At 50.0% G+C, this 68504-nt stretch overlaps 5 protein-coding genes across 6 annotated transcripts in view; 4 read left to right on the top strand and 1 right to left on the bottom strand.

Moving 5' to 3' along the window:
• The first annotated feature begins 262 nt into the window (after nt 1-262).
• Nucleotides 263-1477, top strand: LOC127543856 (pre-mRNA-splicing factor 38A-like). Its single transcript, XM_051970181.1, has one exon. It carries the CDS (start codon nt 554-556, stop codon nt 1475-1477), a length of 924 nt encoding a protein of 307 aa, XP_051826141.1. The 5' UTR covers nt 263-553.
• A 4474-nt stretch (nt 1478-5951) lies between these two features.
• On the top strand, nt 5952-8316 carry LOC127547168 (pre-mRNA-splicing factor 38A-like). Its single transcript, XM_051974015.1, has one exon. The coding sequence runs from the start codon at nt 6141-6143 to the stop codon at nt 6960-6962; it is 822 nt and encodes a 273-aa protein (XP_051829975.1). The 5' UTR covers nt 5952-6140; the 3' UTR covers nt 6963-8316.
• Nucleotides 8317-17078: 8762 nt separating this feature from the next.
• HERPUD2 (HERPUD family member 2) lies at nt 17079-51010 on the top strand. 2 transcript variants are annotated; one of them, XM_051978038.1, is made up of 9 exons: nt 17079-17546; nt 26054-26131; nt 27374-27487; nt 28603-28757; nt 33312-33434; nt 40299-40622; nt 41071-41185; nt 50375-50489; nt 50921-51010. In XM_051978038.1, exons 1-8 carry the CDS (start codon nt 17394-17396, stop codon nt 50471-50473), a joined length of 1161 nt encoding a protein of 386 aa, XP_051833998.1. In that variant the 5' UTR covers nt 17079-17393; the 3' UTR covers nt 50474-50489; nt 50921-51010. The 2 variants fall into 2 exon arrangements, with proteins under 2 accessions (XP_051833998.1, XP_051833989.1); XM_051978029.1 differs by lacking the exons at nt 50375-50489; nt 50921-51010 and adding an exon at nt 41519-42473 and having other exon boundaries at nt 17092-17546.
• Nucleotides 51011-52961: 1951 nt separating this feature from the next.
• On the top strand, nt 52962-65774 carry ACAA1 (acetyl-CoA acyltransferase 1). Its single transcript, XM_051978024.1, has 12 exons — nt 52962-53192; nt 53288-53381; nt 53746-53803; nt 62172-62251; nt 62353-62395; nt 63183-63281; nt 63641-63721; nt 64179-64369; nt 64450-64629; nt 64793-64848; nt 65172-65317; nt 65438-65774. Exons 1-12 carry the CDS (start codon nt 53004-53006, stop codon nt 65511-65513), a joined length of 1293 nt encoding a protein of 430 aa, XP_051833984.1. The 5' UTR covers nt 52962-53003; the 3' UTR covers nt 65514-65774.
• Nucleotides 65775-65961: 187 nt separating this feature from the next.
• Nucleotides 65962-68504, bottom strand: part of DLEC1 (DLEC1 cilia and flagella associated protein) — a 55579-nt gene continuing 53036 nt past the window's right edge. The window contains exons 36-38 of the mRNA XM_051978013.1: nt 66437-66590; nt 66233-66350; nt 65962-66128 (exon numbers count right to left, since the gene is read on the bottom strand). Coding sequence (XP_051833973.1) covers nt 66026-66128; nt 66233-66350; nt 66437-66590 — 375 coding nt within the window. The 3' untranslated portion in view covers nt 65962-66025. The remainder of the gene's footprint in view (nt 66129-66232; nt 66351-66436; nt 66591-68504) is intronic.

The following is a 68504-nucleotide window of genomic DNA, read 5'->3' as shown; positions in this document are numbered from 1 at the left end:
TATAAGAAACTATGGATTTAAGGCATTATTTTAAAGTCGTTGGAGGGGAATATTGGGAGACCTCCACTTTGATTCCTGTGCATCTTGGCTCTGCCCCTTATCTAAGAGCAGATCTAAGAGGAAGAAATGTAGCATTCTCCTGTCAGCCATTTTGAAAGTTGAGCCCTAGGAATATTATTAACATCTATTCACTAAAATAATTTGTAAGTTATATTCTTCAGAAGGTCTTAGGATTGTAAAAGAGATGATCTGGCTAGTTACAGCTTTACCATTTAAGGCAATCAGAGAAAGTAGAGTTGACAACCGAAGTAATGAGGGATTGACACTTAAGCAGGTGTGAACTCCAGGTGATACCTTGCCAAAGAATGAAGCTTTTTCCTTGGGTAAACAGATGTCATGTACAAGCCTTGGCAGGATATATATAAAGAGATTCTCTCTGAGGGCATTTCAAGACAGAGATCTGTTGGTGTTCAAGGGGAAAGGAGGGAATTTTTCTTTTTCCTTCCCTGTCAGGTAGCGGTCTTGTTGCACTGAAAGGGAGCATTAGCCCAAGATGGCCAACCGCACAGCGAAGAATGCTCACCACATCCATGGCACCAACCCGCAATTCTTGGTGGAGAAAATCATCCGGACTCGAATTTACGAGTCCAAGTATTGGAAGGAAGAATGCTTTGGGCTCACAGCTGAGCTGGTCGTGGACAGAGCCACGGAACTGAGGTTTGTGGGGGGTGTCTTTGGCCCCAACATCCAGCCAACACCATTCCTCTGCCTGACCTTGAAAATGCTGCAGATACAACCAGAGAAGGACATAGTCGTTGAATTCATTAAAAATGAAGATTTCAAGTATGTCCGCATGTTGGGGGCCTTGTATATGAGGTTAACAGGCACGGCCATGGACTGCTACAATTATCTGGAACCTCTGTACAATGACTGTAGAAAAATTAGGATCCAGAATCGAAACGGAGACTTTGAATTCATACACGTAGATGAGTTTATCGATCAACTGCTCCACAGTGAGCGGGTCTGTGATATCATCCTGCCCCGGCTCCAGAAGCGCCATGTGCTGGAAGAAACTAACTCACTGGAGTTTCGAATCAGTGCCTTGGAGGAGGAAATGGAGGGTGTAAACTCCAGTGAGGAAGAAGAGAAGGATGAAGAACAGCTAGAAATGAATCCATCCCCGTATCATTGTCGGCAAAGTTACAGAGATCCAGACAGTGACTCCCTTAAACGGCTCTACAGGGGAAGCGAGAGTCAGTCTCCAAAAAGGAGGAAGATAGCCCACAGTCAGGAAAGATGTCACAGGAGGAGCTCAAGACGCTACAGGAGTCGATCAAGAGCGCGGAGCCGGTCCCGAGCACGGAGGCGGTCCCGGGCACGGAGCCGGTCCCGAGCAGGGAGGCGGTCGCGGGCACGGAGGCGGTCCCGGGCACGGAGGCGGTCCAGGGCACGCAGGCGGTCCCGGGTGCGGACATAGTCCCAGGCTAATTGCCATGGCAGGCTCGAAGCAGATCTGAAGTACTGCGCCACTATTCTTTATCAGCCTCCAGGCCATCAACCGAACCAAAGACACAAAGAAAACACTTAAAGTTCCCCGAAATGTCGAAGTAAAATAAAAAAAAATAGACGATTATGTTGTCATATATTTCATATGTTATATACCCTACATCTTTTAAATTAAATACGTTGACAATATAAAGCCTTGTTGTATTCCTTTTTCTATCTTAAATTAATCTGTTATTTCCTGTTCAGTTTTAAATTTTGCTTCTTGTCCCACATGCAGGAAGGTCAAGAGACAAGTAAGGTGAGAGGTCTTCCCCTCTCTTTGAGGATTTGTCATATTTCCTTGTGATGTACACAGTCAAGAGATGTAGTGCAGTCAACTAAGCAGGAGTAGAAGCTTTTCTGGAACTCCCCTGCTCTCTCCACAATCATGACTGCTGGCAATCTGGTCTCTAGTTCATCTGCTTCGTCAAAATTAGCCTACTCTTTTGGTAATACTGAGGTCACATAATTCTGAAGGCCAACTAGCAAAATCTTAACCTTATCCTGGCTGGCACGGGAAATGGGTCCAATTGTTCAGTAACTTGAACATTCCTGGACATGGCCCTTCTTCGGGGTTGGAATATGAACTGATCTTTTCCAACCCAGTGGCTGCTGTTTTCCAAATTTGGAAATTTTCCAAAATTCCAAAATTTGCAGCACATTCACAGCATCATCTTTGAGCATTTTATAAAGTCTTTCAGTGGCCCAATTTTAGTAGTCCAGCACTAAGTTGAGGGCTTTGGAAGAACTTCAGGGGTTTCATGGATTATTTACAGAACAGCACAAGAATGTCATATAGGCAACTGTGATGTGAAGGTTCGTTCGATTCCATTTTATAAAGTGTATTTGCACCTACTCTATGCAGGGTCCTGCAGTGTCAGCAGCCTTAGCCATGAAGACAGGAAAAAATAATGATGAATGTTGGAGGGGATGTGGGAAAACGGGGACACTGATGCATTGTTGGTGGAGTTGTGAACGAATCCAACCATTCTGGAGAGCAATCTGGAATTATGCCCAAAAATTATCAAACTGTGCATACCCTTTGATCCAGCAGTGCTACTACTGGGCTTATACCCCAAAGAGATACTAAAGAAGGGAAAGGGACCTGTATGTGCCAAAATGTTTGTATCAGCCCTGTTTGTAGTGGCTAGAAACTGGAAAATGAATGGATGCCCATCAATTGGAGAATGGCTGGGTAAATTGTGGTATATGAATGTTATGGAATATTATTGCTCTGTAAGGAATGACCAGCAGGATGAATACAGAGAGGCTTGGAGAGACCTACATGGACTGATGCTAAGTGAGATGAGCAGAACCAGGAGATCATTATACACTTTGACAACGATATTGTATGAGGATGTATTCTGATGGAAGTGGATTTCTATGACAAAGAGACCTAACTGAGTTTCAATGGATAAATGATGGACAGAAACAGCTACACCCAAAGAAGGAACACTGGGAAACGAATGTGAACTATTTGCATTTTTTATTTTCTTCCCGAGTTATTTTTACCTTCTGAATCCAATTCTCCCTGTGCAACAGGAGAACTGTTAGGGTCTGCAAATATGTATTGTATCTAGGATATACTGCAACATATTTAACATATACAGGACTGCTTGCCATCTTGGAGGGGGGGTGGAGGGAGGGAGGGGAAAAAAACGAAACATAAGCGAGTGCTAGGGATAATGTTGTAAAAAATTACCCTGGCATGGATTCTGTCAATACAAAGTTATTATTAAATAAAATAAAATTTAAATTAAAAAAAAAAGTTACCTTAGCCATAGTGTTCCCTACCAGTGCGTTTTGCTACCATTGTACTCTGTACTCACCCTCCCCTCTGATTCTATGAGTATTTCTTCAGGGAAATGCCCCATTTTTATAAGGGAAATATTTTCTTTTACTATTCTTACTGCCTTTTAATAAAGGGCTCTGCTAAGAGTTAATTATGCCTATAAGATGATTTTAAATGAGGAGCACACTGGTCAGGGCTCATGAACTATCATTCAGGAAAAAGTGGTTTCAAACTTCTGGACATTTTGGCTGCCTCAGTGAGGCATTTTAGCAAAAATAAAAACATTCCACTAAAATCAATAATGTTGAAGAAATTCAATGGGAAACTACAGCAAGTAAATTCTTCTACCCCAAAAGTACACCAAATCATCAGCCAGAAATCATGAAATGGGACCTCCAGCAAAGTCAGCACCTGAATACACAGCAAGAGAGCCACCACTCATTATCACCAGAGAAAAGCTAGAGACAAAAGGAGCCTGTAAGGCTCTTGCAGTTTTGTCCTTTGCTTCTGCCTCTGCTTTTTCAGCCTCCAGCCAGCACAAAGATGGAATGTATCTCTTGTCTCCTTCACTTGGGGCTCGGCCAGCTTTCTGGCCAGTCTTTCAGACCAGCTTGGTCTCAGTGGGGGAAGTGCAGGAGCCCAGCTACCACAGTGATGTGAGATGAAGATGAATCTGGTTGTGCCTTTGAGAGAGCCTTCTCAATCTTTAGCTCAGCTCCGACTCGTGGCTTCTTCTGACTTGACTCTCTTCTATTCATGTAATTTGGCTGAATTCTCTCTGAGAGCCTCTGTCTGTCTCTTTTATACGAGAGAGAGGAATTGTGGGATACTAGAGAGAGGAATTATGGATTTCTCCCATAGTGCTCTCTGGCCCTAAGAGCTTCAAGGGAGGTATGAATTCAGCTAACTCATACTAAACCCTGAAATTTCCCCAACGTGTGAACTCCAATGAGTAAAGATGCAAACACAAGCATTGTATCAATTAGTTCTACTTAGTACCTTGTTTCAGGTTCTGGCCCCAAACATCTTCTTGTAAGATCGGATCAATAATCTATCAACTCTAATGAGTTAGCAGTTTGTAAAGATTCCAACAGACAATTTAATAAAAAAGACCCTTATCAATCCTGATGTGGTTGATGGAGATACCAGATGACAGTAGGCACCAAAAGTTGGGATTCAGTCATGTGAAGAATTCACAATGGCCATTCTTCTCTTTGGCAAAAGCCTGGCAGGCTAGATTGAAAGGGACTTAGTACCTTAAAAAGAATTAGTTAAGTGTAAAGAGGAGAAGTGGGTTGAGAAACATAAAAGAGGTAGGAGAGATACCACATGGCATGGGGGAGGTTCAGGAGAAAGATATGAAGCAGAATGTTAGGATGGACTGACTGCAAAGAGGCAGGGGCCATGGAATATACATAAATACATTTATAGGGAGAATTTAACCTCAGGGAAATAACTGATATTTGTTTTTGCTGTGGAATATTTTTTAACTAAAGCTTTTTTTCCCCAAAAAATATAGACATGGATAATTTTCAAAAGTCACTCCTACAAAACCTTGTCTTCTTTTCTCTCCCATCCCCACTCCATCCCCCAGTCAGCAAGTGATCCCATATATGTTAAACACATGCAAGTTCTCTATACATACTCCCACAAATAGCATGCTGCATCAGAACAATCATCATAAAGAGAAAAAAATGGAGAAAAACAAAATGTAAGCAAACAACAACAAAAAGAGTGAAAATACAAGGGAACATTCTGTTCCCCCTGTCCTCTCTCTGGGTGCAGATGGCTCTCTTCATCATAAGACCATTGGAACTGATCTAAATCACCTCATCGTTGACAAGAGCCACGTCCATCAGAATTGGTCCTCATATAATCTTGCTGTTGCTGTATATACTGATCTCCTGGTTCTGCTCATTTCACTTAGCATCGGTTCATTATAAGTCTCCCCAGACCTCTCTGAAATCATCTTACTGATTGTTTCTTATAAAACAATAATACTATATAACATTCATCCATCGAAACTTATTCAGCCATTCCCCAACTGATGGGCACCTAACTCAGCCTCTTTTGAAAGTGGAGCCCTAGGAATATTATTAACATTTCTTCACCTAAACAACTTGCAAATTATACTCTTCAGAAGATAATTGGTTTGTAAAGGAGATGATCTGCCTTTACCATTTGTTGAGGCAATGAGAGAAAGTCGAGTTGACAACCCAGGTAATGAGGGGTTGACACTTAAGCAGGTGTGAACTCCAGGTGATATCTTGGGTCTGCCCTTATCTAAGAGCCCGATCTAACAGAAAGAAATGTAGCATTCTCCTCTCAGCCATTTTGAAAGTCGAGTCCTAGGAATATTATTAACACCTCTTCACCTAAACAACTTGCAAGTTACATTCTTTAGAAGATTATTGGCTTGTAAAGGTTAGGATCTGGCTCAGTTGCAGCTTTACCATTGGTTGAGGCAATCAGAGAGAATCGAGTTGACAACCCAGGTAAGGAGGTGTTGACACTTAAGCAGGTGTGAACTCCAGGTGATACCTTGCCAAAGTGTAAAGCTTTTTCCTTGAGTGAGCTTTTGTCATCTACAAGCCTTGGCAGGGTATATATAAAGAGGTTAGCTCGGAAGGCATTTTCAGGCAAAGACTTCAAGCAGGGAACTTGCTGGCGCTCGAGGAGAAAGGAGGAGAAAGGAGGAGAAAGAGGAGAAAGGAGGAGAAAGGAGGAGAAAGGAGGGAATTTCTCTTGTTCCTTCCCTGTCTGCAGCGGTCTTGTTGCACTAAAAGGGAGTGATTAGCCCAAGATGGCCAACCGCCCAGTGAACGACGCCCACCACACCCAGGGCACCAACTTGCAATACTTAGTAGAGAAGAAAATCCGGAATCGAATTTACGAGTCCAAATACTGGAAGGAGGAGTGCTTTGGGCTCACAGCTGAGCTACTCGCGAACAAAGCCATGGACCTGAGATCTGTGGGGGGCGTCTATGGCAGCAATATCAAGCCAACACTATTCCTCTGCCTGACCTTGAAAATGCTGCAGATACAACCAGAGAAGAACCTCATCATTGAATTCATTAAAAATGTATATTTCAAGTATGTCCGTGTTTTGGGGGCCTTGTATATGAGGTTGACAGGCACAACCATGGACTGCTACAAATATCTGGAACCTCTGTACAATGATAATCGAAAAATTAGGATCCAGAACCGAAAGGGAGACTTTGAATTCATACACGTAGATGAGTTTATTGATGAACTGCTACACAGTGGACAGGTTTGTGATATCATCCTGCCCCGGCTCCAGAAGGACCATATGCTAGAAGAAATTGGCTTACTGGAGCTTCCAATCAGCGACTTGGAGGAGGAAATGGAGGATGTGAAGTCCAGTGAGGAAGAAGAGATGGACCAAGACCAGATAGAAACGAATCCATCCGAGTATCATCGTCTGCAAAGCTACAAAGACCCGGACAGAGGCTCCCTAAAACGGCCGTACAGAGGAATGGAGAACCCGTCTCCCAAAAGGAGGAAGATAGCCAACAGTCAGGAAAGATGTCATAGCAGGAGTCCAAGAGAGTCGAGCCCGAACACCGAGCCGGTTCCCTACGCGGTGCCCATGTCGATCCTTTAAGAGCCGATCCCTGCGCAGAAAGTGTCTGTGTCAGGCTCGGAGTAGGTCCCCGGGTTAGTGCGGGTGTCGATGCACAGCTATTCTCTGGGAAGGTGCTGATCCCAGCGGAGCAGATCTTAAGTACTATACTACTTATTGTTTTTTATTAAAGTCCCCAGGCCATTAGTCAAGCCAAAGACACAAAGCCATTCAAAATGCTCTGAAAATGTTGAAGAAAAATCACAAAAATAGTAGATTGTGCTAAATCCTGTACCTCGAACCCTTAAATCTCCCGGAGTGTGAAAGCATTAAAGTTAAACAAGTAAGTTGACACTATAAAGCCTTGTTGTATTTCTTTTTCAATCTTTTTTTGGGGGGTGATAAAAAAAAAGAACTTCATTAAGTGATGGATTTATCATGGATGGAACAGAATATTTAGGTGCTCTAAGAAATAATGAACACAATGAATACAAAGAAGCGCTGCAAGATTTATATAAACTGAAACAAAATAAATTAAGTAGGGCCAGAAAAACAATGTATACAATGATTACAACAATGCAAATGGAAAGAACAACTATAAAACATTAGAAACTGAATGTTGTGAAATAATAAAGAACAAGCTTGTTCCCCAAGGAAAATACATGTCCTAATTTTTTTGCAAAGATGGGGATGGTCCATAAGTGTGGAACATTGACTATAATGTTAGATTTTTTTTTTTTTTGGGGGGGGACGTGTTGATTGATTTGCTGATTTTTTTTTTTCTCTTAGAAAAAAATCATTATAAGGTATGGTTCTCTGGGAGGGTAGAGAACATGGACACAAACAATGTCTGCTGGAGCTAGCTTCAACTAAGCTGTTATATTTTCAGTGAGAGCATTTACACCTTGGGAAAACAGCAAATACTACAAATCAAGGCTTAATGTATTGTTTTGTTGGTTTTCTAAGCTTAAGAAAGTGATGGGAAAATGTTAATGCTGTTTAAACTTAAAATTGTGAACTGTATATATTCTCCTCCATCCCTTCCATCTCTCAAATCGATTGTTAAATATTTTACCAGCACACTGTTGAATAAAGGAGGAAATGCAGCTTATGTAAAAACAGAATATGTGTATCAAAGCTATTTAAAATAAAAATACACAGAAAAGAACTCAAGAAAAAAGTGAAAAAAAAATCCCTGAGGATGATGGATCAAACCCAAGTATCTTTAGGAGAAAGAACTGCACAGCTGCCTGAGAGTTTAATCATTATCTCCATCTTCCATATAATTTTACTCATATGCGAAAGTACTTTTAGCCTTTAGAAATAAATTCTAGCAACCGCATGTAAGGAAACCTGAGTATGATATATAATAGCTTTCAACATATTTATTGTATCACTTGGGCAAATGGTTATATTTATATTTATGGTATTATATGCCAAACTTGTTATTTTTTATATATGTGTACAAACCACACACACACATACACACATATACATATATATATAGTGCATACTATTATATGTCATAAAGTACCGATCTCACTCCAATTAAAGGTCAACTGCTGATAAAAAATATACTTAAAATCTAGGAATCTGCTTGGTTTTTTTTTCTTTTCTGTAGACTACTGTACTGATATGTTTACAACTCAAGTAAATTTGGTTGGTTTTCAGAACCAGGTGCTCAAAAACAAAAGTGTAAATGGTCTAGAGTCTTTTCAGCTATTGAAGAGCTGTAAATAATAGCAGTAGTATAGTATGAGAATATAGATCTGGGCCAAGCAGCATAACCTTAAAATAACTTCAGCATATAATATAGAAGAGAAGAAAGTGGTTAAAAACAAAACAAAACACAACACATCTTTCTTTTTTCAAGTCTTACAGAAACAACTTATTTTTTTTAACTAGAGATAAAAACTGTAAGATGATATTAGGAAATATCTTTAAAAATACATTGTTAGTTCATCCACTCATCCATTCATTCATTTTTTCATTCATTCTTTCCTTTGTTCACTCATCAAACATTCTACCAGTAGATCCTCAGCACCTCTCAACTGGACTATTAAAATAGCCTCTTAATTAGTTTTCATACTTCCAGTCTCTCCTCTCTCCTTCACACAGCTAGCTAATTTTTTATTATAGTTTTTTTTTTTGACAGAACATATGCATGAGTAATTTTTCAACATTGTCCCTTGCACTCACTTCTGCTCCAACTTTTCTCTTCCCTCCTTCCACTCCTTCCCCTAGATGGCAGGCAGTCATATTAAACATGTTAAAGTATATCTTAAATACAATATGTGTGCACAGATCTGTACGGTTCTTTTGTTGCATAAGAAAAATTGGATTCAGAAGGTAAAAATAACCTAGGAAGAAAAACAAAAATGTAAGTAGTCCACATTCATTTCCCAGTTTTCTTTCTCTGGGTGTAGTTGATTCTGTCCATCATTGATCAATTGGAACTGAATTGGATCTTTTCATTGTCGAAGATATCCACTTCCATCAAAATATATCCTCATATAGTATTGTTGTTGATCCTTTTTCAATCTTAAACTAAACTGCTGGCAATCTGGTCTCTAGTTCATCTGCTTCTTCAAAACTAGCCTGCTTTTTTGGTAATTCTGAGGTCACATATTATTGAAGACTAGCTAGCAAAATCTTAACCGTATCCTGGCTGGCACGGAAAATGGGCCCAATTGTTCAGTAACTTGAACATTCCTGGACATGGCCCTTCTTTGGGGCTGGAATATGAACTGATCTTTTCCAATCCAGTGGCTACTGTTTTCCAAATTTGCTGGTGTATCAAGTGCAGCACATTCACAGCATCATCTTTGAGAACTTTACAGTCTTTCCGTGGCCCAAGTTTAGTAGTCCAGCACTAGCTTGAGGGCTTTGGAGTAACTTCAGGGGTTTCATGGATTATTTATAGAGTAGCAAAAGAATGTCATATAGGCAACTGTGATGTGAAGAGAGCACCCTATGAGGTTGGGGCATGTCCTTAGCTTGCAGGCTAAATCCTGAAAGTGACAGCATCTTAAAAAAGAGTTAGGTAGGTATAAGGAGGAGAAGCGAAGTTGGGAAGCATTGGGGAGTTAGGAGAGTTACCACATGGCAGGGAGGAGGTTTAGGAGAAAGAGGCATGTCAGTCATGGTGGACTGACCCAAAAGAGGTAGTGGCCATGGGATGAGTCAGAGATAAATTTATTGGGAGAATTTAACCTTATGGCATGGCTGGTATTTCTGAAAAGCCATGGCATGGTGAGGCTGTCCAACACCTCTGCAGAGGATAAGTCTCAGGAACTTGATATAACATGGATGTCTGGATAGATGACCTCCCCTGAGAGTGGGACAGTGGAGCTAACCTGATCTGTATCATGCCTTCTCCCTGCTAGCCATGGGAATCCATTCTTCAGTATCTCTGCCTAACACACCATTCAAGGTGTCATTACCCAGAAATCCACACCAAGGCTTTGGGAACCTACCGGATACAAGTCTGACATGTAAATTCAGTATGTTCAAAACTGAACTCAGTATTCCCAGTTCCAGCCCCAAACTTCATCACTCCCCTATTATTGGCCAGGTCACCCCCTTTCAGGAACCTAAATTCATAATTCAACTGTCACCCCCAACTCCTCAATCTCTCTATTCCTATTCCTTCTCCTGGTACATCCCCATTCATCAAAGTAGTCCTGTGATTTCTTCCTCTATCATATCTTTTGTATAGAGACGCTCTTTCTCTGTCAAGGTCACTTTCTGATGACTAAGATTTGGTTGTCTCCCTTCCAGATCTTAGTCTGGTACCACCAGGCTGAATCTTGAAAGTTTTAAAGTCTCCCCAGTGTAAAGTATACATTGAGCTTCACTTCTAGGTTCCTTTATTGAGCTAGATTATCTTCTGATTCTTAGACTGCCTAAGTGAAATGGAGAATTTGAATAATTCATTGGCCATTACAATTGTCTTTTCTCACTTTTTGTGCAGAAAGACAAAGTTTGCCCATACAGCCTGGAGGAGAAAAAGACATTTATATGCAGCTAATTTCTCTTGGAGAGCCAGAGATTGGCTCAAGTTTCACTCCTAATAGTCTTGGAGCTGGCATGCACTTCAAGATCCCTCCAATGCTGTGCTGAAAAAGGAGGTCCCTGAGGCTGTTAGCCAGTGACAGGCATGGGAAGTTGAAATACTTGCTGGCTAACTAAAACTCCATAGTCAATGCGGTGGAAATCTTGTCATTTCTCCCTTCCTACCTCAGCAGCATCTGAACCCAGCCCCTTGTTCTGGCACCTTTTTGGCTCAGTGGTTCTTCCTTTTCCCTCCCCTTTCCCTCAGTTCTTTCCCTCTCCCCAGGTTTCTCCCAAAGTTGGCTTGTACTTATGCTCAAAGTGCTTTATGTGCACGTTCTTTCTCCAGATAGAACATGAGCTACTTGAGGGCAGGAAGGATCTGATTCATCTTTGTCTGGTAATGAGTGATAGAACAATTTGAAATACCCACAGCTAGGTCTGTCTTTAGAAACTCCTCAGCATCTGGCCTGATGCTGTGTTTAGAATGAGTGCTTAATGTTTGGTGGCTAAATCTAAAGCATCATCTGGACAACACAGGGTTCACATATTTATTGATATATAATGACAAGTTGAACAACCAAGTTAGGAGTAAAGATTTCCAAATAGACTAGAAGTATGGGTTGAACAGAATAAGAAATCATGTGATTCCATGGCAACTCTGAAGTACCACCTCACACTAGAAATATGACAGAAAAAGAAAATGACAAATGTTGGAGAGTATTTAGGAAAATTGGAACACTATTGTATTGTTGGTGTTGGGAAGTGATCCAACCATTCTGGAAAGCAATTTGGAACTATGTCCAAAGGGCTATCAAACTGTGTATATTCTTTATGCAGCAATACCCTTGCTAGATCTGAATCCCAAAGAGATAATAAATGTGCATAAATATTTGTAGCAGCCCTTTTTGTAGTGGCAAGAAACTGGAAACTGAGTGAATGCCCATCAACTAAGGAATAACTGAATAAGTTACGGCATATGAATGTAATGGAATATTATTGTTCTGTAAGAAACAATGAGAAGTGTGATTTTCAAAAAGCCTGGAAAAACTTGTGTGAACTGATGCTGAGTGAAATGAGGAGAACCAGGAAAACACTGTATACAGTAACAGCAAGATTGTGTGATGAACAACTCTCACTGACTATGTTCACTTTTTTTTTTCTTTTCTTGTGGTTTTTCCTTTTTGTTCTGATTTTTCCTTCACACCATGACTAATATGGAAGTATGTGTATGTATATCACCTATATCTGATTGCGTGCTGTTTGAGATTCAGGGGAGGGGAGGGAGAAAAAGTGGAAATCAAAATCTTACAAAAATAAATGTCAAAAACAAATAAAAATGAAAGTATTTTTTCACAAAACCAAAAACACCAAACAAAAATACAGAGCTGATGTCTCCTCTCCTCAGAACACTCGATGGCTCCCTAGTGCCTCGAGGAGAAAATATAAAAAATAAAAAAATATAAAACTCCTGGCTTTTAAGGTTCTTTAAATTAGGTTCCTTCCTTTCCAATCTTATTTCACACAACTCCTCTTTAGATGATGTAAACTGGCCTGGCAGCTATTGCCTGCAGGACATTCCATTTCTTGATTCTTCCTATGATGGAGGGATTCCTTACTGGATAGGTTCTTTATGTCTCAAGTGTGAACTCTCCCCATCTTCACCTTGTAGAATCCCAAATTTCCTTTAATGCACAGCTCAAGTACCTCTTCCTGATACCCATTTAATGTATTCTTTCCCTCTTGAAATTATTTTGTCTATAGTCTGTGCCTTCTCTGTGCCCCTTCCTGTGGTGGTATCTTCCTCTTCTTCCTAGTCTTCTCTGTATCTCTTCCTCCCTCCCCCAAAAGCGAGATTTTTGAAAACTCCCTCAATAACAGGGAAAAATTTGTCTTATACTGACACTGTGCTTTTCAGAGTTATTTAACTGCTTGTTGAATTGGATTGAGTTTGTTCCCCAAAGCAATTATAACTCCAAAGAATAGTGCTTGTGAATTCTCCCATCCTTTCCCATAAATGACTATGAAAACTGGAGTGTATTCAGGCAATTGGAGTGGGGGAGAAGAATACTATAAAGAATACCTGGAACCAATGAATCTGAATTTTCTGGATTATTGGCTGATTTTTTTAAATGTTACAATAGCTTTTTATTTTCAAAATCCATGCATAGATAGTTTTCAACATTCACCCTTCCAAAACCTTATGTTCCAAAATTTTCTCTCTCCCTTCTCCCCATCCCCTCCTCACTGACAGTAAATAATCCAATATAGGTTAAACATGTGCAATTCTTCTAAACATATTTCCAGATTTATCATGCTATACAAGAAAAATCAGGTCAAAAAGGAAAAGTGAGAAAGGAAAAAAAAAACCACAAGCAAACAACAAAAAAAAGTGAAAATACTGTGCTGTGATCCACCTTCAGTCTTCACAGTCCTCTCTCTGCATGCAGATGGCTCTCTCCATCCCAAGTCTATTGGAATTGGCCTGAATCACCTCACTGTTGAAAAGAGCCCCATCCATCAGAGTTGATCATCATATAATCTTGTTGCTGTGTACAATTTTCTCTTGGTCCTAACTCACTTCATTTAGCATGAGTTCATGGAAGTCTCTCTGGAATTATCTTGATCATTTCTTATAGAATAATAATATTCCATAACATTCATATACTACAACTTACTCAGTCTTTCCAGAATTGATGGGTATCCACTGTTTCCAGTTCCTTGCCACCACAAAAATTTTTGCACATAGGAGTCCTTCTGCCTCTTTGATGATCTCTTTGGGATAAAGGCCCCGGAGAGACACTGCTGAATGTAAAGAACATGCAGTTTGACAGTCCTTTGGGCATAAATCCAAATTAATCTCCAGAATGGTTAGATCAGTTGACAACTCCACCGACAATATATTAGTGTCCCAGCTTTCCTGCATCCCCTCCAACATTTATCATTATCTTTTTCTGTCATTTTATATTGGCTGAATTTTTGCTCACATCAATAGAAATTCCTTGGTGCTATGTCATTAGAATACAGGGACAAGTACAAAAGCAGAATTCATTCAAGAGAACGGGGGTGATGTCCATGAATCTTAAATCACGTGAACTGAGCAGTTTGACAAGTGGCTACTCTCAATAAAATCTTTTTTAAAGATTTTAAAAAATATACTTCGCAGAAAATACTTTGTGTGCTGTTTTTGTAGAAGGATTTTCACTCTATAAATATCTCTTTTCAAAGATCTCATTTTAGGTGTATCGCTTACATTCTGATTAATGGTGTAAAAAGGAAAGCAGCATTTATAGGTGCCTACTGTGTACTGTGCACTTTACAAACATCTCATTTGATCCATACAACCACCTTGTGAGGAAGCTGAAACAGACAGAGCTTAGGTGACTTAGCCGGAGTCACAGCGCTATTTAGTAGCCGAGACTGAATTTGAACGCTGGCCTTCCTGATTCTAAGGGCAGCTAGGTGGCGCCAAAGTGGTTAGAGTACAAGGCTGGAAGCAAGCTGGAATTTGGCCTCACCTGACCCTGGGGAAGTCACCTCGTCTCGTTTGCCTCTGGCTTCCTCCTCGGTAAAACGAGCTGTAGAAGGGGTGACCCCTCCGGGATCTCTGCCGAGAAAACTCTAACCGGGGGGCGAAGAGTGTGGGCACGACTGAAAGCAGCTCCCGAGCTCAAGCAAGACAAAGCGACGGCGAAGGAGAGGCGACGGCGAAGGAGAGGCGACGGCGAAGGAGAGGCGACGGCGAAGGAGAGGCGACGGCGAAGGAGAGCCGACGGCGAAGGAGAGGCGATGGCGAAGGAGAGGCGATCGCGAAGGAAAAGCCCTGTCTTCCACGCGCTTACATTTTAGAGGGGAGAAACTCTGGGGATGTGGAAGATTGAAAATGATTGAATCTGTGCACCTTGGTGCCACCTAGCGGCCGTCCGTGAGTTCTGTACACTGCAGTGCCATGTGACCTGTGCAGTGCTGTTCCGGAGCTCGCTGCATTTTGGTGCCACCTACTGGCCGTGCGTGAGCCCTGTGCACCGTGGTGCCATCTAGCGGCCGTGCGTGAGTTTTCAGCTTGCCCCTCCTCTCAGGCCTCCTGCTCCCCACCTGCCCCCAAAGCCAGAAGTTCTCTCCCTAGGTCGCCCGGAAGGAGCTTCTGGGCCCTCCGAGGGTCGACCTGAAAGGACAGAGGCGGCCAGAACTAGCTGAAAAGTAGACACGGGGTCACTCCCCCTTCCCCCCAGTCAGTGTGGGCAAATCCCATTAGAGCAAGGGCTTTGCAGCGAGCTGTAGGGCGGACAAAGGGGTAACAGCAATAGTGTGCTAAGTTTAAGTCACAGCGGGGCCTCGTGACCCGAACGTGGGCGGTGCTTGCCCCAGCTCAGAGAACCCGGCGCTGGTCAAAGCAACACAATAATCAGGTGCCGCCATCTGCCATTTTGCTGCGGCTCCAGAAGTCACCTGGCCAAGCTTGGGGCTCAGCTTGCTTGTTGGGCCTGGAACACAGGGGTCTGACGCCTATGAGGACAGCTAGGGCCTTGTTTGCACTGGCATCCCTGGCACTAAGCACCCAATAAATGATGCCAGTCCCCATGCTGCTCTTTCATTTACTTGAGGGATGGTTCCCCTGGAGGAAAATTGCTTCTCACGTTCATATTCTCTCTTGCAATGCACGTTCTCGATCTGCTTTTGTGGAACAAAATAACGTGCTGGACTTTTCACCTTTGCCCCCCTCCTGTCCAAGCCACTAAACTATATTCTTTCCTCCAGCAAAGCCCCCAAGTCGGCCCACAGCCAAACGAGCAAAGGATGTAGGCCGGGACCCAGCTTGGACTGAGAGCAGCCATGGGCTCAGCTGCATCCCTGTGGAATCTGGATCTTGCCCAGGGACCCAAGGAACGACGCCTGGTGGTCGGCGCACGAGGAGACAGACTTTCAGAAAAGGACAAAGGTGGTCCAACACAAGGAAAGCCGAAGAGGCTCGAGCTCTGCCTCCCTCAGCCCCGGCCTGTTGCCACTTGCCTTGTCCAGGCTGTAGTCTCAGCCCGGTGCTGCAGAGAGGGAGCTCTGTGTTCGAATCCTGCACCTGACTCTTCACTAGCTAGTGGGCTATCTTGCCTGCCTCAGTCTCCTCCTCTGATTTCCCCCGGGATGGACCTTGGTCAGGAGCACCCCACAAAGTGGCAGCGCCCGCAGCTGGAAAGGGCCCTTCGCGGCCACGCACGCCGCCTTCCTGGGGAACGCCCCCACGATGGGCATCCCCCGGCTCCTGAACTCACTCCTTCCCCGAGGTTACCCCTTCTATACGAGAGGACAACTTCCTCGCCCCCAGTCTTCCGCACACGGAAGACACGCCCCGGCCGAGCCTCCGTTTTCTCCGCCAAAAGGCTGAGCGGGACCGCACCTAGTTCCGGAGTTTCAGTCCTCCCTGAATTGACGTACTTCCGCTCCCCGAAAGCATACCGCTACATCCCTGTGGACGCCCCAGCGCATCCCCGGCCCGCAAGGGGCGGGAGCGAGCACGTCGCGGCCGCTGCTCACCTTCCCCATGCCCCGCCCTCTCCTCTTCGCGCAGGCGCAACACTGATGCTTTGCCTCCGCTCCTTGGCACCGCCCAGCTCCCTCCCTCTTTCGCGAGAGCGCCGGGCGGAGCCGGGCTGCAGCGGTGGAGGCGGAGCCGGGAACTGGAGGCCGCCTAACCGGTGTTTTCCGCGAGGAGGAGGCTCAGGCCCCCCCAGAGTGAATCGCTCGCGCTGCCTCGGCGCCTCGGCGGTGGCGCCTGTGAGTTGTGACCGACGCTGCGGGCAACTTTCCGGGTGTAAGCCGCCCACCTGCCTACGGCCTCCCCGACGGGCGCCGCCGCCCCCGCCTGGCCCGGCCCGGCTTCCGTCCCCGCGGGCCCGACCTCGTTCTGACGCCGCTGCTTGGCCCGGCCGGGCTTCCGTTCCCGCGGACTCGACCTCTTCCTGACGCCGCCGCGGTCTCTTGGCCGGGCCGGGCTTCCGTCCCCGTGTCCCCGCTGGGACGGCCCGGACAGAACGAGGAGGGCAGAAAGGCCGCCGCGCTACCCCCCTCCCCCCGCTCCTCCTGAGCTCAGCCCAGCCCTGCAGGCTCGGTCCGGCCCGGCCCGGCCCCCGCGTCGTCGGTGGTCGCCTTGTTGCGTGGCCGGCGGGGGCGAGGGCCGGGCCGGGGCCCGGGGCCTCTTCCCTCTCCCGCCCCTGTCCGTCCCTCCCGGTCTTCCCCTCCCCCAGGCCGCCGGAGCCGGAGACCGGGCCGGAGCTGGCGGGGATTGTCCCATTCCGCCCCCGCGGCCCCGCCCGCCCATGGCCCGCCGCTGCCTCGCGTCGTCGGCCCATGGATTTGTGACCGAGCCGGACTCGGAATAATTGCCGCCCGCCGTGCCCGGCCCGGCCTCCGGCCTCGGCCGCCGCCATGGAGGGCCCGAGCGGGTCCGAGACGCCGCCCGTGACCCTGATCATTAAGACGCCCAACCAGCGCTACGGCGACCAGACCATCCGCTGCCCGGACCAGTGGAGCGTGGGCCGCCTCAAGGCGCACCTGGCCGACGTGTACCCCGGCAAGCCCGTGAGTCGGGGCGGGTGTGGGCTCGGGCTCTACGTGCAGGGTCGGGGGTGGGGGCAGGTATCGCTCCGGACGGCTTTTGAGGCGTGCCTCAGTTTCCCCGCGGAGCCGGGGCCAAGAGCAGCGAGGCGAGAAGGGGTTGCTCCCACCCGAAGGGCTCTGGCCTTCGGGACAACTTCCCCCTTGGAAAGTTGGTCATAGTGGCCAGGGGCTGCTTCTCGGGGGGGTCTCTTCCGCTTCTTCAGTTATAAAGCCTTGAATGTAGATTTGGAAGCAGCTTTAGTGAGGGATTCCTAACTCTCGGTCTCCAGTTTGTGCTTTTGAGAGGGGTTTTTTGCGTAATTGCATTTTCGTGTAATTTTCTCCTTATTTATTTTAAGTGTTTGACTTTATGCATCCAGAAATGTTACTGTAACTAGGGCCGCCTTTGCCAGGTGTCCCCAGAAAGCCCCAGGTGCAGCGCCAGCCCTTGTTAACTCCGTCCTCGTCCAGCCTCTGATTCGTTCTTACCCGTGACCTGGGACTCTACATCCCATTTTCTGTTCCATTTGGGGACGTGGTCAGGGTTAAGTGAGTTGCCCAATATACAACTAGTAGGTAACTGAGACTGCACCAGCATTGTGGTCCTGCGCACTCCAGGGCCAAGGTTCTGGCCACTGGACCTCCTAGCTGCCCTCCAAGTCCCATTGGAAAAACTTGTCCTGGTTTTCTTGGTCTCCGTGTAGTTTTTCTTCCCTCCACTTGTTTGTTTTTTTAATCCTCCTTTCGTTGTTTGTGGCTAAAGATTTGAGAAAACAAAAGTAGTTTTGCTTCTCTCCCTCCCTTACTCTCCAGGGCCTCTTCATCCAGAGCGGGAACAGAAAAGGAAAAGTCCTTTGTCCCCTGGAATGGGGACACTGCTTAAAGTCCTGTCCCTTATGCCGTAGGGAGTGTACGGAGAGTTGGGTTCTGCTCTCCACTCTGCCTCTGTTCACACAACTCTTGCCACATTTCTCTGAATCTGCCCTTGTTCTCATTCTTCTCACTCAGCCATATTCCATTTTGTTTGTGCCTTAGAATTAAGCCTTCCCCCTTTGATAGACGCCCCTTGGTTTTTAGTTCTTTGCCACAATAAATAGAGCAAGTACCGATATTTGTACAAAAACGGTTTTTTCACCCCACCCACCCCACCTTAATCTCATCAGAGCAGAAATAGACCTAGCAGAGTTATCCCTGCCTTAAAGGATGGGCAGAGCTTAGTCTGGGATTTTCAGAAGCTTGGCTCGGCCCCTTGCTCCCCCATGTACTCAGGGGGCCTGTCTTCCCACCTCCTTTCCAGGAACTGCCATTTTCCTTTCTACCCAATGTAATGGTTTCAAGGGGCTGCCCTTCTTTTAATTTGATTTGCATTTTCCTAATAATGAGTGCCAGGTTCTACTCTTTGCTTCTCACTTGTTTCTTCTCAATACTTGGCCTTTCTGAATCACGATTTAGGGCGGGAAGGAAAGGGACCACTCAGTCTTTTTTCCAGGGAGGAGACTCGAGGCCCGGAGCAGTCGAGTGGCCGCACCAAGTCTTAGCGGCCAGCCGGGATCCCAAGTCCCCGGCAGCCAGTCTAGCGCTTTTCCCCATTCGTGACGCCGTCTGCCCCTGCCCGTGGTGGCTCTCTGCAGGGCGTCCGCCACCTGGCACCCAGGGCCTTTTGTTTCTCCCTGGAGACTGTCTCGGCCCTTCAGTACGTCAGGAAGTTGTTAAGCACCGACTCTGCCGGGCCCAGGCTGGTCCCATGATTCAGACACAAGAATGGAACTGGCTGAGCCCTCAAGGAGGGTCAGTGTGTGATGTTAGGTCATAGCCACGTTCGGGGGAAGTGGCAGGCTCAGGCATTGAGGGCCTTGGCCAGGTGGGAAGCCTGTGGGCCCCCTCCCAGAGGAGACCAATTGTGTGGCGGTCTGATCAGTGGAGAATTTATAACGAGACAACTTCAGGGCTCCCTGAACTGAGGGGTCAGGAAAGGCCTGCTGTGAGGAGGCTAATAAGCTGTGGGAATGACCCTGGGGAAGTCCTTTAACAGGCTTGTGGCCTCAGTTTCCTCATCTGTAAAGTAGGGAGAATTCACAGGGTTCAGGGTTGTCGGGGTCAGGTGTTTCTGTGTGTAAAGCCCTTGGCAAGCTTTAAAGGTTCTGTAGACGTGCCGGTTGTCATGCTGATGCTTGGTGACCCTCTTTGGGTTTTCTTGGTCGCACTGGTTTGCCAGCTTCTCCATATCACAGATAAAGGAACTGAGGCAAACAGGGTTAAGTGGGTGTCTTCCTGACCCTGGCGCCGCAGTGCCTGCCATCGTTATTACTAGTATTGAAGGGGTTCTGAGGTGCAGGTGGGGCCCGTGCTGAGACCAGGGCCTGGCAGGGATGGTCGTGTGCAGGCGTAACCCGGAGGCTGGTTGCTTGGTAGCCTGGCGCTGGAAGGTTTATCCCCAGAACAGCCCTGGTTTCACAGTAGAAGGAGCTGAGAAGGGCCCCACATCTGGGGAGTGTCTGGGGCCTCCTCCAGGCCCGGCCCACCCTTCTGCCAGGAGTTCTGGACTTTCCCTCACTCAGTGCCCTGCTTAGGGGACCCAACCATTTATGCCGGTGCTTCCTCCAACATCTTGGTCTCCCAGTTCCAGTGATGACGACCTCTAGCCTCAGGGAACACAGAGGGAAGGCCAAGATCCCCCCCAGGTCTGCGATCAGAAATCTGACCCTAATAGCTTGTGCCACGTTCCCCTGGCTGCGCTTTGCCTAAGCCTCTTCTGCCTCTTCTGTTCTTCTGGTCCCGCGGGCCTCCCCCTGCTGTCCCACCAGCATCTCCTCAGAGAGCCTTGGTCTTGGAGGGTGAGGAGAGGAAGTGGGCATCCGCCCGCGTTCTGGACAGATTTGTCCCCCTCGTTTCTCCGAGCAGTCTCACTACCATGAGGCAAGGGAGGGCTTTACTGCCCTCTGGTCTCTGCCCTTCATGGGGAGCCCATTCCAGACTTCCTCTCCTCGGCCTTCCCCTGCACTGAGGACCTCAGCCCAGGCTGCATCAGAAAGTGGACCTTCTTGAGCAGAGCATAGCCTGCTTGTCAGAGCTCTGGAGAGAGGAGCCGTTTATGGCCAAAGAAGAACTCGAGAATGTTCTAAAGTACAAATGGCTAATTTTGAGTGCATCAAATTAAAACGGTTTTGCACAAACAAAACCAATGCAGCAAAGGTTAGAAGGCAAGCAGAAAGCTAGGCCACACTTTACAACCAGTGCTTCTGGTAAAAACCTCAGTTCTCAAATATATAGAGAACTGAGTCAAATTTAGGAGACTACAAGTCATTCCCCAAAGGATCTGAACAGATGACTGTCAGATGAAGAAATTAAAGCATGTCTAGTCATATGAAAAAAAGCTTTAAATCACTTTTGATCAGTGAAATGCGAATTAAGACAACTGAGGAACCACTTCCCACCTCTCAGATTGGCTAAGGTGACAGGAGAAGATAATGATGGATGTTGGAGGGGATGTGGGAAAACTGGAGAGACACGAACTGATGCTGAGTGAAATGAGCAGAACCAGGAGGACAGTGTATATGGCAGCAACAAGATCCGGTGATGATCAACTCTGATGGACGCGGCTCTTTTCAACGATGAGTGATTCGAGGCAATTCCAGTGGTCTTGCGATGGAGAGAGCCACCTGCGTCCAGGGAGAGGACTGTGATCGAAGCACAGCGTTTCCACCTTTTTCCCTCTTTGCTTGCTTTTTCTTTCTTGTGGTTTTTCCCCTTTTGCACAACATGACAAATATCCTGTAGCATGTGCTGTGTTGGGTGGGGAAGAGAGAAAGGATTTGCAACTCAGAACCTTACAATGTTAGAAAGTATCTTCACATGTGTTTGGAAAATAAAATTGTATTAAACAAAAACCCAACAAAATAAAAGATTAGATCCCTGAGCCTCTCTCCTGCCCTGCTCTCTCCTTCAGCCTCCTTGACACCTGCTTTCTCCTTTATCTCAGGCTTGGATGAGGAGGTGGCTCGTGTCTAGCTGGGGCTGAGGTCTCTGATAGTTGCTGCATCAGAGAGAGGGGCCCCAGGGTGACCTTGGGCCGGACCTGAAGTGATCTGGGAGAAGGAGGTTTGTGGGAGCTGGTGGGGACGCCGGGAGTGTGGGTGACTCCCTCAGCCACACACCCACACCCGGCCTTTGATCTCTCTTTATTGGGCGCCACAAGCCCCGTCCTCCAGCTGGGCGGTTCTCACGTGCGGGGGCTGTTGTGGCCCCGTCTGCCTCTTCTTCCCTCCGGGGCCGGGAGCCTCTCGTCTGTGAGCCTTATCAGCTGTGTGCAGCCCCGCTTCTGACTGCATCGCTCCCCCCCAGAGTTACCATTTATTTTTCAAGTGTTCTTTTGGGTCCTTATCTTCCTCTGCCTTTCTCACTGGGTTGCCCAGGCTCTCCTGGATGCTGCTTCCTCCCTGGGATTTCATGATACTGTGCTTTCTCTCTCTCTCTCTCTCTCTCTCTCTCTCTCTGTCTCTCTCTGTCTCTCTCTGTCTCTGTTTGTCTCTGTCTGTCTCCTCCTTTCTCTATGTCTGTTTCTCTTTCTCTCCTTTTGTCTCTTTCTCCGCCTCTCTCTGTGTCTCTGTCTCTCTCTTGTCCCTGTCTGCCTTCTATGTGTTCTCAGGCTTGGCTGGTGCCCCTCTGTGTCTTGCTCTCCAAGGTTCCTGCCCGGGACGTTTTTCCTTCCTGTGCTGTCCCAGGACCTCCTCCCTCGATCGTTTCTAGATGACTGCCCAGGGCTGTCCGGCAGTCGTCGTCACGTCCACTTGGCCACAGTGTCCCCGGCTCCTCGTTGGGCATTTGGAGCCAGATGTCCTCCAGGCATCTCCAACACATAATGTCCACCTGGAAGTCCTCCTCTTCCTCCTCCCAGCCCTGCTCTGACCCACTTCTCCCTTTGTTGGGGCCAGCGGCATTCTGAAGGACCAGCCAGGCTTGGGACTGGGCCTTCCTCCTCCTGCCGACACATGGGGAGAACGGCCAAAACCTGTGTTGACCTTCAGCCTGAAAGGGGAGCTCGGGGGGCGCAGCCTCTGCCTAGAGAAGGGGGGTTCCCTGCAGAGACCACTGAGGCCCTGCCGTGTGGCGGGCTCCCAGCGCGGGGGGGCCCAGTGAGTGGCTGCCAGAGCCACGGCAGGGGCGGCTGGGGGGCGGCGGTTTCTGGTTTTGCCATGGGCAGCGTTGTGAGGCGTCGCCCTTTGGGCATTTTCTCCAAGGAGGAAGCAGAGGCTGAATCAGACTGAGGACCCTTTGGTTTTGTGGCAGTTCAGTTGTTTCAGGCCAGTTCTTGGTGACCCTCTGGGGTTTTCCCGGCAAAGATACTGGTTTGTCTTTCCATCTCTGGCTCATTTTACAGGTGTGGGAACTGAGGCAACAAGGAGAAATGAGTCGTTCGGGGTCACGCTGTGTCAAAGGCTGGATTTGAATTCAGGTCCTCCTGACCACAGGCCCAGTGCCATACCCAGTAATAGCCTTGGAGGATGTGGGGGCTCTGCTCCCGGGCACACGCTGGCAGACCCTCAGCACGAGCTTCTGCGGAGCTGTGTTTTAGAGACGCCCCGGGGCCTTCCTCCGGGCTGGAGAGGGCTCTGTGCGCCTTTCCCAGCGAGGGCTTCTTTGCTGTAGGGCTTTTGTCCCCATCCGGGGTCTGCACCAACCCTGGTGCCTACATGCGGCGGTTCTGCCACCAGGCTTGCTGCTGGAGCTCTTTCTGCCTTCCCTTTCCGCCCCGCTGGGTCTCCTTCCAGGCTTTTGGCAGACTTTTCTCCCTCTCCCACTGTCTCTCATTGGGTTCACTAAGCCTTTCTCAGGGCCTCCCGGGGTGAATTGGGGGGTACAGAGACCCAGATGAAGTCCCCCAAGAACCTGCTCTTGAGCCGTAGGATCATCTTGCACCCAGAGGAGGCTTTGCAGCTGTGTGCTGCTAAGTTATCTAGGGGTGCACGAGAGACCCCTGAGCCGGGGTTAAGAAAGGGAGGGACTTTCTGGCAGAGGCAGAGCAGCCAATTTGCCTGAAGACGGGGAGCCTGATGACAGAGGGCCTTTGGAAGGCCAGCTCTCCCCAAGGCGGCGGGGAGCCCCCAGAACCTCCCCCAGACGCCTGGCAGCTGCAGGGGGGAGAGTGTGGACGTGGGGCTCCGGCCGGTGAGGATTCTGGGGTTGTGGAGAAGGGGGAGAAACTGAGGAAGGAGGGAACCTCGCATGGTTTGGAACTTGTGAACATGGATGAGAGGGAAGATGCAGGTACTCGCCACAGAAATAGCTGTTGGGAGGAGGGCGAGTTTTAGGGGGGAGAGGGCAAGTTTTAGAGGGAAGTGGGTGAGTTTTAGGGGGCAAGAGAAAGAAATCCCTTTTGGACAGGCTGATGCTGAAATGCCCAGGGATGCCCAGCGGGGGTTTGGAAAGGTGGGGGAGGCTTGGAGAGGTTGGAGGAGGTCTCAGGGGGATAGAAATCAGCATGGAACACGCAGCAGCAGCATTTATTTGGCAGATGGAGGGGAGAAGGAAAAGGCAGCCCCTTCTTGCCAACTCAGACTCACATACTTAGGAATTGGGTGACTCCGAACAAGTCACTTAACCTGCCTCAGTTTCCCCATTTGGGAGCACATGGAAGAATAGGGCAGGGACCCACAGTGGAGCCAGGAGGCCGAGTCCACATCCAGCTTCAGACACCCGACATGGTGTGACCTTGGATAAGTCACTTCCTCCTGATGGGGCCTTGGAGAGCTGGTGGGAAGGAGGCAGCCAGCTGGAGGCGAGATGCCCTCGATGGGGGCCGGCGTTCACGCTGGTGCTGGGGGCCCTGCAGGTCTCATGTGACGGTCATGGCGACCTCGGGACCAGGGTGCTCTCCATAATCCTCCCTTTGGCCCTCGGACAGGAGGGCGCAGCGTCCCAGAGTGCCCACCTTGCCCGCCCGGCTGCTCTGCTCCCCAGAAAAGCGCCAGATCCCCCATTAGTCGCCAGTCCCTTGCGGACAGACCCATCCTCCTTCATTGTATCCCAGCACTTAGCCAGGGCCTGGCTTACATCGGGCTGAAACGCAGAGCCCGAGGGGGTTTCAGGTAGAGCCAAGCAATGGCTGGTGGGAAGCGGGGAGGGATGCCATGGCACACAGGTGAGCTGGGCTGGGCAAGGTCAGCGGTCTCCCTGCCTCCTCCAGAGCCGGACAGAGACCTAGAGTGGAGATGGGCCTGGATGGGGGTGGGGAGTTGGCCTTGAAGGGAAGCTAAGGGCTTCACTTTGACTGAGGGAACTGCCCCATCTGGGGTGAAGGCCAGGGAAGAAATGAGGCAGAGGGCGGCCTCTTACTTTTTCTCTCTGTTCATCTCCTTCCCTCCCTCCCCTTACCCTTTCCCGCCTTTGCCCTTCCCCCCTCTGGATCCAAAACAGAATTGGTTGTTATAGATGGTGACTCTGAGCCAGTCTGGGCCCAAACTCAATTCTGAAATGCTAAGTAAAGATGGGCAGGGTGATCCCTGGGAAAGCTGATAACTTGGAAGAATGTTTGCTCATGAGATAGGATGGGAATCTTTGGCTCGCTGGGCCACACCCAGTAAATTCCATGTCTGGCCCAGGTCCACATTCCCCCAATCTCCAGGTTATAGAGAAAACGGGAACCAACTCTGCCCCCCCACCCCCCTTCCCCCTGGACACTCTGGGCCGGCCCGTGTTTCCGAACCTGACCAGGTCCACTCTTTCCTGCTCATGTCCCAGCCTAGTGTTTTACTCTGAGAAAAAATAAAAATAAAATCTGGGTGTGGTGGGCCTGCTTCCCCCGTGTGGGTAAAAGGCCTCCCCTTTTTATGCACAGCCATTGGCTGGGCAGCTTTTATTTCCCCTTCTCACAGAACTGCTTAAGACTCAAGGAGCCTGGGAAGGGAGGACACTTTAAGGGCAGAACACCAGTTGGTCCCATTCCCCACAGACTTCCAGCACCACCTTCTTCATCTGAAAAATGGGAACTGTAATAGCACTTCTCTCACAGGGTTATTGTTGCAACAGAGGAGAGAAGCCCTTGGGACCGTCCTCCATAGTAGGCTGCTGCTGTTCTTGTCACTTTTGTTATTATCTGTTAATATTCATCAAATGTGGTTCAGAAAGACATAACACTGCCCTGACCGCTGTCTTTCAGTAAATTCTTTCAAATGTTTAGCTTCCCTCTGGCTGAATGTTTTGAACCCAGTGGGGCACTTCCTGCCCAGCTTTATTCTGTGACTCTAATTATGTTAGCATTTTCTCATCAGAGAGAATGAGAGAGTGAGTGAGTGTGAGTGTGAGAGTGTGTGTGTGTGTGTGTGTGAGAGAGAGAGAGAGAGAGAGAGAGAGAGTGTGTGTGTGTAGCCAATTCGGGTACTTGGTATCTGCCAGCTTTCTAATGCTTTGAGAGTAAATGGGTTTTTTAACTTTAGTCGGGAAGCTGCCCCCAGTTGTGTAATTAGGATTCTTCTCTTTGTCCCATCTTGTAGCGTACAAAGGATCAAAGACTGGTATACTCTGGCAGACTGCTTCCTGACCATCTGCAGTTGAAAGATATTCTCAGAAAAGTAAGGTCTTCCAACACCGTTTGCTAAGTTTGTCGTTCCATTTCCTTTTGAAAGGGGCCGTGTTCGGAAAGGGAATTGGCTTCCAACGTTTCGTTTCCCACTTTCTAAGAACTCGAAATTATTCCTTAGAACATGTGGTGAGGCTGGGGAGCGTTCCTGAAGCCGTCCTAAGGAGCTGTTAGGGTAATTTGCTAACTTGTCAGTAAGGTGTGCATCTGATAGCCAGTTGTGAAATGGGTGTAGCCGGTGGGGGGGTGGGGGACGCGAGGTGCTGATGAACTGGCACCGATCCAGCCAAATTACCTCATCAGGCTTTTCCAGGGGGCCGATGAGAGGTGCTGGAGACAGGCAGAAATTGAAGTAAAATCTCCTTAGCCATTACCTGAATCAGACTTTTGAATTTGACCCTTAACAGTGCCACAGTTGACGGGCTGGAGATAGATTACTATGTGGAGGAGCCATAGACTACTCTGGCGTTGGAGGGGCAATTGCGGGTTGAGGTTCTCCAGGAGCTCCCGTGGCCACCCACAGCCTGTAGTACTGATTCTGTGGGAAGGAACCCCTGCTCTGAAGCTGGAAGGGATGCCCAAAGCCAGTCAGCCCAGCCAATCCCCCAATGTTAGGAGAGCTGCCTCGGAGCACATGGGCCAGTGTCCTTCCCCTGCCTTGGGAAGTGCATTTCTGTGGCTCAGGATAAGCTTGGATCCCATATGATGTCTGGATGGCCAGACGCTGAGGCTCAGGCCTGGGCGAGACCTCGAGATTCGTTGGCCTTGCCATCCCCCCAGCAACAGATTCCCTCTCCCACCCCCCGTCCCTCTCCCACAGAAAGGCCCGGGGAGTGCGTTTCCAACTGAAATCATTTGCACTTCTTTCCCAATTGTAGTTTCCATGCATGGCTTGCATAATTGGGATGTGCAGACTCTCCAAGGTGACAGTTATGACATCAGCTTTGATTTTTGATTTTTGAGGAAGTGTTTGTGATGTCGAACCCCCGGATTTCTCTTGGCCCAGCGGGCGGCTGCAGTGGAGCTGCCGGCCCGTCCGTGCCACTGTAGGGTCTCGGGGTTTGAGATGCTCTTCAGATGCTGAGGAGCCGGGGGCAGCAGCCCCAAGACTTGCCCCTCCCGGAGGCCGAGTGAGCACCTCGCAACACTCACTCGGGGCTTTGGCCTGGCGGCCGCCTCTCAAACCACAGACTGCCGAGGATTACTTGGTGATCTCCACTTTATTTCATTTTAGCAAGATGACTATCATATGGTCCATCTAGTCTGTGCTTCTCGATCTCCTCCCAGCTCCCCACAGTCCAGTAGCCGGAGAGGCAGCGAGGAAGCCTTGACCTCCATCAGCAGTTATGTGAGTGTTGGCCTGGTGGGGATGGGGCGAGGGAGGACTGGGAAAAAAGGCCCTAAGCCCCGAAAACCCCCAAAACCTTCTCAGAGCTCTCAGGGCCATTTCCTGGGGGAGGCCTTTTCCCTTCTCTCTGGTCAGTCTGGAGTACTGGCCCCCAGAGTTCTCAGCATTTACTCCCCGTGTACTTGTCTCTGGGTCTGCCAGGAACCCTTTTTTTTATCCTGTCTTCATGTGGAGTGTGGGGGCTCAGCAAATGCTTACTGACCTGGTGATCCCCGGGGGAGCCTGCCAGGCTGATGTGTGGAGGTTATGCTTTTTAAATGCCCGAGGCGGAGTGGGAGAGAGCTCTTGTTTAAGGATGGGCATTTGATTTTCAGGCATTTCTTGAATGCTGCACTTAGTACGTGCCGACTTGGGGAGGGGAGCCAGGGCCTGGGGTTCCCTTTTAAGCTCACCCTGCCCGTCTACACCCGGCTAGCATGTCGGCCAGACTTCCCCAGAAAGGAGCTCTCTGGGTCGCGGCAGTGGCCGAAATGCCCCCCACTGCCAGGCTTCCCCAGGAAGGAGCTCTGTCCTGAGGAGCTTGGGCTGCGGTCGCTGCGGCCTCCGGCATTGTGGCGCTGAGGCTGTTTCAGAGTAACTCAGAGCAGGTCAGCGACTGCCACCAAAATGACTGATTAAAGCCAAATTTACATGGACAGTCTGACAGAAGGAGGGGGCTTGTTCCCTGAGAGCTTCTCCAAATGGCTTGTTGCCAGAACTGTGCCAGGAGCTGCTCATGACCTTCCCTGCTTCCTGTAGTTTGAGGTTGGACCCTCTTGGGGCACGCAGCAGCCCAGGTCTCTCCCTTGCTCATGCCCTGTCTCCCTGACTGGGGTCCAACCCCAGGGACAAACCTTATTGGGCTGGTTTCCAAGAGCCCTTCTGAGTGAAAGTCTGCACAGTGGGAGCCTTGCTCCTTCCCCAGCCCCAGCATCCGCTGCAGGCCCGTCTGAATATATTTAGCGCTCTGATAAAATTGTGGGAACGGGCTGTGCTCATACTGGGAAGGTAGAGCTGTGATCCCTTGGATTGCTATGAAACCAATTTACCTGAAAAAATTCAAATTGTATTTTAAGAGTTCAGATAATTCGGGATCATCAACTCCATCTTCGAGTCAGGAGTCTCTGACTGCCACGGCCAGTTCTGGTTCTGAAGGCCCGAGGTACCGGAACTCACCGCAAGCACCAGCCAATCCTGAGCAGAGCCTGCAGTTCCCGTACGTGGTGCAAGGGTAAGTAGCTTGGGGAATTCAGTGCAGATGTGGAGGAGATGGGAGAGACAGTCAGAGGCTGACCCAGCCTCCTGGCGCCAGCGTTTGAGGTCTCGGGGGCTTCCAGTGTCCAGAGCTGGGCTGAGCTCAACTTGCTCTACATTCGAGTGCGGCCTCAGGCACTTACTGACTAGATGAGCCTGGCAAGTCTCCTCCCTTCTTCTGTTGGCCTCATTTTTGTGAGGGTAAAATGAAACTTTTTAATGACTTTTTATTTTTTCCAAATAAATGCAATGATAGTTGTCAGGATTCATTCCTGTAAGGTTTGGGGCTTCAGGTTTTTTCTCCCTCTCCTCTTCCCTTCTCCTGTCCTAGATAGTTAAACATGTGCAGTTCTTCTATACGTGCTTCCATATTTATCATGCTGCACAAGAAAAATCAGACCACACAAGAGAGAGAGAGAACAAACAAATAACCAAAAGGTGAAAATGCTCCGTTGTGATCCACATTTAGTTCCTCCGGTGCTTTCTCTGGGAGCAGACGGCCCGCTCCATCACAGGCTGGTGGGATTGGCCCGAATCACCTCATTCTTCAAAAGAGCCAAGTCCATCACAGTTGATGAAAACATAATCTTGTTGCCATGTACGATGATCTCCTGCTTCTGCTCGCTTCCCTCAGCATCACTTCATGTGAATCTCCCCAGGCCGCTCTGAAATCATCCTCCTGATCGTTTCTTACAGAACAATAATATTCCATAACACTCATATCCCATCATTTATTCAGCCATTCTCCCACTGCTGGGCATCCACTCAGTTTGCAGTTTCTTGCCACTACAAAGGGCTGCTACAAACATTTTGGCACATGTTGGTCCCTTTCCTTCCTTTAAGATCTCTTTGGGATATAAGCCCAGGAGAGACTGCTGGGTCAAAGGGGACGCACAGTTTGATAGCCCTTTGGGCATAGTTCCAAATTGCTCTCCAGAATGATTGGACCAGCTCAGAGTTCCACCAACAATATATCAGTGTCCCAGTTTTCCCACATCTCCTTCAGCATACATCATGATCTTTTCCTGTCACCCAGTCTGAGAGGTACAAAGTGGAACCTCAGAGTACTATTTTCATTTCTCTAATCAATAGTAACTTTAGAGCATAAAATGGAATGGTTTTAAAATACTTTTATATCTCAAAGAAGGAAGGAAATGGGCATTTATGCAACACCTTCTGTATGTCAGGCACTGTGCTAAGTGATTTACAACTATATCATTTGATCCTTAATTGCACTTTTTAGTTTTAGAGGGTTAATAAATGTTATGCAGGGAACCCTCATGTCTGGAACCATCTGCTAAAGCAGAGTCGCAACTCTTCACAGAGAGCAGGTTACAGGACTGTGTCCAAGGTCCCATGGGCGTGCCAGAGGCAAGACTTGAATCCAGGACATGTGAATGTCCGGCTGCCCGCTCGCGCCATCTCACTTTTCATGTACTAGGTGAATTGGTTACCCCATGCACACCTGTGCCCACTTGGGAAGGCAAGGACAGATAGCACCTGATGTGGATATAAGTGGTTTGTTGACAATCGTGATGCTCAAAGAATGATTTTGTGGTAAAACCCCCCAGGACAAGGTGGATGACAGAAAACGTGTCCACCCCCTCAGCCTGTCCGATATCTGAGTCATGAGGAGGTTTCCCAAAAGTCCATTGTTGCTTCCTGTACCAAGATGACCAGCCCAGCAGAAAAGCCCTGCCGACCAGCAGGCTCGCTCTCGAGCCGCCACTTCAGGCATCCGTGGTGTGGGATGGGTGGGGACCAGGAGTCTGTCTCAGGTTTGTTATTCCTCTTTAAAATGAATGAAACAGGAGCAGCGACCCTTGACAACAACCATTTCAAGAAGAGGTCTGGCTCAAGTCAGAAACCCAGAAGGTTCATGGAGGCACGAGCACCCACTCTCTGAGAGACTGGAAGGTGAGGCTGGCTGCAGCCTGGGCAGCGTCTGCACCAGGGCCAGGAGCTGCCGAGAGCGGTCAGCTGGAGAGCGAGGAGGAAGGCTGGGCCCTTGACTCCCTGAGCGTGGCTGGGGTGGACATGAAGGACAGGACTGAGGTGCCAGCCACCATAAGCCGGCTGTTTTTGTCATGGTTGTCGGCCTGGAGGGAGAGGCCGGTGTGAGCAAGGAGCGGTGGGCTCCCCTGGCCAAGAGCGGGATTTCGATTTGTGGACCATGTACGCAGGAATGATGGCCTCTTGCCGAGGCTGGAGAGCACCTGGAAGGAGCTGGGAAAGACCCGGGAAGGGCAAGGACTTGGAGCGCGAGGCCCAGAGGGAACGCCGTCCCGGCTCCTCCTGAAGAGACGAGCGTTTGGTGCCGCCACACGGTCAGGTAGGTGCTAAGAGCAGGAGAGTGAGAACCCGCGAAGGCCTCCTTGCAGGACTTGCTGACCAGATACAAGCTGTTCTTGGGCTTCGTTTTTTTTCCTTTTCGGCTGTTTTTTCCCAGTTAACAAGAATGTATTTTGTCTCTCATCCTACTTCTTCCTCAAGAGGGAAGAACCCTCTTGTCACAGATCTCTAGAGTAAAGCAAAGCAAATTCCCTCCCAGACCCCCAATTCCTATCTTTTTCCTTCTGTGTCTGGAGTCAGCTCCCACTATGTCAGATCTTTGACCTCAGGATTGACAGGATGGAAGGGGTCGCTTGTGCCTTCACGCGGCTGTTCCCCTCGTCTCAGCATCCGTTCAGACGTGTCTCGTCTGGTTTCTCTGAACCTCCATCGTCGTTTCGTATGGCACGGTTCTATTCTGTTCATTCAGATGCCATCCTGTGTGCATTACTCCCCAATTAATGGGCATCCCCTTAGGTTTCGATTATTTTCTGCAGCAAAGATAGTAGCCATAAGTAATTTTGTGTGTGATGAGTTGCCCCTCTCTTTGATCCCTCGTAATGGTATTTCTAGTTCTGAGGGTTGCTTAGTTTAATGACATTTTGAGCAGATTGCCCTCCAGAAAGTATAGACCAGGTCGCAGCTCTGCGGGCTGGGCCTTAGGTGCCAGTTTTCCCGTGGCCCTTCCAGCATTTGTCTTAGTAGCCAGGGTGATGGCACCAGGAGAGCTGCATTAATTTTCATTTCTCTAATTGTTATAATTTGTACTGAGCTTAGATAGCTTGAAAGCTGTCACCCTTGGCCACTTCCCAGAAGATGGTTGGCTTGGTTGCCCTGATCGCGGTAAATCCATCTGCCACTTTCTTGGGGTGTGTATCTTGTACACGTGCACACATTTTTCTTCCAGAAGGAACTGAGGAAGGTTGTACCAGTGCTGGCGAAACGGAACCCGTTAGGGGCCCTTTGTCCACGGAAGGCAGAAGCAGATTGGGAGACTTAATAGATAGCAAGTCATTTGCCGCCTTCCCTGGGGAGACGAGGACTAAGTTGGTTAGCCCAAGCACACAAGAGGAAGTGGAATGTGTCAGGGGAGTCAGACCAGCTCCATCTCCTCAGATCCTCCTGGAGAATGCCCATTATCCTGACCCTAGACCTTTCAGGAACAGCCTCTTGCCTGCAGCCACACTGCAGACCCACTGTTGGGGGAGAAACTGCCCTGGAGCCCACCTTGCCCATCGCCAACATCCGCTGCTGCCCAGCCATGACCGAGCTCAAGTGGCTCTAGGAAGCCGCACCAAACCCCGGACCTCTGGTCAGATGGCCCGCCCCGTCCTGTCCATAATCTTGGGAAGATGCAATCTGGAACCACAGTGCCTGCGCACCTAGAAAACAAGCTATTTTGGACCAGGGTCTGTGGTCCAGCCAAATGGTCGGACACCCGAAGTGGATGCGGGTTACCGGATGACGTGCTGCATCCTGAGGATTAGTGGATTCTTCTTTATGAATATAGAGCTTGAGCTCTGGAAAGCATCTTTTAGTATCCTAAGGGGAGAGCACAAAGCATTTTTTGTACATCATAAGTGCTTAATAAATGCTTTTTTCCTGCTTATTTACTTCTGGGTCACAGCTTATAAACCATGATCGATAAGCTCCTCGTCAGAGATAAGGTTCATCGGACAAAGGCTGGTAGGGAGGTGTTGCCCAGGTTCTCAAATCTAACTAAGAAGGCTTTAAAACAAAAAGAAAAAATTTGCTGAACTGAACTTGATGCCATTTGTAGTCTTACAAGGGACAGGATGTGGGAGAGGTGTGGGGGGGGTGAGGGGTCGTATTTGGAAATGACAAAAGATAGTAATAGAGTTAGATGGAGAAGCATTAGCATTGCATCCCAGATTTAAAGGGGAACTCTGGTAGTTGTTGAGAATGACTGGAAGAGGAAAGACCTCTGTCCTGAAATGGCAGTGGTGGGCATCGGGACTTCTAAGAAAGCGAGTCCCCTTTCCATTAAAACTATTGGACTCGCATGTTGGTGGTCACTCAGACGGACCTAGGAGCATTTTGTGCTGTGCCCAATGTTGGGGGACTAAAGATCTATGTTTTGAGATGATGAGTGAAAATAATCGAGAAAAATAAGTTCAGGATCATGGCTTCCACAGGCTAAAATTCTCAGCCCTGTTTTCCCTGCTCTTTTCTATTTCAGAAATGTTGGGAATCAGTTTCCTGGGCAAGCTCTTCCAGCTGCATTCCCCGTCTACCCTGCTTTCAGCCCCCTCCAGATGCTCTGGTGGCAGCAGATGTACGCCCGGCAGTATTACATGCAGTAGTAAGTTTTTCCCACTTCACCATTTTCAGTTGCCGTTGCGTGGTTTGCTCTAAGGGTCTCCGCAGATGCAGGCTGGCCTTGCGTTGGTCGCGTCCGTGATGTCGCCCGGTCAGACTCCAAATCCCGTAAGTGTTATGTGGGCCAGGGCTTCCCGCTGCGTGAATGGGCACCTCGCCCCGGCTGTGGTGAGCCCTGCTCCCAGGAGGGATGTGTGGAGAATGTGGAGGTGGGAGCTCGGGACTCTGTAAGACGCTGGCTGGAATGGGCAGGCGTCCCATCGGTAAAAGGCCGAGACTCACAGCTCGGGGAGGATAGCACAAGGAAGCCCTTGGTTGTATTGTTTCAGTCACGCCTGCCTCTCTAGGACCCCGCTTTAGGGCCCGGACGCTGGAGGGCTCGGCCTTTTCCTTCTCCAGCTCATTTTACAGATAGGGAACTGAGGGCAAACGGGGTTAAGTAACTTGCCCAGTCACCCAGTCAGTATCTGAGACTGGATATGAACTCATGAGGATGAGCCTTCCTGATTCCACGCCCAGTGCCCGAGGCCCTTGTGGCTCCTGATGCCCAGCATACTGGGGGACCATTGGGGAGCCTCCCTGTCTCTTGGTTCAGTAGGAGGTGAGTGTCTTGAGGGCTGGGGACACTGGGGGTTTTTTTTTTTGTCCCTGATACCAGACACATAGCACATAGTCTTGCGTTCAGCCCTGTGACTTCATTGGTGTCTGGGAACTTACTAAGAGAACCTCCTGCTGTTGGTACCTTTCGCCCCGTGGGCTACTGCCTGGGGCACCCAAAGGTGAAGTGACGGGCCTAAGGTGACAAAGCCAGAGGTAAGGCCGGAGCCCTGGTCTCTCTAAGCCCAGGCCTGGCTTTCTCTCCGGGATGTCACGGATTCCTCTTACCGTGTACAATGTAGGTGCTTAATAAATGCTTCATTGAATTGGGTTGTGGTTATTTGTGTTTGCTTCTTTGTTTTTAGTTTGGTTCTTTAGCTTAACAAAGGAATATTTACTTTGAGGTATCGGGGAAACATAGCAACACCTTGGGGGCATAATCTTTCCCTCCAGTTCAAGTCTCACTCCTTCCCTTTAGGTCCAGGGACTCCAGCATTGAGCTTGGGCCTTCCCTGTTGCTGGTTGCCACATGTGGGCATCGAATGTGGGGTACCAGGGTTACCACGGCTCACCCTGGGCTTAGGCCGTCCCAACTCTACACTTAGAACTGAAAAGGAGTAATCCACTAAGGAGTTTTTCGGGGCCTGGGATTAACGGGGTGTCCCCGTCTCTTAGAGGACAAAACTGTCCTAGGTAGAAATCTTTCTCGAGATTGTCCATCTGTGGTCTGAGCACAATTGTCAAGTGTCCCGTTCTAGAAAGAAAATTCTGGAGGAAAAAATCTCTCCCAAAATTCCCTCTTGATGCAAAGGGCCCAGTTTTATTTTAGCAGAAACTCATAGCTAACAGAGATTATTCTAGACCCCGTTGCTTGAGGAGCAAGCCAGTACATTTCCTCCCTTTCCTGTAGGTTTTCTGGGAGTCTTAAAAGGGTGGAGAGCGATCTTGCCTTTGCCACAAGCTCCTACCGTTTGTGTTTCTCCCATGTTAAAGGCACCCTAGTTTCATTTAACTATTTAGAGGCAGAGTAGCTTTTACAACTGTTCACTTCAAAGGTTTTAACAGGAACAAACCTAAGCAATCCCTAAAAGGTCCCTTTGTACTACCTTGGTCTCCATGAGCCAAGAAGAGGGGAGGGGGGAGAGTAGATTCACAGCCTAGTTCTGTTCCTGTGTAGCCTTAGTCCCACCACCTTTCAAGTCTGAAGCTAGCCCCTTGGCTCGGGCCAAAGTCCCCGACTGCTAGGCCCTCCCTGCAGCCTGGTTGTCATCTCCTGCCTATAATCCTGAACTCCCAGGACTCCTTGGCTCAAGCTCCTGGGCTGCTGGAAGGAGAACATGCATTTTATAGCTATTAAAATAAGCAGAGTACCTAGGAGAGTGGGATTTATAGCCCGAAGAGACCTTCGCCATCCCCCACTGGCCAGCTTCTCGAACCTGAAATACTTCCTTCTCTGGCCCTACTCGACCACTTTGATTTCCCTAGCTCCTGATTCTCTTTCTGTTGTCTTCTCTTCCCTGGTTGGCCAGTAGTTTCCAAGGCCAAGTCCTTGCCATTTGTCCTCTCAAAGGGAGATGGAGGAGGATTTATCACAGAGGAGGGTACAGACAGAAGAGGCTCCTTGTTGCTTTCATGGCGCTCTTGGAGGAAAAACAAAGAAAAAAACACTTGAGAGGTTTAGCAGCCCCCCCACCCCACCCCCTCCGCCTCCTCCAGGGATGGGATTGACCATTTTTGGGTTGCTCGACCTGGACTGAGACATGGATTCCCTCCCTGACCCCTCTGTCTGCTTAGCCCCCAAGCCGTGTAATTCTTGCCTCCCTCCGGCCCTGCCCCTTCCACCCGAGTCCCCGAGTTCATTTCACCAGGCTCTTTCTCTGGCTCCATCTGTGTTCCTTCTTCCTCTGAGGTGGAGCGGCCCCTGCTCTGCCAGGATCCCAGAAGCAGGATTTGAATTCGGTTCTGGCTGAGTCAGAGGCTCAGATGCCCCAGAAGGGGCCAGTTGCACAGTGCAGGAGGCATTCACATGGAGCCTTCAGAACTGAGTGGGGGGCCAAACTGCGGCTCGACAGCTGTGACTGGGTCACTCAGAGCGGGAGAGACCCAGGGCCATTTGCAGGCTGGGCAACATTGGCAGCTTTAGTAAAGCCATAGGAGATGGTCGTACCTGGCATTCGGCGTTGCCCAAATGATGCCCGCGGTCAGACGTGCCCCTGCCCTGCAGTACAGGGACCTCGCAGCTGAACGCCTCACCTCCAGTGGGAAGGTGCCGAGGCTACCCAGCAGCCTGTCGCCTTGTGGTGTCTATGGGAGGGGTGTGACATAAGAGAAGAGATTCACGGGAAATCATCCAGGCAGCAGACACTTATTAAGTGCCTACTGTATGCCAGGTACTATGCTAGAAAGGCAAAGCATGCCAGCTCCAGCGTCCCTGGCTTTTAAAGAAGTAACTGCAGGAGCAAAGATCCCTACAGGAGAATGCGGAAGGAGGCACGAGCATTAAGGGGGATGGGGAAGGACTTCCTGGAGAAGGCCAGCATCCCACTGAGTAGTCCAACAGACAGAGAAACCAAGGGAGGAGCCTCAAGAGGTGCTTTTCCACATTAAACGTCCTCGGTTCCGCCTCGGCTTTTGTGCGGGATAGTCTCCCCATCCTGCTGATCCTCCGGGACATGTCACTGGGTGGCCGTCCCTCAAGGAACACGATACTTCCCCTTGTGAGCCCAGAACTAGTCTCTGCTCCTTGGATATGGCCCCTTTGGCTCGCCCGACCTCCCTCCATTCCTCCAGGGAGCCTCTCTGTTCCAATCAGGAGCCTCGTGTTTCTGTTGGCTTTCTTGTGTGACACAGCCCTGGACCTGGACCTTCATTCCAAAAACGTAGGTTAAGTGCCCGGACCTCCTTAATCCTCCTCCTGGCGATGCTCCTATCTTTTGTCCCTTTGGAGCCCAGCCTCCACTTCCTCCCATTTGCTTCTGAACCCTCTTCAGGGTCTTTTGCTCCCAATTGTTCATCTAGAACTATTCTCCTTTTTAAAATTAAAGTTTATTGTTTCAATTGGCAAAAATGATTCCCCCTCCCACCCAATTAAAACCATTGTTTCCTTCACTGCCAAGCCTAATGACCTTTTCTCAGTCGTCCTCATCCCCGTGACCTCATTTTGGCTTTTGACCCTGTCCCAGTCAGTTCCTGGACATTTTCTCCCTGGGTTTTGGGGGATATTTCTCTGATTCTTCCTCTGACCATCCCATACCCATTTCTTAACTAGGTCTTCATCTGGGTAGTTCCTCAGCCAGGGTCGCTCTGGCTGCTTCCTGCCTCCTTCCTGCCTCCTCTCACTTGGTGATCTCCATTACTTCCCTTTATTTCCCGAGTTCCTCTTGAGCCTCTTCCCCTGAATGTCAAGGAGATCTCGGATTCAGCAAAGCAGAACTCTCTAGTTCCTCTGGAGCTGCCGTTCCTGTCGAGCGCAACCCCCCAGTCACCCACTCCTCCTCATTCGCCCTCGCTTCTCTGTCTGTGGCCCACTGTAGCTCAGACTCCCTGCCGCTCAGGCCCCCATCTCGTGCTTTCAGATTCTGGGCCTGCCCCCTGCCTCAGGTCCCTCTTCTCTGGTCCCCTGAGTGATTGTTCTCCCCCCCATGCTGTAAATGGTCCCCAGCACTGCAAATACAAGAGCCTCAGACATCTGAAGCTCCCCACTCCCAGCATCTTCTTCCCTCTCCAGTTTTCTTAGACTTTGTTCCTTTGCACACTCTCCTGCCCACCAATAGTCAGTAATCGTTTATGAGGCTCCTACTGTGTGCACACAAGGCTCGGAACAGAAAAGAGAGGCAGGAAGAAGATGGCTCAGGAAGGCTCATCTGTCAGGTCAGAGGTGAAGATGGCTCCTGAAGTGGAGATGGGGGAGGAGAGGGTGAAGAAGCATCGACAGGTGTGAGCTTGGGGGCTGATCAAGAGCTGAAACCCTGTTGGAGTGGGGAGAAGGTCAGGAGTCTTTGGAGATTCTTTTTCTCCCACTCCTCCCACCTGGGATATCTAGCTCTATCACCTGTCTCTTAGCTGTCCTGGCTTCCTTCAAATCTAGCTCTAATCCCAGTCTCCCCATTTGGCCGTCCCTCCAGTCCTCCCACTGTACTCAGCCTGGATATAGTATTTGGTGTGTGGCATTATTTACGGCTCATTCCCCCGGAGAAGTATGTGCTGCACACAAACACGCAGACACAGACATACATGTATTTCTCTCCTTGTCTCATCAACCCCGGGCGCTTTGGCTTTCACTCTCATTACTCAGTTGAAACTCCTCCCACTTCTTCCCAGAGAAGCCATCCATCATAATAAAGAATTTTGTAAAAGAAAAGATTTAAGCAGAAATAACCAACATGGCAAAAATCCAGCGGACATCTTGTCTTTCTCTCATAGCCAATCAACTCGGCCCAGACACAAGGAAAGGGATTCCTCAAGCCTCTTTTTGAGATTGGGCCCAAATGATTGTAATTTCTCGGTTTTGTTGTTGGAGCCTTTTTCAAATGGTTATTAATTATTTACAACTTTTGAGAAGTCTTTGTTTTTATCGTTTATCCACTTCTTTATTAAAGAAGCCTTTGAGTTTAAATCTTTCAGTTGTCTATCTTTGTATAGCAAACTCTTGGAGAAATTTGATTGGAGGCTTATCTTCTCTTTATCACTTATTTGCTTTCTTTTCATAGTTCTTTTAGTTTGATGACACAAAAGCTTTGGGATTTGGTTATAACTAGAACGAATTATTTTATCTTTTGTAATCATCCATGTCATTTAGGTGGTTAAGAATTCACCCACTACCCATAACCGTGGAAGATATACGATTCCTTTATTTTTCTCATTTGTTATGTGGTTTTTAATAATCAGGTCATGTATCCATTTTGAATCTTTGGAGATATGTGTTATAGGATATGGGTGTAAATCTAGTTTCTGCCTGGTAGCGTTCCACTTTTTCCAGCAATTCTTTACTAGGCTATTTGTTTTCAGGTTTATCAGACTGGGTGATTGGAGTCCATTATTTTTGATTCTTCCTTGTCTGATCTTTTTTTTTTTTTTCTTTTTTAAATTTACTTTCCTGCTTTTAAACTAGCACCAAATAGTTTTGAGGATGTATACCTTAGTTCGAGGTCTGGAAGTTCTATCCTTCATTCCTACTCTATTCATCATTTCTCTTGATGTTCTGGATCTTTTGTTTTTTTAAATGATTTTCTCATTATTGTGTAGAATTTGTAAAGGGTCCCTTTGGTAGTTTGATTTAGTAACGCTAAATATATAAATTTTGGTAGTATCATCACCATCATTACTTCTTCATTTAGGTCATTCGTTTCTTTAAGGAGCTTTTAGTAATTGTGTCCACCCTAGTGTCCAGTGGGGATACTTCGGTGGGTGTTCACAGCGATCTCATAATTGCCCAATCTGGTGGCCTCTTCTGTCCTTGTTCTCCTTGGGTGCTCTGCGTTTTCCCCTATTCCTTCAGCAACTTTAGTGACTTACCTTCCATCTCCACCTTCCCCAGCTCGGTGTCTTGATGATGAAGGATCATCAGTCCTTCCTAATACATGGCTCTGCCCTCCCAGGCCTCTTCTCTTCTTGGAATTCGTGCGTAATCTCAAACTCCTGATCCTGGCCCTCCAAAGTTAAAACCCTGTGTAATCTGGAGCTGGGTGCCCCGTGCTTCCTGCTCTCCCCTGTGCCTCTTTTGCAGCTCTCTGATTCCACAAGTTTTCCCTTCCAATTCCTCCATCTGGAAGCCTGCCCTTAAGACCCAGCTCAGTTGTTTTTTCTTCTGGGAAGTCTTCATTGATGGTCTCCAAAGGCCCTTTTCCCTCCTCCCCCAATGAGTTTGAGTCTTCCTTCTCTTGTACTTTACAGAACTTCTCTTACATTTATAGCTAAGTCCTCACCATTATAATGTAAATTCAGTGAATGCGATAACTATGGAAATTGTGGCTCTCCCCCAGTGCCTCACCCGGTGCTCTGTAACTGAGAAGGACTTAACCTGGAATCCGATTGAACTTCTTAGATTCACTGCTGTTGCCAATGGAATTTACTGGGTGGGGGACAAAATTTTCTTCACGCTCTTACTACTTTTCACTTGTTTTTACTGTTCACAACAATTATTATTCCCAGGTTGTTTCCCTGTGAAACTATATAGGCCCTTTGGGTGAAAAAAGAACAAACAAAACATTGTGACTTTTCTTTTTAATTCTCTTCCCTTTGATTATTTCAGTCAAGCTGCTGTTTCAGCCCAAGCAACGTCCAATACTGACCCATCCCGACCTGCTGCTGCCCAGGCTCCCAATCTGGCCCACGTCCCTGCTCATGAACCTCAGCCTGGTCCAAATGCAGGGGCCCAGGAAAACCGAGCCTTGAACCGGAATGTGCAGATGAACGCGCAGGGAGGTCCTGTGGTCAACGAAGAAGACCTGAATCGAGACTGGCTAGACTGGATGTACACGTTTTCTAGAGCTGCTATCCTCCTTAGTATTGTGTACTTCTACTCTTCCTTCAGCCGCTTTGTCATGGTGATGGGAGCCATGCTGCTGGTCTACCTGTGAGTAGAAATCACCTGCCCAGCTCTGCCGGGGGCTTACCCGAGTGGCAGGAACCTTTATCTGACGGGGCCCGTTGCGTCCGAGCTGCCGGGCGCTCTTGGTTCTGAGCTCCAGGTGAAGTCTGCCCTTTGCAAACGGCTCTTTCAGTGAGAAGCCCCTCGGGGAGAGCTTGAGTCTCGGTGGGCAAGCTGACCCCTCGGTGGTTTCTGAAGTTCCTCAGCCCGTGAGCACGACGAACGGGCTTCCCAAAGAGCCCGTCTTAGTTGAGAGTAGGGATGGGCCCTCGGAGCACAGTTCTACCTGAGGGGGAAGGGGAAGGGGGTGTGCCGTGGCCTGCCGTGGGGAGCCGTAGCACCGATCCTAGACACCCTGGGTAATCTCACTCACTGTTAAGCGGTACAGCCATTTCTGATCTCTGATTCTTTTTTTCCTCATGTTGCCGAATAGACACCAGGCCGGATGGCTTCCTTTTAGACAAGAAGGAGGGCAGCTACAGGCCCCCAATAATGCCGGTGTGAACCACGATGGGCAGGATGGGAATAATCCGGACCTTGAAGAAATGGTACGTTGGCCCAGAGGCTTGTTAACAAGGTCCCTCCCCCTTCTACTTTGCGCCTGGAGTAACCACAGGATAGAAGATCAGGAGCTTCAGAAAGGGCAGCTTGGTTTCCTCCTCCTGATTTCATGATCCAAAGTTAGACTAGCCCGGCAGGTTGTGCGCGTGGTGAGAGTGGATGTCCCACCTGGCTGGGTTCTTCCCTGTCTGAGTCCCGAGCGAGGACTCTTCTTGGCTTCTCTCTGGAAGGCCGGGGGGTACAGCCTCCCAGGTCATGCTTGTCGCTCTTACTCCCCAGGGCAAGTCCCTCACCAATGTGGTTTTTGTTTGGTTTGAAAGGAGCATCTGATGGATGATGGGCTTGGTGAGGAGAGTGAAGAGGATGCCGGGGAGGATGCCAGTGGTGGGCCTCAGCCCGGGCTCATGGCTTCGGCCTGGTCCTTTATCACCACCTTCTTTACTTCACTCATCCCGGAAGGGCCTCCCCAGGTTGCCAATTAGACCTGACCACCTGTGCCAGCCGAGAAAGAACTGTCCTGAGAAGTGGGTTTGACTGGAGGGAAGCGTTTTAAATAACAGTGCAATTTCAAAAAAATTTATAACTTTCTTTTGATCATGTTGTAAAAAGGTGTTTTTTTTTCAGCTTCTCATGCACATGAATTTTTTTCAGCACAAGTGAGCTACAAAATGTGTGCTTTTTTAAACATCCTTTAAAGAGGAGCACAGTGTGATAATAATGTTGGTCTTCCATGTTTTATTCATTTCAATTATGGATATTATAGCAAGAACAAAATCGTTGTTAGTGCATATTATTCCTTTAAAGAGCTGTTTAAAGTATCAACGTCTACAGTTAGGAGCCGATGGCCCTTGAGCAATGTGAAATTTGAATGAATAAATCCGCCTATTTTCTGTGAATGACCCTAAAAGTTTAAAAGATGATTTTTATATTTCTAGTTTTTCCAAAGAATGCCCGTCACACAAAATGAGCTAGAGCAGTATCTTTTCTTCTGCAACACAGCAATAAGTCCTCTTACTGCTTATTGAAAGCTTAAAATTTTTTAAACAAGTTTTCTGATGCCAGAAGTGATTATGGAAATTTTCTTTTGTAGAATATACCCTGGTAATTGGAACTAAACCTTTTAAAACAAGTAAACAAGCAGCTCTTCAAGGGAATTAACAGTGATGTTTGATTCATTACAAATGTTTGATATATACAGTACTTTTTATAAAATGAGATGTACTGGAAATCAATCCCTGTAATTAGTTTTTTTAATAAAAGGTCAATTATAGTAAACCGTTTGTGGAATATTTATTTAATCATCTTCACTAGCTTGCCATTATATTTCAGCCCTTATGTTAATCAGCATAATGGTTGGCAGGGAGAGCTTCAAGGTCAGAGGTCAGTTTGTGTGAGCAGGATAATGGAAGACTCAAATTCAGGGCGTGATTGTGAGAGGACCGATTTAACACTGTGCTAGGGAAAGACATTTCTTCCTTATGGAGAAGCATTTTGCAAAACCTGATTCAAATCAGAAAGCTGCTTTAATGGAGATACGGAATTGGAACTCGAAGGTACCCATGGGTATGTCTGTCCCCCATTCTTCCCGGTAGTGTTGGAGACATGCTGTTCCTATCTTTCTTCCGAATTTCCTCTCTTCAACGTTTCATTTCATGGTATCTGCATTTACAGTCATTAAGTCTGATGGTTTCCGAGAGAGCCCCTCTTATGCTTTGGCCCCTGATAACTAGTTTCCTGGTTTTAATTTTTAGTTTAATTCCATAACAGTTTTCACATGCTCATTTCTGTAAGGTCACAGTCTGATGCTTCATTGAGGTGATCGTGGGTAGTCAGGGCTACACAAGTATAGAGCAACCTCTCACGGGGTCTACCCGCTTAGGAAGGCTTCCCAGGCAGATGAAGCAACAGGCAAGTCTGCTGGTGTAGGACTTAGCGAGCTGGGGAGGGGCTCACCCCCGTGAGATGATTACTTCTGGCAACCCTCAAACCAAGTGGCTCCGTTCTGTAGTGATGGTGAGGTGCTAGAAATGGGGGTGCAGAAGGATGGAAACAAGTATGTATTGAGGGCTTACCATGTATCGGGCCCTGCGCCAAGCCTTGAGGATAGAAGTTAAAGCAGAAAGTCACACTTTCTGCCCTCAAGAAACTTAGTCTAACAAGAGAATATCGTCCACCAAAAGGAGCTGGAAATGAGTGAGGCGATGAGAAGGAATCCTGCCCAGGCCATGGTCTGTAGGCCCAGAACATCAGGAACAAAGCCTCGAGGTGAAATGAAGCTCGGCACCCAGTAGAGACTGCGGCAGGGCCTTCCCGAGGGGGGCGAGTGTGCCCCCTTAATTAACTGAGGGGCATTCCGGGTGGGGCCGGCTTTCGGTGAGCTTGGTTTCATGGCAGCTCCTCTTCCTCTCGGACAGAGATGAAGCCCGGTGATCCAAGAAGAGGAGAGAGCCTTGGGGCCACCAGCTTGGTCTCCTGTGACTAAAGCAGTGGCTGTGTTATGCAGTGCCACGTTGGACTGCGATGAGTTTGTGAATGGGGCCAGGGAGAGAGAGTGCCCTCCCGGACCTTCTGTTGTGATGCCTTTGTTTGGACGTGGGGGTCTCAAGAGGATAGGAGCTGGTAAGGAAGAGAAAGTCTGCTCGGAGCAGGAGCCTCAGCAGGAAGATGTCTCCAAGTCCTGCTGCCCGTTGGGTGGCACGGGGACCCCTGATGCTGGGGGGAGCTGAGAACACGAACAGTGTCCGGATCTACAAGCGGAACCGCTCGGCCCTGGCAAGAGGCCACGGCGCTTGTGGTTCAGTCATTTTCCAGGGGGTCTGGCTCTTCATGACCCTTTGGGGCTTTCTTGGCAGATGTTAGCATGGTTTGCCATTTCTTTTTCCAGTTTGCTTTACAGATGAAGAAACTGAGGCAAAGACGGTAAAATGACTTGCCTGAGATCACACGGTAAGTGTCAGAGACTGGATTTAAACTTGAGTCTTCCTGACACCGGGGCTGGTGCTCTGGGCGCTGCCCCACCTGCAGTGGAGGCTTTCCTGTTAAGATCCAGGTTTTCAGGGCACGTGCCAGCTCTGCCCTCAGTCAGCATGTAGGGTCCGAGTCCATGAATCCGTGCAGGCTCAGGCTCAATTCCGTGCCTGCTAATGATTGGGCACCATGGATAAAGGAGGAGGAAACCCAAACCAGCATGTCTTCTCACCTGAGAGAGCAGGGGACCCCGTTCAGACTCAAGGGGTAGGATGGAGACGAGTTTCACCACCGAGGGGATAGAGTTCTACAACAAAAGCTCGGAGCATCTGGAATGCACAACAATATGGACAATCCACAAAATCTCCCCTCTCTCCTTCCTGCAACTCCCCTCCCCTGTCCAAATGCAAATGAACCAAAATGCCGGCACTATTACCGGAGAGCCGAAGGGATTTCGGCTTTGGCCAAGTACAGACGTCCCCTCCTATCATGTGAGTCTTTCCCCTCTGTCTACAAGGTAGGCGGCAAGTCCTCTGTAATCAGAGGTGGTGATCAAACTGATCGGAGCCAGAATTCTTTCCCGGTTTCTCTGAAACAATCTCCCTCATTTCCTGCAGCACATTAGTGTGCTGTCACACACACACTGTAACCTGTCCACATATACCCCCAATTTAAGGGCACCCCTCAAGTTCCCATTCGTTGCCACTTCAAAAAGAGCCATCGATATTTATGTACACCTTTATTTAGCATTTGACGCACTAAGGAATAAAACTGTTATAAACTTCCTTTTCTCCGCTTTCCCTCTGATTTTCCTCTTGAGTGAAATGTGTTTCTATATTCAGCTCCGGGACTGTCTGTTCTCTCCTTGGATGATTTCAGACAAATGATTTTTAAGGGTCAGCCTCTCCTCCCGTTCCCTTCTACAGGTGAGAGGGGCAGGTGGGCACCAGGTGTGGGTGAGCAGCCCCGAAAAGGGCTTGGCAGGTTCTTATCCCGACCATCAACAGCAAGACAACGGCTTCTCTGCCGGCCACATTGCGCTCTCCGTATATGGTTAGAGCAAATGCCGACGGTTTGGGCCGTGGCTAGGTTCACTTACCTCGGTGGTGGATATCCCAGGAATGTGTGGAGAGAATGAGTTGGTGCAGACGTTGCCAGAGCTAGCTCGGTGTTCGGGGGTCCCTGAGGGAGAGTGTGGGGGCTGGGCTGCCTCCCAAATCGAAGGGCCACAGAGCCGCTGTGCTGAACTGGATGCTGTGCCAGGCCCGTGCCCGCACACGGAGTCGCCTCCTTTGGAGTTCTCTCGGGAAGATTCTGAAGCTCACCCGGTGACTAAGATGGCAGCCAGGGAGGTCCTTGCTCAAGCTAAGCAACATTCCAACTGTGCTGCAGAGAGCAGAGCCCCGAGGGGCCGAGCCCCTTGTTCTGATGCCGGAAAGACTTGGGTGGAGAGCTCACGTGGGGGTCAGAAGAATTGGGACAAGGACACTCTCCAGGTCCCTAAAGAGCGAGGCGCCCAGCATGTGCCCTGCTCACAGAAGATCCACAGTTCAGAGACATCATCCCCCAAATCTGCACGTGGACTGTGGTGTCTGAGCTGTGGTAGAGCCTTCCACGCCCTGCCCCGGGCATTGGTCCTCCAGTACAAAGGACAAACCACAACCCTCGAACCCTTAGTATGAGCCTTTCCCTTCCCCTTTCTTTCCCCTCTCTTTATGGTGTTTTCCTCTTCTTTGCTTTGTCCATCTTTCTTGTGAGATCATCAGGATGTAACAATGATGGTGATAAGCTAATTTTATGTAACTGTACCGGGCGCTATGCTCGGCACTTGTTCAGGTGTGCATTGTATTTGATTCTTCCGGACCACATTTGGCAAAGATACAGGAGGGGTTTGCCATTTGTAGCACTTTATCTCCATTTTACTGATGAGGAAACTGAGGCAGGAGGTTATGGGTCACACCATGAGGAAGTGTCTGAGACCAGGTAGGAATTCAGGGCTTCTGAGTCCAGGCCCATTACTCCTTGATCTGTGGTGCCCTGAGCCGCCCTCATCATAGAACAAAGTTTCTCACTAATTCCCCCCTGCTGTTGACTCTGCCCCTTGGAATGCTGTTCCTAGGAAACAGCTCTCCTCCTTCCTAAATCTAGTAGCTCTCAGGGAAGCCCGGCTCCCCCGGGTGGCAGCTGGACCTCCCTGGCCGCCCTTGCCAGGACTGTGCCGTCCATTCCGTGACTTAGGTGGGAGAGGTGGAATACTGCTTGTTCCCTGGCACTGTTGGCAGGTCCTCCCCCTTTCTCCGGCAAGCTCTCCATGCTGTTCATGTGTTCCAGAACCCTGGGACCTGTTTAGAGATGGTCGCTCCCCTTCCTTCCTCCCCTAGTCTTCTCTGCTCCCCAGCCCCTGCCCTCATCCCGGGGCCCTTGGGCATCCCCAGAGATGCTCTCATTTCCCGCGGGCTCCTCTCCCAATGCGAGTCACAGCGAGGGCGTACTCTGGCCTTGCTCTCACAGATCTGCCACTTCCATGTTGTTGGAGGACTCTGAGTTCCCCATTTGACCATTTTGTTGGCTTCTCACCTTTCTTCACCTGCAACTCAACTTCCAGGCCCTCGACCTCTCGGGTCTCTCCTCGTGTCTCCCCTGCATTTACTAGTCTCTCCGCTTCTCATCTTGTCCCTTTGGCGAACCATTCGATTCCATCATGTCCTCCGTTCTCGAATCCCTGGCCCCCCAGATTGTCAGAGACCCACCCACGTCTAGCCTAAAGTCGCTGCCCCCATTCTTTCTTGGAGCCTGTGCCTGCAAGGAAGTTCTGTTCCAGACTAAGTCCGTGGTACCCAGCTGCTGGGCAGTCCCCCGACAGCCCCGTCATCACGCCGGCATTCTCGTCAGCAGTTTCCCCACGCTTTCTCCTCCATCCCACAGCTCGCCCTCTCAGCTGAGAAGCTGGCTCCTGCTTTACGGAAACATTGGGGCCCTTGGCAGTTCCCGTGTCCCACGTGACGGGGGCCTTCCTCCTGACCAAGCAGATTGCGCTCTCCGTCATTCCCTCTAGCCTGCCACCATCTTTCCCTCTCTCAAGGACTCCTTCCCTGCTGTTACAAACAGGCCCAGGTTCCCCGACCTAGAACGACGCTCGTTGACCCTTCCATCCCTGCTGTCGTCCTGCTGCTTCCCTGCTCTTTGCAGCTGAACTTCTACAAAAGGCTGGCCCCGGCTTCTGCATGCTCTTCCCCGGAGAGTCCAGCTGCCCTGCTCTCTGCAGGCACGAGGGAGCTGCCCTCAGGTGGTTTCCTGCAGGCACAACGGAACCACCGTCAGAACTGCTCTCTGCAGGCACCACGTCTCCTGGTTGCTTCCCACTCCTCATTTTCCGGGAGCTGCCTTGGACACACCTCTCTCCAGCTTTCTGGATCCCCAGCCCTCCAGGCTCTCCCTAACCCCTGTGTGACCTTTGCTGGCTCTTCCTCCAGCCCAGAGGATGGTGTCCCAGAGGGTTCCCTCCTCAGCCCCTTTCTCTCCTCCCTCCATCCCACGGCTCTCGGTGATCTCCATCAGCTCCCATGGAGTCTTATCACCATTTCTGTGCTGGCGAGTCTTAAATCTGCCTTTCCTGCCTTGAACGACACTGTCGCGGAGACGCCATCTTGCATCTACAACCACCTTTTTAGACACCTCAGCTGGAGTCCAGTCAATCTTGAGGACACAGCCTGCCCCGACAGGAACTTCCCTTTCCTCTTGGACCCTCCCTAGCGCTTACCTTTCCTAGTCCTGTAGAGGACCCTTGCACACTTAATCTGGGAGTCCCCTGGACTCCTTTCGGTCATTCTTCAAGATCAAGCTACTGTCAGGGGCTCCAACACGCCCCCTCCTCCCATACTGGCTGCCCCCTGGCGCGGGCCCTCCTCACCTCCCCATTGCAATCACTTCTGGGAGCGCTCTGCGCTTAGCTACAATGGGGTCTTCCTGCAACACAGGTCTGACTGTCGGCCCTCTCCTCAAAGAGCTCCCAGCCAGGAGCAAGAACATGATGCGCTATGGACATTCAAAGCCCTTCGTGAGGCGGCTTCCTTGTCCCTGCTCCACAAGCAAGGCTCATCTCCTGAATCCTTTCATTCCGACTGTGCCCAGGCCTGGAATGCTCTCCCTGCGCCCCTCTGACCCCCAACTTCCCTGGCTTTGCGGACTAAAACCTCACATTTTACAGGAAGCCTTCCCCACTTTCCCCACTGTTTGTTATTTCCTGTTTATCATGTATTTAGCTTGCTTTGTATATTTTTATTTGCATGTTGTCGCCTCAATTAGATTGTAAACTCCTGTAAGCTCAGGACCATCCTTTGTCTCTTTTTGTACCCCTGACACTTAGCACAGTGGTTTGGCAGGTAGTTGGGGCTTAATAAATATTGATTGAACCATTTCAGGCTTTATTAGACTCCCTCAGTAACTCCTGATGACAAGAGGATTTCGGGGGGTGGAGGGTGGGGGGGGGACATAGGTATCATTTGCTTATAATTAATAAAAACTTTGTTCTTATTTAGTCCCTTATGGTTTTTCATATGAATTTACTTTTTTGTATTTGAATTTCAAAGTTCCTTAGTTTTGCTGGGTAAGTTATTCTTGGTCATAAGTTATATTTTGGCTTCTGCAATATCATATTTCAATTTCTTTACTCCTTTATAGAGATGGCTGCTAAGTTGTGTGTGACCCTGGCTGTGGCTCCTGGCTGCTGACAGTACTTTTTCTTTGACATGGAAGTTCTGGATTTTGACTATGAGGTTTCTGGGAGTTTTTATTTTCGACTTTCTTTCAGGACGTAACTGTTAGATTCTATTTCCTTTTTGTCCTCTGGTTCTAAGACATCTGGGCAGTTTTCTTAAAAAATGTATATAAGATTACTTGACATAGGCTATCTGGTCTCTTGTTTTGGTCATATAATTCAGGTAGTCCCATGATTCTTATATTTTCAATCTTTTTTTTAAGGTCAGTTTTTGCTGTGAAATAGCTTAAGTTTTCTTTTATTTTTTCAATCTTTGGACTTTTAATATTTCTTGTTGCCTCGTGTAATCGTGGTTTTATATTCGGCTCATTCTAATTTATTAATTTTGTTGCCTGGATAAAGTTTAGGCTAAGCTATTCATTCTCTTTCCAGTTCTTTCTGCTACATCTCTCAGTTCTTTGTCAAATTTTTTTCCCTCACACATTCCTTATTTAACTTATAAAAACATTTGAAAACTTTTTGAAGCTTTTCATCATTTTCAGGACTTGGGTTGAATTTGTGCTCAAGCTGTGTGTTTGTCTGAGGCTTTGTAGATATTCCAGTTTTTCTCTTCTGGGATTGGGTCCTGACTGGTATCTCTGCCACCACAATTTCTCTCTGTGGGGTGTTCTTTTTTGGTCAGTAATTGCAGCCTACATACTGCCTTTGGACTCGATGTCAGGGCTGGGTTCGGGGCATGTCTGGAGGGAAGAGCTGGGCTATTCTCCTGCTGCTTTCTCAGGGTATTATGTGTTATATTATTCTACAATCCCAGAGACAGTTTAGGCTGGGGAGTTTTCAATGCTCCCAAAATGATTTTAGGCAGAGCAGAGTGATTGCTGCCCCCTGGTCTGAAGACCTGGTTTTGGTCAGAACTACAGTAGGACGCTGCTGGTTCAGAGGGACAGAACTTGAGGCTCCCTTTAGGTCCGGGGTTCACCACCTGGTTATTCCTCTACAGGCTGAGCTAGAAGCTGACCCAGATCCTGCACTGCTCCTGAGATTTGAGCCAGGTCACTGATGCTGTGGCTGATTTCTCAGCTTCCTCCTTTCTTATACACTTGCAGGGCTCTCCCTCAGAGGGCCACTCTCCTTCAAAGGTCACCTTCTTGGTCCTCCCTGGGTCTGTGACCTGGAGTCAGACCTGCCTTTTGGTGGTCACAGCTTCCCATCACGGTCCCTTCCAACCCGAGTCTTTCCTCAGTGTCCACAGACTTTCCCATCCCTCTCCCTTTGCTGAGCCGGGCTAGACAAACGACTCAAATGAACATTTTTTGGTTCTCCCCATGAGGATCTGTCTGATCTACTTGGAAAGGTCTGTGGTGTGGAGCTCATTTATCCTGTTCCTACCACTCGATTGTCTTGGTTCCACCCCCTCTCCCCACCGTACCCCTAGTGCTCTACCCCCTTATCATAATTAACTTACCCAGAAAAACTGAGTATAATTCTACAGGGGGAAAAATGGACCTTAAATGAAACCAAGGACTTCCAAGCATTCCTGATGAAAAGAGCAGAGCTGCCTAGAAATCTTGAAGTCCAAACACAAGAGTGAAGAGAAACACGAAAAGGTAAACATGAATAACGAATCATAAGATCTGAACAAGGAGCACTGGCTTATGGGCTGATGTGGGCAGATGATCCGTGTGTGTGTCTTTCATCATCTGGGGTCATGCAAGGAGCCCAATTGGAGAAAATGGGAAAAGGGGGAAAGAATACACTCTGGAAAGGTGGGGGAGGGAAAAGTATCACGTTTAATTGGGGGACACAAGTAGATATCTATATAGATGAGGGAGTGGAGGAGAGGAGGTAGTTATCACTTGAACTTGATTCATCTGAGCCAAAGGAGGGAAGAATACAAATACAGACAGAATTGGGTACAGAAATCCATTTCACTTAAAAGTAAATAAGGGAAGGGAGGAGGGAATTAGAGGGAGAGTAGATTAAGGGAGGTTTAGGTATTAAGTAAAAATAATAATATATAATAATATAATATTTCCAGCTCTTTTTAAGGCGACAAAGAACAGGAATCTGAGGGCATGCCCTTAAACGGGAATGGCAGAACACATGTGTTATGTGATTGGGATGGGATACTACTGTGCCTAAGAAAGAGATGAGCAATATAGTTTCCGAAAAGTTTGGGAAGACTTAGATGAACTGATAGAGTGAAGTGAGTAGAACCAAGCCAATTTCCGGGAAAGGGAATAAGCATTAAGTCCCCACTATGTGCCAGGCACGGTGCCCAAGTGCTTTACTGATGCTTCATTTGATCTTTTAAAAACAAATAACTTTGAAAGCATTTGGAACTCCCATCAGTGTGATGATGAGGACTCATAATGAAATGTGTTGCCCCCCTGATAGCAGGGGAAGGGTTCACGGGGCAGATGGAAGCATCTTGGTTTCGGTCAGGGCCAACCTGGAACTCCGTCTTCCTACACTATGCATGTTTGTAACAGTGGCTTTGTTTTTCTTTCTTTCTCAAGAGAGGAAGGTGAGTGGAACAGAAAGCAGATTGTGGCTGAGTAAAAAAATATATATATATATATTATATATAATTTTTTAAGTGCCTAAACCAGGGCTTCTTAAACTTTTCCCATTGGGTTCTTCACCCAAGAAATTTCTATGTGATCCTGGGGCATATATAAAATGGGTGAAATTTACTGATAATAAATCATAATTGCGTGACCCCCCCTATTCATTTACAAGATACCATATCTTGAAACCAGTTTAAGAAGCTGGGTTCCAAATTGTAACATGGAGTTGAAAGACCATTCCATTTAGTTAGGGCCCGGTTCTGGACAGTCACCTGGGCCCAGATGCAAATGGAAAAGAGGAACTGAGTCAGTGATTTCAAACAGCTCCCCTGCACAAGAGTCTGGTTTTTAACACTTTGTCTGCCCCCACATATACCTGTTTGTGGGGGAGAAGGCTGGTTTCTGGAAACGCCTTTGCAGCCTTCGGGGTGACTAAGAGTCCCCGCACTGGGGGGCTCTCAGTCTTTAGGAGGCGGGACCCCCGGGGGTTTGCACCCAGAGCAGCCCCTCTTGGCTCCACACCATGTGTCGTTAGGAATAGCGCCCCTTAGAGGTAATGCCCATCCTTAGAGAGCCTGGCTAACACTCTGAGCCTCTATCGACATTAAGGCGCGGGGAGCACGGAAAACACGGAGGCCAAGGCCAGACCCTGCCAGGAGCGTCCGGGCAGGGGAGGTAACAGACACGAACCATCCACATCCAGGATGAAGAGGAAATGGTGGAAAAGGCGGCGGCCGAATTGGAAGGGGCGGAAAGGCGGGGTTATTCGATGGGACTTAAAGCTCAGGAAGGAGCATTGCAGGCGGGGCGGACGGCCAGAGAAAACACGGAGAGGCGGGTCTGAGAGCCAGAGACCCCGACCCGGCAACGGTGGGCGTGGGTGGGGGCGACTTTAGGTAGGCTGACTCCCCTGCAGCTAGTGCAAGGTCCACCAGGGGCTGGGGGGGTCTCCGGAAAAAGGGGGCGGATGCTCGAGGGGTGACGTCACCGAGGAGGAATAGACCGGCCAGGTGCAGACCCCTCCCCCCAGTCTTTCTAGGAACGTGCGTCTGCGCCGAGATCTTTTGCCGCCAGAGGGCGCCTCCCCGATTCGGGATGCAGACCGCGGTCTCTAGGTTTTTGAGGATGGAGCCTGCCTCCTGTTCCTTCTAACCCAATGGGCGGAGCCTCACTTCCATCTCCTTGTCTGTTGGGAGGGCCTTGTCGTCTCTAGAATCCTATGGGGGCAACAGAAGGAGTGAGCAGGGTCTTGTCCCGCGACAGCCAGAAACCCGTCTGTGGGCGTGTTCAGACGGGCGGAAGTCACCTGAGGCCAGGGGCGTGGCCTCACGAGGCATCCGGGGGCGTAGGCAGCCGGGCGGAAGTCACGCGAAACATCCGGAAGTATGGCCAGTCGGGCGGAAGTCTCGTGGGGGCGTGTCCTTCGGAGGTGGTGGAGGGGGACCCGGCCAGGCGGGCGTCACGCGGGGTTGGGGGCGGGTCCTTACGGGGGCGTGAGCTGTCGGGAAGGAGCCACCCGCTGCCCGAGGGTCGGGCTCACTCAAGCTCAAGATGAAGCGGCTGCAGGTCGTGCTGGGCCACCTGTCTGGCCGCCCGGATTCGGGCCCGGGCTCGGGCCTGATGGCCGCCCCGTGTTCGGGCCCCGCTCCGGCTACCTTCTCCAGGCCGTCCGCCGACGACGTGGTGGTGGTGCACGGGCGGCGCACGGCCATCGCCAAGGCCGGCCGCGGAGGCTTCAAGGTAGCAGGCCTGGCGTCCCCGGCCCCGTCCCGCCCCGCCCCGCCCCCCTGCCCCTCTCTGGCCTGATCTCCCGCCTCATGACTTTGTCCCCGCAGGACACGACGCCCGACGAGCTGCTGGCAGCCGTGCTGACCGCTGTGCTACGGGACGTGGGGCTGCCTCCCGGGGAGCTGGGGGACATTTGCGTGGGTGAGTGTGGGGACGCCGCCCCCGGCCTTTCCCAGAGAAGGCCCCGGAGGGGAGGAGAGGCCCCAGACCCACCTGTAATAGGGCACGGATCCGAAGGCAAAGAGCTCCAGTGGGGAGGAGCGCGCTGATGAGCTCGCTGCCCTTATTAAGCACCTACTGTGTGCCAAATACTGGGCACCAAGGGTTACGAGGGTAAAAGCCAAGCCTCTCTCAAAAGTATCCCGAATTATAACTCCTCCCCCCCTGCTGGAGGCTGGAGACAGCCTTTGCACCCTGGGTCTGGAAGGTTTCCTAGAAAGGAAGCCCGAGGAGTCCTTTCTGCACAGCCCTTCCCCCTCCTGAAATGCCCCCTCTCTGCCCACAGGGAACGTGCTGCAGCCAGGGGCCGGAGCTGTCATGGCCAGAATTGCCCAGTTTTTAAGGTAAACACTTCGCCTGATCTGCCTGCTCTTTGACCCCAGACTTGGCAAGAGGCACCGTTGCCGCAGCTAGATCGTGAGCAGGAATAGCCAAACCCCGCAGGACCCCAGTCCATGAGCCCACTGAGAGGGCTGAACGTACCAACCTCAGGACCTCTAGGCCACCAAGCCTTGGGATTAACAACAAGCCAGCCATAAGTTCCCAGCCCCCACACAATCAGGAGTCTGTGCTATGGCACAAAGATGGGATGGGGAGAGCATCGACAGGTGGTGATTTGGGAGGAGGGGCTGAAAATAGAAAACTTCACCTTTGCAGATGCCCAAGTTAGATCTGCTTAGGAAGGAGGACTATAGGAGTGAAGGGTCTGCTTAGGAAGGAGGATTATAGGAGTGAAGGGTCTGCTTAGGAAGGAGGACTATAGGAGTGAAGGGTCTGCTTAGGAAGGAGGACTATAGGAGTGAAGGATCTGCTTAGGAAGGAGGACTATAGGAGTGAAGGATCTGCTTAGGAAGGAGGACTATAGGAGTGAAGGATCTGCTTAGGAAGGAGGACTATAGGAGTGAAGGGTCTGCTTAGGAAGGAGGACTATAGGAGTGAAGGATCTGCTTAGGAAGGAGGACTATAGGAGTGAAGGATCTGCTTAGGAAGGAGGACTATAGGAGTGAAGGGTCTGCTTAGGAAGGAGGACTATAGGAGTGAAGTGTTTGTGATACCTGGCAGCCATTGGCAAAGGGATTGTTGCTGTTCTTGAACTTTTCCTTTATTACCTAACACTCAACTTTAGACAGATTAACTCTGATCCGTTGGCACACTCACGGACTTTCCCCCTGATTTGAAGGGAGGATCCATTAACTGAGTTCTTTAATTCCCCACATCAGGTTTAAAATCAGGGAGTTACCTGCTATTCCACTAAAGCATAATTTTCCTAGGATGGACAGAAATGAACTCTCAGGGAGATAGAGCCAACCAGAGGCATGAGGTGGGGAGGTCTAGCTCATTGCTAGCCCCACCACTGATGTCTGACTCACAGGAGCTTAACCCTGATCTCCAGTCCAAGAGCTTGCTCCAGGGCAAACTCAGCCCAGGCATACCTGGCAGATCTATTGCAGTTTCAAAGACCCATCCATGGGCCTGCAGAGGTAGAGCCAGTCTGGCTTCTGTTCAGGGGACCCATGACTGATTGACTGACAGGTCCAAGTTCACCCTTTGGAACTGGTAAAGTTCTCCCAAGCCATAGATATGCCTGCCCTTTGACCGGATACTTGGCAAGCTAGAACGTGAGCAGAGTGCATTTGCACAAAAGGAATACCCAAACCCCTCAAGATCCCAGCCATTGAGCTCTTTAAAGGGGCCAAACACACCACTCTCTGTGACCTCAAGGCCAACACGCCAGCCATAAGATCAGCCCCTGACCCAACCACACACAATTTTTAGATGGAATGGGGAAAGATTGCCTGCCTTCCTCTTTTCTCTATTCCATACTGTGCACAGCGTCCCGGGCTGGCATTTGCTCAGCTTCTCTTCCCAAATATGACTTCTTCCTGTGCCCACCTGTTCCTTTGTTAGTTTATGTATTGGGACAGTTGGTACCTTCCCAACTGTATGTCCTTGTCTTCCCAACTGGATCCTGAGCTTGTTGTGGGGACCTCCTCCTGGATGGTCTAGAGGGTCTTCAGTGGCAGCTGATTGACACACCTGTTTTCAGGTTTTCTCCAGATCAGCTCAGAGAGTGAGAACTAGAAAGGTCCGTAGGGATCATGCATTCCAGCACTCTCATTGTATTGATTGAAATGGCAATTTGAAGAGATCAAGGGACAGCCAGGATTTGAACTCAGGGCAATGTTTTCAAGTTCATCATTCTTTTCACTGAAGTTCACCATCTCTCTTTATTCCTTGTACAAACCCAGGGAATACATGTAGCTCTTTCCCTAGAGAGACTGACTAGGATACAGGAAATGAAGCCATGAAAGTACTGGCAATCAACATTTTTTTCTTAAATATTTTTATTTTCATTAGTATTTTGTTTTTCTAAATACATGTAAATATAATTTTCAGCGTTCATCTTTCTTAGACTTGATGTCCCAAACTTTTCTTCCTCCTTCCCTTTTCTCCTCCCTCCCCAAGAAAGCAAGCAATCTGATACAGGTTAAATATGTGCAAGCTTTTTAAACTTATTTCCAATTAGTCATGTTGTACAAAAAAACAAAACAAAAAATAAAGGTGAAAATATTATTGTTAGATCCACATTCAGTCTCCATAGTCCTCTCTCTGGAGACATAACTCTTTCCATCCCAAGTCTTTTGGAATTGTCTTGAATCGTCACATTGTTGAGAAGAGCCAAAGTCCATCAATATTTTCTTGGTTCTGCTCACTTAACATCAGTTCATGTTTGTGTTTCCAGGCTTTTCTGAAATTAGCCTGCTCATTATTTCTTATAGAACAATTATATATCACAACTTGTTCAGCCATTCTCCAATTGATGGGCATCATCTACTCAGTTTCCAGTTCCTTGCCACTCTAAAAAAGGGTTGCTACAAACATTTATGCACATGTGGGTCCTTTTCTGTCTTTTATGATCTCTTTGGGATACAGATTCAATAATGAGACGATCAACATTTATTAAATATCTACTGTGTGCTAAGTGCTTGGGATGCAAAGAAAGGTAGAAGATAGCACTTCCTTCAAGAACCTTGCAATCTAATAGGGAGACAAGTGAGAAATACTGTATACGGGATAAATTGGAAATAATCAACAGAAAGAGGGCATTAGTAATAAAGGGGATCAGGATGGCTTCCTGTGGAAGGTACGGTTTTTATCCTACACTTGAAGGAAAACAGGGAAGTCTGGAGGTAGAGATGAGGAGCAGCATAGTCAGCATGGGACATGCCAGGAAAAATGTTTGGGTACTAAGATGTGTTGGAATCTTTACAAACTGCTAATTTGTGAATTCCTCATACTTGTGAACTCCAATGAGTAAAGGTGTGAACACAAGCATTGTATCAATTAGTTCTACTTAGTACCTTGTTTCAGGTTCTGGCCCAAAACATCAACTCTAATGAGTTAGCAGTTTGTAAAGATTCCAACATCGATGGAAGATCTTCTTACTGCAAGACCACCAGTTTCATTGAGATATAGAATTGTAGGGGGTGGAGGAGTTATGTTATGAAAGGCTTTGAGGGCCAAACAGGATTTTATATTTGATCCTGGAGTTTACTGAGTAAAGGGGTGACATGGTCAGAGCTATGTTTTAGGAAAACTTGAGGCAGGCAGGATTTTTCCCCACCACCCCCAGAAGCTAGGCCAGGCGTGAGGGTGATAAAGGTCTGTACCAGGATTGAGGGAAGGTCAGAGGAAAGTTAGATATTTTGGAGAGAGGTTGCAGAGATGAATTCATCAAGAATTGTTGCGCAGGTGATATCTGGGAGAGGTGCTTCAAAGGTGAAATCAACAAGAAGTGTTGTAGAAGTGAAATCTACAGGAGATGTTGCAGAGGTGAAATCTCTGAGGTACTTACTCCAAAGGCGAAATCAAGAAGTGTAATAGAAGTGAAATCAGATACAAGGGATGTTACAGAGGTGAAATAAATAAGAAATGTTATAGAAGTAAAATCTACAAGAGATATTGCAGAGATCAAATCTACAAGAAGTGTTGTAGAAGTGAAATCTACAAGAGATATTGCAGAGATCAAATCTACAAGAAGTGTTGTAGAAGTGAAATCTACAGGAGATGTTGCAGAGGTGAAATCTCTGAGGTACTTACTCCAAAGGCGAAATCAAGAAGTGTAATAGAAGTGAAATCAGATACAAGGGATGTTACAGAGGTGAAATAAATAAGAAATGTTATAGAAGTAAAATCTACAAGAGATATTGCAGAGATGAAATCTACAAGAAGTGTTGTAGAAGTGAAATCTACAGGAGATGTTGCAGAGGTGAAATCTCTGAGGTACTTACTCCAAAGGTGAAATCAAGAAGTGTAATAGAAGTGAAATCAGATACAAGGGATGTTACAGAGGTGAAATAAATAAGAAATGTTATAGAAGTAAAATCTACAAGAGATATTGCAGAGATCAAATCTACAAGAAGTGTTGTAGAAGTGAAATCTGCAAATTATTGCAGAGGTGATATCTAGGAGAGGTGCTCCAAAGGTGAAATCAATAAGAAATGAAATCTGCAAGAGTTGTTGCAGAGATGAAATCAAGCTCCTTAACTATAGCTTGGCTATGGGGAAGTGAGAGAGAATGGGAGCCCCAGGACCAAAAGGATGATGTAACAGAGAAGGTGGGGGAAGGATGAGTTTAGGGGGAAAGATGAGTTCCATTTTGGACATGTTGAGTTTAAAATGTCTACAGACCATCCAGTTTGAGATAACTGAAAGGCATTCTAGGATGTCAGATCAACAGGAAGTCAGCAAGATGACAGCAAGAGAGATGTGAAAATCATCTGCATAGAGGTCACTAAATCCAGGACCTGATGAGATTAGAAAGTATAAAAGATCAAGTTCCTGGTTGGAGGAGGCTGTCCTCTGCTGCAGGGAGTGTCCATCTATACCATCATTAATCACGAATCTTTCCTTAATTAAGGAAAAAAGATTTCCAATAGGATGAATTGGAACATTCCTGTTTAGAATATGTTTCAGACTTTCATCTGTCTTCATTTTGCTTTGCATTTTATTTCCTCCTGTAACCTCCTATATCTATACTTCATCTTCCGATAAAGAAGAAATTTGTTGTATAGAGGGGTGAAAAAAAAGCTGCTGCTCTTAAAACCAGGGAAGTCTTTGAGAATTGACTTTGCATTAATTATAGCAGATTATCTCATGGGGTGTAGATGTAGAAGATTTTGAAGAAGCATGGTATTTAAAGAGATAATGACCTGGTTTAATTACATAATAAGGGCAAATAATTGGTTTGCTTAATTAAGGTAGGGAAGGAAAAAAGCAGTAGCATAGGGACTTTCGACTCATCAGTCAGTCATTATATACTTAATAAGTAGCTCCTGTCTGCAGGCACTGTGTGAAGCGATGGAGATATTATGAGGCAAAAGTCAGTGTCCTTAACAGTAGAGTTAACAGTCCCTAACAATAGAGCCAACAAGCAAACAGATATATACAAAGTGAGCTGTGTAGGGGATAATTTTGTTTTTCTTTAGTCGGCTCAGTCATGTTTTCTGACTCTTGTGACCCTCTTTGGGGTTTTCTTGGCAAAGAGCTGGAATGGTTTACCCCTTCCTTTACTAGCACATGAGGAAATTGAGACAAATGGTAAAAATCACTTGCTCAGGGTCACACATCAGCTAAGTGTCTGAGGCCGATTAGAACTCATAATAAAGATCCGTTTCCTGACTCCAAGCTGTCAGTATATCCACTGTGCTCCATAGGTGCCCATACAGGTTAAATAGGAGATCATTAAGAGGGAAAGTACTGTAATTAAGAGGATTATAAAAGACTCCTTGTAGAAAATAAGACTTAAGGGAAGCCAGGGAGGTCTGTAGTTGGAGTAGAAGAAAGGAGCATTCTAGGCCTGGGAGATAGACAATGCCTGGTGCCCGAGAGTTGGAGGAGCTTGTTTGTGGCCCAGTTGAGAGGCTGGGGTCTCTGGATAGACTTTGTGTTGGGGAGTGAAGTGTGAGAAGATTGGAATGGGAGCAGAGAGCCAAGTCAGGAATTTGAATACCAACCAGAACATTTTGTATTTGATCCTGGAGGTGATAGGGAGCCACGAATTTATTGAGTAGGTGCTGATCTGGGGTGATCTGTGTTTTGGTGGTTAAATGAAGGGTGAATTGAAGAGAGGAAGGATTTGTGGTAGGCAGACCTAGAGAGAAGAGAGTGTCAGAGAGGAGAGAATGACCCATATATCCAAGAACAGCAAGGAAGCAAAAAGGCAGCCTGATGAGGCTTTAGAAATAGCTGAGAGGGAAAAATACATCCAACTGAATGCAGAATTCCAGAGAAAATAGCAAGGAGAGATAAGAAGGTCCTCTTAAATGACTTGTACAGAGAAATAGAAGAAAACATAAGAATGGGAAGGACAAAGATCTCTTCTAGAAAATTAGAGACATCAAGAGGACTGGTCCAGACAGAAAAAACAGGGAGGACTTAACTCAAGTGAAAGAGATTAAGAAGAGGTGCTAACACCTCTCAGATTGGCTAAAAGGACAGGAAAAGATGAGAAATGCTGGGGGGGATATGGGAAAATAGGGACACTGATACATTGTTGGTGGAGTTGTGAATTGATTGATCCATGATTCTGAAGAGCAATTTGGAACTGTGTCCAAAGAGCTATCAAACTGTGCCTACCCCTCAATTCAGCGGTGTCTAATAGCAGTCCTTTTTATTGTGGCAAGGACCTTGGAAACGGAGTGGCTGCCCCTTGTTGGGAAATGGCTCAGAAAGTTGTGGTAGATGAATGAATATTATTGTTCTATAAGAAACTATCAGCAGGATGATTTCAGAAATGCCTGGAGAGACTTCCAAGAACTGAGTGAGTGAGCGAAGGGAGTAGAACCAAAAGAACGTTGTTTACAGCAAGGTTATGTGATGATCTGATCAGAACTGATGTTCTGATGGATGTGCTGGTTCAGGCCAGTTCTGACTTGTGATGGAGAGAGCCATCTGCACCCAGAGAGAGACTCATGGGGACTGAATGTAGATGACAGCACAGTATTTTCACTTTTTTTCTTTCTTTTCCCTTTTGGACCTGATTTTTCTTGTGCAGTATTTTAAATGTGGAAATATGTTTAGAAGAATTACTTGCTGTCTAGGGGAGGAAGGGAGGAAAATTTGGAACACAAGGTTTTGCAAGTTGAAAACTATCTTTGCATGAATTTTGAAAAGTAAAAATCTATTATTAAAAGAAGAGGAGGTGACAAGAATATACCACAGAATTCTATAAGGTCTAAATCACCAAGAGCCATTATGGCATAGTTACTGACCCGGAGAATGAAGTCAAGTGGGCCTTGGGAAGCCTTGCTAACAGTAAAACTAGTGGGAGGGATGCGATTCTCAGGGGGACCCTCCTGCTTCTTGCTAGAACTTTCCCTCCCAGCCACCGCCTCGCGTGCCCCAGGGTATTGGCCCGCTGCCTCCTGCCTTGCTTGGGCTGTTTGTGCCCCTTCTCGGTCCCGAGCCTGGACTCATTGTTCACATCAGCAAGGTCATGTTCAGGGTTCTCCCAGGCTTCAGCTGTGTGTGAACAGATTGTTACCAGAAGAGCGGGCTGGTTTTCAAAGAGGAACTAGAGACTAAATTGCCAAGATGCGCTGGATTATGGAGAAGACAAGGGAGTTCCAGACTATCTGCTTCTGCTTCATTGGCTGCACTAAAGCCATTGACTGTGGATTACAACAAAATGTGGCAAATCCCCGGAGAGCTTGGGGGGGGGGGGGGGCTCCAGCTCGTCCGCGCCTCCGGGGCAGCCTGGGTTTGAGCCTGGGTTTTCCTGTGGAAAGGAGCACGACAAGGCTGCACACCGTGGCCTTTATTGAAGTCCTGCAGAATCCGGCCAGAAATGCTGAATGAACCCAAACTGGAGTCAAGGTTGCCGGGAGAAGGACGGACGATACGGGTGATGTAGCAAGGCCACCGAGCCACATCACGAGAAGATGGGACTCGTGGGGAAGCACTGAAGGCAAAAGAAGGGGGTGGGATGGAGATAGAACGTCACAGAAGCATGTTCGTGAGCCAAGGAACAGGCGGACGGGGTCAGGAAGAGAGATGGACGGGCTGGGAGCACGGGGAGGTCGGAAGCCACGTTGGGAGGACCGAGGGAGGGGAGAGGCAGCAGAGGCCCCTGGCCCAGAGCTTTCTGGGGAGCTTGGGTCCAAAGGGCAGAAGAGAAGCAGCAGATAGTGGGAGGGATCAAGGGAGCTTGGAGGGAGGAGGGGGGCGTAGCCTTCTGTAGGCAGCCAGCAGGGAAAGAAGCATCAAAAAGGAAGATGAGGAAGGAAGCCAGACGGAGGCAGAGGGAGACTGGGTCCTGTGAGAGGGGGCAGGAGGACGTGAGGGGAAGAGGGAGCTCACAGTGAATGACCTCTGAGAAAGAAGGGGGAGGGGAACCTCCTCTGACCAGGAGGAGTGTGGGAAGGTGTGGGACAGTGGGACTGCCGGGCAGCGGGGAGGGCCCCCAGCTTGTGGGCGCCGTTCGGATGGGGCTTCGTGCCGGGGTTGGCTGGAGGGGCAGCCCCGGAGAGAGCCTCGGCCAGTCGGGCACTGCTGGGCCTGGCTCCTAACAACCACCGTCTCTTCGGGGCCCCCTGCTGGTTCCCCCCCATCTGGACAGTCCCTTCTCTCAGGTCGTCCCAGGCCCTGCAGGTCGCCCTTCCTGGACACGCAGGGGCGGCAGCCCCCGGACTCGACGCTTTTCTATTTCAGTGACATCCCAGAGACAGTCCCTCTGTCCGCTGTCAACAGGCAGTGCTCCTCGGGGCTGCAGGCCGTGATCAACATTGCAGGTGAGCGGGGCCCCCCTTCCCATTGCTCGGAGCCCCGTGCTTCGCCCCCTCCCCCCACTCCCCACCCCCGGAAGACCCATCACAGGCCGCTTTCCTTGCAGGTGGGATCCGGCAGGGCTCTTACGACATCGGCTTGGCCTGTGGGTAAGTCGCCTCTCCAAGCGAGCCTTCGGACGGGCCGCGGGGGCTCCGGGGCAGGGGCCGCGCTGGGGCAGGGGCCGGGACTCGCCCTCTCCCCGGGGCCCTCCCGCTGCTGGTGGGACTTTTCCTCCCAGGCACAGCCCCGGGGTCTCGTGCCCCAGGTTCTGGCCCTGCCCCTGCCTCGCTGGGCTGTTTGTGCCCTTTTCTGTCCCAGGCCTGGACTGGAGGAAGAGGAGCCCAGGGAGTGACCGAGGCTGCCCCGGCTCCTCTCAGACTCCTCCGGCCCGTTCCCCTCCAGGGGAAGGGCAGTCCCGGCAGAAGGGCCCGCTGGAGGGCAGAGGGCCCCCCGGACCTCGGGCCTGGCTCGGAGCTTTCTGTCCCCGGGTCTCTGGCTCCCGAGCCGGCCCTCCTGTTCTCCCGGCTGTCTCTGGGCCTTGTCGCCCCTTCCCCACCTCAGCCGCCCTCCTGGGTTTGGGGATGGCCGAGATGCCCCCCTTCTTCCAGGGGAAGCTCCTGGCAAGCCTTCCCCCATGGCCTCAAGGCCTGAGGCGGGCATGGAACGGGGAGAGGCTGGTGGGAGGTGGAAGCCTCGGCCCAGGCACTTGGGGGGGGGGAGGGCCGGCTCTGCCCGGTCCCGTTTATGGCTTTGGAGCAATGAAGTGGCTTCTCCAGGGCCACCGAGGGGGGAGCTGGAGCTGTAACTCTCCTCCCCTCTGGGCCGGGTCCTGCCCCTCGAGGTGCCCCCCCTCCCCCCCAGGAGCCCCCGGCTGAGGCCTCTCTTCCCGCTCAGGGTGGAGTCCATGTCCCTGGCTGACCGAGGGAACCCCGGCAACATCACCTCCCGCCTGGTGGATAACACGAAGGCCCGAGACTGTCTGATCCCAATGGGGTGAGTGCTGCTGGCTCTCCCCGTGCTGGGGTCAGGGGGCAGAGGGCCCGTCTCTGCCTCTGTCCGGCCTGGAGGCTCAGCATGGGGGAGGGGGGGGGCGTGAGGAAGGGGGGAGCAGCCAAGCAGGCGGGGCAGAGAGGCCCCGGGGGGGGGGCGCCCGTGAGCAACCCGAGAGCTCCGAGGAGTAGAGCGGCCCCTGCGCAGGGGCCCAGGACCCTCTGTTTGTGGCCGGCCGGAAGGTTCCTGAAGAAAGCCTGGGTTTGTCTCGGCCTTGGGAGGAGGGGCGGCTCAGGGGAAGGGCCCCCCCTGGGCTCCCCCTCCTTCCTCAGCTTGACCCTGTGCCTTCGTTGGCGCCCCAGGATCACGTCGGAGAACGTGGCTGAGAGATTTGGCATCTCCCGGGAGAAGCAGGATGCCTTCGCTCTGGCTTCCCAGAAGAAGTGAGTGGGGGGCGCTGGGGGCAGGGGGGCCTGGGCGGATTCGGGGGAACCCCGGGAGATGGGTCGGGGCAAAGCGCCGCAGACCCGGGGCCAGGAACCAAAGCCCGAGATGGGCCGATGTCCTCGCCATAGTCGCCAAGGTCGGGGGGCAGGGGAGAGACGCCAGAGCGGAGGCGGACACTGGAGGCCTCAAGAAGTGGGGGGGACGCCCCTGGTCCCTCCCCTTCCCAGCTCAGCTGTGGGGGCCCTGCCCGGCTGGCCTTTGTCCATCCCGTCTTTGGAGCCCGGCCTCAGTGCCTGGCCCCGGGGTCGGTCCTGCCTGATCCCCAGGAGCCATGGAAGCTCCTGCCTCGAGGGCATGGGGGGGGGGCAGCCCTGAAGCTGCTGGGACATTAGTGGTCTCGAGGGCAACTCCCGGCCTCCGCCGGTCATAGCTTCGTTTCCTTGGAGCCAACAGGGCGGCCAGGGCCCAGAGCCAGGGCTGTTTTCGGGCCGAGATCGTGCCCGTGACGACCACCATCCAGGATGACAAGGGCAGCGAGAAGCCCGTCACCGTGGCCCAGGACGAGGGCATCCGCACCGGCACCACGCTGGAAGGCCTGGCCAAGCTGAAGCCAGCCTTCAGGAAAGATGGCTCCACTACTGCTGGTGAGCACGGGCCCACGGGCACCGGGCAGTGCCCAGGTCTCCTCGCGCCGTGCCCTCCTCACCAGCCCTGTCTCCCCCAGGAAACTCCAGCCAGGTGAGCGACGGGGCCGCGGCCATCCTGCTGGCTCGCAGGGCCAGGGCGGAGCAGCTGGGCCTCCCCATCCTGGGCATCCTGAGGTCCTACGCGGTGGTGGGAGTGCCCCCTGACATCATGGGCATCGGGCCTGCCTACGCCATCCCCGCGGCACTGCAGAAATCAGGTGAGCAGACGGCTTCGCCCCCGGCCCAGCTGTGCCCACAGAGCCTTCGGGGAGCTTAGGAGGAAGGAGGCGGTGTGGATGGAGCAGAGGCTGCCCAGGGAGGGGCTGGGCTTGCGGACTGGCTGACACTTTCTCCCGGGCCTCTCCCGGCTCCCTCCCGCAGGGCTAACCGTGGACGACGTGGACGTCTTTGAGATCAACGAGGCCTTTGCCAGCCAGGTGAGCCCGGGGCCTCCCCCCGCCCCTCATGCCCAGGCTTCGGGTCCAGGGACACTCATGGGAGTCTCCACTGTTTCTAAAGTGTGTGTGTGGGGAGGGGAGAGCGGGGCCTGGTGCCTGCCTCCGAGGGGAGGGAGCCCCCTCTGTCAGCATCCGGAAGCACCAGCTGTGTGTCCGGTCTACTTATGAATGAGCCCCCTCAGCCTTGACCTTGCCCTTTCAAAGACCCTCCTCCCCAACTTGGGGTGTAACTCCGACCCTGGGGTGTAAAGAAGGCACCTTGGGGGCGGGGGGCCCTGAGCCTGCCCTCCTCGCCCCTCTAGGCTGCATACTGTGTGGAGAAGCTGGGGATCCCTCCCGAGAAGGTGAATCCCCTGGGGGGCGCCATCGCCTTGGGGCACCCGCTGGGCTGCACGGGGACCCGCCAGGTCATCACGCTGCTCAATGAGCTGAAGCGCAGGGGGAAGAGGTGAGAGCGCGTTCCCCCCTTCCCGACCCCGGGCCGGGCAGGGGCACCCCCAGGGCGGTCGGGGCGGGTGGGGGCCCCCAGCCCGGCCTCAGCCCCACCCCTCTCCGCTCCCCCCCGCAGGGCCTATGGCGTGGTCTCCATGTGCATCGGGACGGGCATGGGAGCGGCTGCGGTCTTCGAGTACCCAGGGCCCTGAGCGCCGCTCTTGGGGGCCGCCTGAGAGGCGGGGCCGGGCAGGAGGCGGAGCCAAGCCCCCCTCGGGCTGCCCGCCCTGGCCGGGAGCAGAGCGCCGGCCCCGCCCCTGACTCTGTGCCTTCTCCGGTGTTCCCTCGCACTCGGAGCCCATCGGGGGCCGGGCGCGCTCCCCCTGGTGGCCAGGGGTGGCGGCCGGGCAGGTGTTGGGGCGCGCCGGCCCCGGGGTCTATTTTCTCCAAACAATAAAGATGGCGCGCCCCGACCCGCTTCTCGGTCTCTGCTTTTGGGGTTGGGTGGGAGGAGGGAAAAGGAGCAGGGGCGGGAGCCAAGCTCAGATCTGGCGGCCTCTGCCGCCCTAGCGCCGGCCTCAGCATCCTCATCTGTAAAATGGGGTCACCGGCCTCAGCCGGGCACTAGGGCCCCCAGCCCCCCACAGAGGAGGAGGCCGGCAAGGCAATCAGCTTTATTAGTAACGCGCTGCTCACAGACTGGGGGGGGGGGGGGCGCCCGCAGCTAGTACTTCTCGTCGTAGGAGCCCTGTCCGTACACGTGCAGCAGGCAGGCCTCCCCCAGGATGCCGTCCACCATCACCATGGCCTCGAACTCAGTGTTGTCACTGCGGGAGGGGCTGGCGGTCACCGGGGGCGGGAGGGCAGGCCCCGCCCCTGGGAGAACTGTCCCAGCCTCCCCCCAACCCCGCCCCCGCGAGAGCCCGGGTACCTGGGAGTGAAGTGGATGTACAAGCTCATGGAGGTCGGAGGGTAGTTGACCTTCCGAGCCTCCAGCACCCCGCTGGTTGGGTAGACGTAGAAGACGCCCTTGTGCCGCTCCTGCTGGTCTGCGGTTCCGGGGAAACAAAGGAGGGATTGGAGGGTCCCCGGGCCCTGCTTACCCCTCCCCCCACGACCCCCTCCCCCCCAGCACCTATCAGGGCCAGCCAGTAGCTCCTGCAGGCGCTCAGGTTCAGGAGATCGATCTCTCGCGTGTGCGTCTCGCTCACCACGCAGATCCCAAAGTCCACCCAGCTGGTGGAGAGCTGCAGGGACGGGATGGTCACGATGGCCAGGAGGGGCACCACCTGCGGGCGGGGAGGGTGTGAGCCGGGGCAGGGCGGAGCCCCAGCTCCCCTCCTCTTGGGTCTTCCCCTGCTCTGGACTGTGCTGGAAGCAGCCTCTGGGCCTCCTACCTCCCGGCAATGCCCTCTCAGCCGCATGACCAGGTCACTTCACCCATTTGCCCAGAGTCAGCATCTACTGTCTTCGGGCCACGTGCACCTCCCGAGCTGGCCGAGGCTCCCTCAGCACTCCCGGCTCTCCCTGGGACCCCATCTCTCGGTCACCTCTGCCTGAGGGCCATCTGATCCTTAGCCATCTCCCAGCCCCTTCCCCCCCAGACCCCCAGGGGGCTTCCGCATACGTGCCCCAGGGGCCTGAGCTCTGACCTCTGATAAAGGCTGACAGCCCCCACCCCACCCCCTCCGCCCTGTGAGCCTGAACCCTGGCGTGGATTCTCCCGGGCTCCCGCTGCTGGCCCGGCGCCCTCCTCCGGGAGCCAGCTCAGCTCTGTCTCGGCCTCTCCTCCCTCACCGATCTTGCTCGCCAAGCTCCAGCCCAATAACTGGGACACCGATACGTTGTTGGTAGAGTTGTGACCTGAGCCCACCGTTCTGGAGAGCAGTTTGGAACAAAGTCGGTCAAACTCTGGGTACCCAGCACCCCCCGCACCAGCTCTGTGTCCCAAAGGGACCCCTGAAAGGACCCACAGGGACCACAATTGGGCAGCTCCTTTGGGCACTGCCCATCACCTGGGGAGCGGCTGAACAAGCCGTGGTGTCTGAGAGGGTTGGGACGCCAGCGGGCCCTCGGAAACGAGCCCCGGAAAGACTCTGCCCGAACTGGGGCAAAGCGAGGGGGCGGAAGCAGGGAGGCATCGAGCCCAGCGAGGGCGGCGCCGGGTCGTGGTCAGCCGCCTGACTTGGCTCTTCTCGTCAGGGCAGTGACCTCAGGTGACTCCAGAGGGTCCGTGCTGGAAAACCCTATTCACACACAGAAGGAGGCCGGAGTCCAATACCCCCCAGCCATGATCGGGCTTCGGGTTTGTCCATAAGGAGGCTCTGAACCAACAACGGAAAGTCATTGGAAATTACTCCTAAAAATGTGTGGGCCAAAGACCAGGCAAAAACCAAGATGTCCCCGAAGATAATGGCGATGACAACAGGTGGACTTTGGGGATGTTGACAAAGGTCGGACTTAGGGAAAACTTGCGCCACTGACACTTTTTATCAGTAAAAAAGAGGAAATGAACAGACCAACAAATTGGGCCTGCAACCAAAAAGTGGAGAGAACACATGAATCCCCCGATGAAATATCAAAATAGAAATTATACAAATCAAAGAAAATATTAAGGTTGGAAACAAAAACAAACCTTTGAATTATAAATGAAATCAGGAACTGTTTGTTTTTTCTTTCAAAGCAAAACCACCAAACAAGACAAGCCATTATCTAACTTTTTAAAAACTTACGAAAGCCAAATGAGCAATAGCAAAACTAAAGAGGTGAATGAGTGTTTAAAGAACTATCTAATTATATAGAAATATTTACATATATATGCCAAAAAAACAAAATCTAAATGAAATGGTTGAGTATTTACAAAAAATCTAAATGAAATGGTTGAGTATTTACAAAAACAAATTGTACAGGTTAATACATCACCAATTGTAAGGCTTAAATAGCCCTATCTTCAAAAAAGAACAGAATCATCAATAAATTTATTCCCAAAGAAAACATGCCAGGACCAGATGGATTTATAAGCAAATGCTATCAAACTAAATTTAAAGAATAATCCAAGGCTATTTATACTGTTTGAAAAAATAGGAAAAGGAGAAGTCACCAAATAACATGTTGGAACACAAACGTATTCTTGGTAACTAAACCAGGAAGAATCAAATCAAAGAAGGAAAAAATTTTTTTTTATTTATTCAAAAATCTTAAAT

The sequence above is a fragment of the Antechinus flavipes genome, chromosome 1, assembly GCF_016432865.1.
Source record: "Antechinus flavipes isolate AdamAnt ecotype Samford, QLD, Australia chromosome 1, AdamAnt_v2, whole genome shotgun sequence".
In the NCBI taxonomy this organism is placed as follows: Eukaryota; Metazoa; Chordata; class Mammalia; order Dasyuromorphia; family Dasyuridae; genus Antechinus; species Antechinus flavipes.
The sequence above is the reverse complement of the archived record's forward strand: the minus strand, read 5'-3'. Positions and strand labels throughout refer to the sequence as shown.

Excerpts from the sequence above, each read along its gene's own strand:
- LOC127543856 (XM_051970181.1), top strand. The coding sequence starts at position 554 with ATGGCCAACCGCACAGCGAAGAATGCTCACCACATCCATGGCACCAAC.
- LOC127547168 (XM_051974015.1), top strand. The coding sequence starts at position 6,141 with ATGGCCAACCGCCCAGTGAACGACGCCCACCACACCCAGGGCACCAAC.
- HERPUD2 (XM_051978029.1), top strand. The coding sequence starts at position 17,394 with ATGGAGGGCCCGAGCGGGTCCGAGACGCCGCCCGTGACCCTGATCATT. Across the intron at positions 33,435-40,298 it reads CGGCAGTATTACATGCAGTA|TCAAGCTGCTGTTTCAGCCC; the intron begins GTAAGTTTTTCC and ends TGATTATTTCAG. Across the intron at positions 41,186-41,518 it reads ATCCGGACCTTGAAGAAATG|GAGCATCTGATGGATGATGG; the intron begins GTACGTTGGCCC and ends TTGGTTTGAAAG.
- ACAA1 (XM_051978024.1), top strand. The coding sequence starts at position 53,004 with ATGAAGCGGCTGCAGGTCGTGCTGGGCCACCTGTCTGGCCGCCCGGAT. Across the intron at positions 62,252-62,352 it reads GGCCGTGATCAACATTGCAG|GTGGGATCCGGCAGGGCTCT; the intron begins GTGAGCGGGGCC and ends CTTTCCTTGCAG. Across the intron at positions 64,849-65,171 it reads ACGAGGCCTTTGCCAGCCAG|GCTGCATACTGTGTGGAGAA; the intron begins GTGAGCCCGGGG and ends TCGCCCCTCTAG.